This window comes from Budorcas taxicolor, chromosome 25 (assembly GCF_023091745.1).
Source record: "Budorcas taxicolor isolate Tak-1 chromosome 25, Takin1.1, whole genome shotgun sequence".
Lineage (NCBI taxonomy): Eukaryota > Metazoa > Chordata > Mammalia > Artiodactyla > Bovidae > Budorcas > Budorcas taxicolor.
Window position 1 is genome coordinate 9,808,063 of NC_068934.1, and position 72,089 is coordinate 9,880,151.

At 39.5% G+C, this 72,089-nt stretch overlaps 1 protein-coding gene across 1 annotated transcript; it reads right to left on the reverse strand.

The window, feature by feature from the left end:
- Positions 1-5,508: 5,508 nt before the first annotated feature.
- EED (embryonic ectoderm development) lies at positions 5,509-37,705 on the reverse strand. Its single transcript, XM_052662011.1, has 12 exons — positions 37,541-37,705; positions 32,503-32,655; positions 30,731-30,823; positions 25,475-25,540; positions 24,028-24,153; positions 23,308-23,389; positions 21,023-21,114; positions 19,133-19,266; positions 17,078-17,183; positions 7,005-7,163; positions 6,187-6,260; positions 5,509-5,917 (listed from the first exon to the last, which is right to left on the reverse strand). The coding sequence occupies exons 1-12, from the start codon at positions 37,652-37,654 to the stop codon at positions 5,791-5,793; spliced, it is 1,326 nt and encodes a 441-aa protein (XP_052517971.1). The 5' UTR covers positions 37,655-37,705; the 3' UTR covers positions 5,509-5,790.
- Between the last annotated feature and the right edge of the window lie 34,384 nt (positions 37,706-72,089).

The following is a 72,089-nucleotide window of genomic DNA, read 5'->3' on the forward strand; positions in this document are numbered from 1 at the left end:
GGTTTGCAACTAGTCTTTCAGAAAGAGAAATATTTTTTATGCAAAATTTTAGCAGTTTAAAAAGTGACGTTGTGGACTTCCCTGGTGGTCCTGCAGGGGACATGGGTTCCATCCGTGGTCTGGGAGGATCCCACGTGCTGCAGAGCAGCTAAGCCTGTGCACGGTTAACTACTGAGCTGGTGCTCTAGAGCTTGGAGTGCAACTACTGAGCCCGTGTACCGCAGCTACCAAAGGCCGAGGGCCTGGAGTCTGGGCTCCACCAGGAGAAGCCACTGCAATGGGAAGCCCTCGCACCGCAACCAAGAGTAGTCCCGTCTGCCACTACTAGAGAACACCTGTATGCAGCAACAAAGACCCAGCGCAGCTAAAAATAAATACTTTTTAAAAAGTGATTTTGCATCCAAAAAAAATCAAATAATGGCCAATACAGTGCTACACATTTCTCACAAGGATTTTCTGGCCACCCATGATTGAATGGCTTTAGAATTAAACGCAAATGCCCACTCCCTCACTCATCACACAAAAATGTCACAGAAATCAACCAACTTGTTATCGGGTTAGCCAAAAATGTTCATTCGGGTTTCTCCATGTGGCTTAAAAACCCGCATGAACTTTTTGGCCAACCCAACACATTCCGCATCAGTCTGGGGTGACTGAAGCGAGGACAGTGAAATGAGTTTGCTTTTACATCCGAAGTCTTGCTCTACATCAGAAAATAACCACAAAGTACCAAGAATCTCTTCAGAAATCCACCAACTCAATTCCAAAATGACAGTCATCTTCTGCAAATCACAACAGGGGAAACCCACAGGTGATAAATGAAAGTAGGGGAAGTTACAAACTTTACAGGGTTAGAGATACATTCAGTGGTTAAAGAGACCATGTAGCATTTTTTTACTTTTGCTTGTAAAATGTGGGTCCTGCTCCCAGTCTCCTTGGTAAAAACCATCTAGACTCATTTCCTGTAGATCAGTGTGTTTCCAAATGTGGACTGAGATCCATTATCGAGCTGTGAAATTAATGCAGTGAGTCTCAACAAAATTACAAGAAAAAAAGAAAAACTCAGAATACATGTAAAGTGTATCATTTAATGGACCTTTTGTGTGATTGACTCATGGAACTTATGTGTGTGTGATTGGGATATACTATATATAGTCTATGTTTTACTGTGGGTAGCATTTTTTTTTAGGTTTAAAAATTACCATCCTAGATTACCTCATTCTAGTTTGAAGATGAGATTAAGCAGAATGACTGTCCCCTTTGCCTCAAGTGAGCACTTTCTTCAAGAATGTTTGGACAAGGTGACCATTAATTCTTTAGACCTCTACCCTAATGCTACATCCTGTTGCTGCTGCTAAGTCGCTTGTCGTGTCCTAGTCCTTGCTTAACCCATTTCTTGGGACTCTGGTCTCCTCCCCACAGAGCACAGAATGGTTTCCAGCTTCTCCCCAATTTTCTACTGCTAAAAGAAACACAATTGCTTTTCTTTGGGGCAAATGTGGAACCACAGGGACATGGATAACCGTCCTATTCATTTTATTTAAATGGGCCAAAGATGCCAACAGAAAGAGACTGGTAACAAGACTGAATAGTTTGTAAAAGAAATGAGAACCTGTCAACAGAGATGTCAGTACCACGTGGAGCTGCTGGGAAAAGGCAGGCATGGGGTTTCAGGTCAGCCCCCGGCAGGGTCAGCTTCAGGGGCATGTGACCGATGCAGTCGTGCAGAACACTGAGATCAGAAAGATGCTTAGCTTAACGCTCTGTTGTCCCATCTTGACATTTGTTTTCAACAAAGATATGACATTTTAGGAAAGTCAGCCAACCAAGAAACCCTATTCTTGTTTGTCACTTCCTCACATTAGCCAACTGTGTGCTCAGCTGCATCTGATTCTTTATGACCCCATAAAGTGTAGCCCTCCAGGTTCCTCTGTCCATGGAATTTTCCAGGCAAGAATACAGGAATGGGTTGCCATTTCCTTCTTCAGGGGATCTTCCTGACTGAGGGGTTTCACCGGCAACTCGAGAGAGAGAGACTCGACTCTCTTGAGTCTCCTGCATTGTCACGCAGATTCTTTACCGCTGCACCACCTGGGAAGCCCTTATTAGCCAACAACTTACACCAAAGTTCATGGCATTGAAGAAAATGGAAAGATAGGGCAATTAATAGTTTATCTTCCTTTCAGTTTGTCCTTACACATCAGTACATCAAACACAGGGAACACTGGTAGAATATACTGTACCAAGAAGTGAAACAAAAAGCCGAGTTACTTTCGCCCAACATTCTCACTGCACTAGTAAATACACATGAATGCATGAGTTACAAAATACCAATTATGTAATTTCAATGATTCCACAAAGGGGTTAAATGCTTTTGTTTGCACTTAAAACTGTTGCTATATAATATGAAGATGAATAATAAAATTTGTGTTGACACTTTAACTTGGAATGGCATTGAAAATTTAAAAAATACAAGTTAAGAAATCACAGAAGGGGAAAAGCTTAGAATTTCAGCATCTTACGTTTTCCTGCTGCTTAAACAAGAGGCTTGCGTTTTCATTTTGCACTAGGCCTTGCAAATTATGTAGCTGACCCTGCCTTCAGGACTAGAAACAAGATCAATAGCATGCTGTCCCTCTTGGATTATTCCACATTTCTTTTCAAAGAGCTGGGTGTGTGGGGCCCACAAAGCTCAACAGATTCCAAAGCACAATGGGCTTGGGGAAGACTTCATTCTCATCTCCATAGACAAGAATCATGTGTCCCTTACCCACGTGTGTGTCATGACCTTGGCTCCCTCGGGGCAGTGAGCATAATGTTGGTGTGCATAGAGTGTCAGTGCTCATCACCACCGCTGAGCAGGGTTTCTTGTTCCTTTTTGGATTGGCGGTCCAGGTGAGCTAAATGTGCGCCTTCCCTTGCTATTGGAAGTGTAGTTGTATGTAATGGAGCAAAACGGGCTCCACGACGTGGAATCAAAGGGAGAACGTGTGGCTCTTCATACTGGACTATCTGAAGCAAATGACAAGAGGGAGTTTAGATCAAGCATCAAGCCCTGGGTAGACGCATAGTGTAGGAATGTCAGTCCTTGGATCCCGTTGTTCAAGAAAACAAAACACAGGGACTTCGTCTTCCTGTCGTTCAAATTATGCTGCAGAAGGCTCACCTGTCATAGTGAGCACCTTGCCTCACCCCAAAAAACCACCATAGGGATATGGCATCAGTTGGCTGCTTATCCAGCTTGAAATGAACTGTGGAAGCCTCTTCTCAGGATGTGGATACAGGTGGGGGTGAAGTTCTAGGGCCGGTAAACTTCAGCAGATGGCACATTACTGGCTACGACTGCACCGGAAGCAGGAGGCGTGATCGTATGGAAACTGTCGGGACCAACAGGGCTCTCCTTTTCTATCATACATGCCCACATGGCACTTAGGTATCATGGAAGCAAGTAAAAGAACCATCTCAAATTATTACTTACCCTTCACTTTTTCTCCTGGATCTCCAGTTAAAAGTATCATTAGATCTTTTCATTTTATCCTCTGTAGTTTTAACTCTGTATTCCCCATTTTGATTCTCTATGTACACCACATTCTAAGTAATTAGGCTTTCAGTTCATTAATCTCTATTCAAGTTGTGTCTAATCTACTGTCTAACCCATCCACTGAGTTTATCTCAATAATCACACCTTTCATTTCAGAAAATTCTCCTTTTCAATTCCTCTTGGTCCATCTTGGGAGTCTCTTACTGCTTACTTTTGTGACTGCATCTTTAAGTGTTCATTCATTTAACAAGTATTTATTGAGCACCCACCAAGTGCAAGTTACAAGTACTGCAGTTATACCAGTGAAATGAAACGGAAGGAAAAATAATCCATCTACTCTCATAAAACCTACATCCTAGTGGGAGACATACCACCACCAAGTAGGTAAACAACCAGGTAGGTAAATTATGCAGTATATTAGGCGACAACTGATGGAAAATAAGGGAGGACACAAATAATTTGATTTTAAATGTGACTGTATTCTGATAATTCTGAAATCTTTAATGGTCTCAGCATATTGCAAATTGTTTAAACTGTCACAGCAGCTTGTTTCATTTTCTGTTTGGTGATCTTTGATTGTAAGCTAGTTAACCTAAATTTTTAGCAATCTTAGGGGCCTTGTTGAGGTTTAATAGCTAACATCCATAACAATGAATGGCTTGTGAGCTGAATATGGCCCACTGCCTGTTTCTGTTAACTAGTGTTTCTGGCACCAGCGAGCCTCATTCGTTTATGTTAATGTCTAAGGCTGCATTCATGCTACAGCAGCAGAGCCAAGTACACGTCATGGAGACTGTACTAAAATATTTACATCTGGCTGTTAGAGAGGTCAGAAAAAAGTTAGCTGACCTCTCATCTACAGAGATATACAAAGGAGCTAAAAACAAAAACCTCAGGAAGCACTAACCTACGCTGTTGGAGCAAATGAATTTGGTTCCTTAACAAAAATGCCCTTTCATGTATTAATTCTCACAAGTGAGCCTAAGGAAATAATCAGAGATGTCGACAAAGACTTCTGCACTGGGCTGTTAATAAATGTAACAGCAAAGAGTAAAAAGCAATTATCATGTCCAGAAGATATTAAATAGTGGTATACTCATAGAAATGTATTTATAGAAAAGGTTCATGAGTTTAGAAACCTACACTATTGGAGCAAATGAATTTGGTCCTTAACAAAAACGCCCTTTCACCTGTTAATTCTGACAAATGAGCCTAAGGAGATAATCAGAGATGTAGACAAATACTTCTGTACTGGGCTGTACAGGACTTCTGTACTGGGCTGGACAAAATTCATTCTTTTGTATTTTACCCTGGTTCCCTTCATTTCACCTTCTACCTTATCTGTATGATTGCTCAGGTTTTCTTCTGCTTCTGGTTAAATGCTCCGTATGTCATCTTGGTCCTCTTTGGAGGATTTTTCTGGCCTTTATATTTTTAATTCTATTCTTGCTTTATTTCAACCCTATGATACCAATTTGCTTGTTTGTTTTAACCAATACTCTTCTAGAAAAGGGGACAAGAACTCACTATACAAACACACTCTCCATTTCCTTCCTTTTTCAACCCACTGCATTTAAGCTGCTGTGTCCTCTCCTCCCTTGCTCTGATGATATTTCCACTAAGATTACTAATGACCAAGCTGTAAAATCAAATGGCAATGTTTCCTAACTGTAAAGATAAAACATTATATAACTCTTATAAACTGCTTATTACAACGTTAGTATAGAAGAAATCATTAAGAAATATAAAACCATAGGAAATACAATTTCCAATAAAGGTAAGGGTTTGGCGAGTCAAATTCTGTTCAAATTGCTTCACATGTATTAAATCACATGATCCTTTTAATTATCCAAGGTCAGTTAACGCCAGAGCCAAGATTAAAATTCAGTTTAGTTCCAGAGCTTATACTTAATCACTATGTTTTACAGCTTTTTCCGTTAGGCAAATAAAACAATAATCATCACTGAAAAAAGATAAGGTGTAATTTTATTACTTTCAACACTGCATCACAATGAATAAAACAAACTAAAGTAACACACAGCTTTACAAAAATAAACTTTTATTAAAAGCAGTAGAGTCTGAGCAGGAGACAGTACAAGAGTGTAAACAGTGTAAACATCACTACATTCAGCTCAGCCTGACCGGACGCTGACAGACAACTCTAAATGCTCTATGTGCCCTTACTAGCAGGATACGTTAGTTCTATTGTACACAGAAAACACACGCTAATTTTGATTGGGAAAAGTACTTTATCGCAGTCGGTCCCAGCGCCAAATGCTGGCATCATCACAAACAGCTATAAGAATGCTGCTGTCCCTGCTGAAACTGGTTTGTCGAATAGCAGCACCACACTTGTGATGAGTCAGCGTTGTGCATCTAGGAAAAAAACATGACAACAGGTTAAATATCACACACACAATGCTGTCAGTATCAAACTTAAAAACAGTGAATGTCACTTACTACCAAAGTACTCAGGAAAAACAATTATTATTAGAATAAAAAAGAAACACTTTACAATATGCTGAAAATGTAAATGTTACAAATGATGTTAAGGATGGCATTGTAAGTATTAATTACTTACTCTATAGTGACAACACTCTGGAGGAAAAGTCAGAAATTATGAAGAGGAATTTCTAAATACTTACTTGGCTTTATGAGGATCTTCTACTTCTAAATCCCAAACATAAAGTTTGCCAACCTGATTGCCCAGTGCAAGCATCTGTATAAACATATTTTAAAAACCCATCAAAAACAAAACAAAAACCTATCAAATTATTAATATAAGCTATAAAGATTTCAAGCGATCCTAAGATAGCTTTCTTATTGCAGAAAAATCTCAGCTCCACCCTATGGCAATGCTCTTGGTTATTTCTTTGCATCTTATATTTATGATTTGTAAATGAAGATAAGAGCAACTAATGCGTCACAAAGGTGTCCTGAATAAATTTAGCCATTTTACAAATTTTTGAAGAACTATACAATATACACAATTAGCATATATTCTTCATTCTGCCTTAAAGAACTATAATAAAAGCCACAGAAATTTTCCAAAGCTTTCATATAGAAAGAAATAACCAAGTAATGTGTTACCATAAAATTCTAATACCAAACTTCTGTAAAATTTTGGATAACTAATATTTTGTCTCTATCTTCCATGTTGGTTTTCTATATAAGACGATGAACATTCTAATCACCAAAACATTAAATCTTAGTAAAAGATGTTATGGAAAGTAAACATCTAACTGCCACCACTGACACCTGTCAATTTCATCTATAATAAGCATTGCAGATGGTGTGCGGAGCCACAAGGGTAGAATAAATAACATCAAAGGCCAAAGCAAATAATACAAAAAATCAAGGTAGATTACATTTAAAGAGGAAAGAGAACACAGATGCACTCAGATAAAACTAAAACTGCGTGGTTTTAAGTCAAATAATTTCAAAATGTAAAGTAGGTTGCTACCTTTTGCCAGAAATCCATAGAAAACCTCATGTACCAAATGTCACACTGGCTGTAATCAAATCGCCCAAGAATAGTCACATTAGACTCACTGGGTTTAATTTTATCTATATCATCTTCCATTTTGCCAGGTTTCCAGCATACAATGGCATTTTCACAAGACTTAAAAAAAAGACACGAGATAAAAAAGAAATGTTAATTGTAGAACTGAATTTTAAACATTATAAACAAAGCTTTTTCTCAACTATCATTTCAGAATTCACAGCTCTTTAAACCTGGTTATCCCTCAACTGAGTCCAATGATATACATATTCATTTGTATTTGCAGAATCAGTATCTACACTTACAGATTATCAAGATTTTAACAATACAAAAGCATTACACTATCTAGAATATTCATTTTTGAAGTCACAACTTCTCTTCCAAACCAATTTTCAGCCTTAGATACTTCAGCATACAGAGACTTAAGTATTTTACAGCAAAGATAAAGTTATTAGAATACACGGTTCTTCAATATGGCCCCTGCTAATTCCATCTTTCCCTATTTCACTTCTAATTTCCTGCGGTTCCAATCTCCTGTGGTTCCCTTTATACAGTTAACTATTAATCCTTCGTCTGCAGTATCTGTACTACATGGTAGGTACTCAATAGATGTAGGAAAGCTAATGAATTCATAGAAGGGCCTTACAGATCAGATTATACAGAAGGCAATAAACGCAGTTATTCAGTATCCCGACACTGGTAAGGGGACGGGAGCAAAATAGGCTGAGTTACACCTTGTCTGTGCTGCAACAGTGAAATCTTTATATACATTCTACTTTAGGAACAAGCGGTGAAGAATACAATGGGAGAAGAAAATGCAACACAGAGGGCACTATTTATATTACTGTGTAGGCTAGTGGTTTGCCAGTTAAGGGATCTTTGGCAATGTCTCTGGCTTCCAGTTAAGAAAGGCCAGAGAATGCTGAAAACTGCAGAGCAGAGAATGGCTCCTCCCACAAAAAAGAACTGTCTGACCTCATTATCTCAGACCCCGGACTGAGAAATCCTGGTGGAGGTGAAGGGTGCTTACTGGCATTTTATAGGACACATTCCACACAACCACATATGGTAGCCCTGTGGGGTTCACTGGCATTTCAATGGTTTAACAGCGCAGTCATAGGGAGATTAGAGAGTGAAGAACATGTTTTCTTCTTCTCTGCCTTTTTTAGATTATATAAAATCCCAGGGTTACAGATCCATTATACGAGTTCTTTACTGTAAAGTACCTTAGAGAGCACCCAGTCTGGTGACTCTTTTAAGTGCACAGTTGGACTGACAGCCTGTAGAGCTTTCTTTAAAAATACATCTTGGCCCCAACTCTACTGAATCACAATTTCTGAGAGAGGAGGCCAAAGCAGCAGAATTGTAACATAGCTCTTCAAGTGCTTCTTACTGACTGTACTGGCAAAGGACCCTTAGTCAGTGAAGTCCCCTCACAGAGAGCTAAAGCATAGGGAGGTAAAAAGTCTACCCACACTAATGGATGGCTGTACTTGAAAGTCATCCAGAGAGTTTCTAACAATTACAAATCCGCAGGTCCCTGTGCCAGATGTAGAATACATGGGGATGAAGCTTAGGAATCTGTTTTTACAATGTCCTCCCAGTAGTTCTGATGTGGAGCCAGATTTGAGACCACAGTAGTCAGTTCAGCCTCTTACCTAAAATGCAGAAATCTTTTCCTATCATCTGATTAAGTTCTAAGAGCAGAAATTTTAGACCTACTGCCTTTTTACATCTGCTTCCAGCAACCAATGAAGTAGAGGTACTTTTCCCTGTTCATCTCACTGAATACAACTTAGAAGTCTGAAGGGCAGGGAGGAGGCAGACTGGTGAAGGACCCTGGGACATGAGGGGCACTGAGTTCCTTGGTTTTCTTTTGCCTCCTTTCTGTATCTCAGACTGCATGCTAGAGAAGGCAGTGACTCAACAAAGCTAAAGACAAAACAAAGCCCCCCAAAGCCTACTCTCTCCAAAGGACCAGGAAGTGGCAACCCAGCATGAGAGAAAATCTTCAGGTAAACAATACCACAGAAAAAACTGTGGACCCGCCCACACATGAACCAGCAAAGTCCCAGTGGGGATCCCTTCTCACAGGTGGTAACTAAACATTTCAAGTACAGAATACCCTGCTGACTCCTCCCTACCCCTCATAGTAATGACGTGACTCCTCCTCCTCTCTGGCTGGGGTTGTATTAGAGGCGGCATAGCAAAGAGTCAAGAGAAGTGGGCGACAGAGGATGAGATGGTTGGATGGCATCACTGACTCAATGGACATGAGTTTGAACGAGCTCCAAGAATTGGTGATGGACAGGGAGGCCTGGCGTGCTGCAGTCCATGGGGTCGCAAAGAGTCGGATACGACTGAGCGACTGAACTGACTGACTAAACTGAGCAGAGAGCCAGGACGTTCATAACCACCTACCACAGTGTCAGCGGAGAACAACCAGGGAGCAGTCATGAGGGCTTCAAACCCCTCCCTGCTAGGGTGGCGTCAGCAGAGTCCCCGTAAAAAGCGTGAACTCCTGCCCCATAGAAAAGAGACATCACCACCAAGTCAACCAAGTGGGGAACGTCCCCTGCCACCTGCCAATCATGAGGCAGCATTCACTTTACAGCTGAAAATGTATCAAAGGAAGCCTGTTGTAAGAGAGCTAAATAACAGCCCAAGTTTCCTAACAGTACCCAAAATATCCATATCTCCATCAAAATTCATTTGTCATACCAAATGTAAAATCTCAACTTTAATGAGAAATGATAACAAGAGACACAAACAATGAGATGACACAGATGTTACAACTGTCTGACAAGGATTTTAAAGCAAAGAGTCGGACATGACTGAGCGACTGAACTGAACTGATCATAAAAATGCTTCACCCAAATACAAAATTAAAAGTTCAAAATCTGGAAAAAAAAATGGTTCAGTAAGAAATTACAAACACACTTAGAATACTTAGTCTCAGCAAAGAATAGAACCATGTGGAAATTTTAGAACTAAAAATACTATAATCAAAATAAAGAACAACTGAAGGGCTCACCAGCAGAAGAGAGATGAGAGCAGTAAATTCAAAGTTAGAACATAGAAATTACCCAATTTGAACAAGACTTGAACAAAGAAGTTACTAACTGAACAAAGAAAAACAGACTTATTAAATGACAGAGTCTCAGGGACCAAACGAAAAATCTAAAGTACCAATACAGGAGAGCGGGGAGAAAGGGGGGATACAAAAGAATTTGAGTGATGGCTGAAAAAATCCCCATATTTGGGACAAATTATGTGCCCTAAAGACCTACAGATTCAAGACAGTAAATGAATCCCTCAAAGACATCAATATCAAGCAGAGTACAGTCAAACTTCTGAAAACTAAAAATAAAGGAGAGGAAAAAAAAAAATCCCCAAAGCAGTTAAGTCAGAAAGAATACCTTAGCTATAAGGAAAAACCAATTCCAATGGTGGCAGATGTCTCATTACAAATGACAGAGACCAGAAAGAGGGGGAACAACACGGTTCAAATGTTTAAAGAAAGAACTGTGAACACAAAATCCTCTATTCAGTGAATATACCCTTCAGGAATAAACGGGAAATGAGGACATCCCTAAACTAAGAAAAACTAAAAGAATCTGTCAACATTCTAAATCAACAGCTACAGAATGTTCTATGAACAGAAAGGAAATGATAAAAGAAGGAATCCTGGAATATTAGAAAGGAGGAATGAACAACAGAAAAAGCAAAATGAGTAAACACAAAACTCTCCTTTCCCTCAAGTTTTTAAATTCTGCTTGACGGTTCAGGCAAAATTGTAATATTATTTACTGAAGTTCTCAATTGTAAAGGAAATATTTAAAACAATTGTAAGTATAGGACAAACTGGGAGATAAGCTTCCTATACTGCATTTGAAGTGGTAAAATGCTGATATACTGATGATCACATACATATATTGCAACTCCCAGAGCAAATATAAGAACAAAACAAACTACACAAAGAAATACACTCAGAGGTAGTACAGAGAAATCTAATTTGAATTTTAAAATATGTGCATATAACCTACAGGAACTTAGGGGAGAAAACCCAGAGAAATGCAAAAAAAAAAAAAAAAAAAAAGCCAGACAGTGTAACAATTGAAAAGTTAAGGCTCAAATATAAACAGTCTAAATTTACAAGCTAAAACAGTTTCTCAAAGTGAATTAAAAAACAGTTTGACCCAACTGTATGTTGTATGAAACTCACTTCAAATGTAAGAATACACGTAGATTAAAGGTAAAGGGTTTGAAATAGTTATACCATGTAAGCATTAATTAAAGGAAAGAAAGAACTGCTACACTATACTATAAGATACTATATAGACATACTATACTGTAAGACAAAAGGAGACATCAAAGCAAAAAAATCTACCAGAGATAGAGATGGACCTTCCACAATGACAAAAGGGTCAAGCAACCAAGAAAAAGCAATACTAAATGTGTATATGCTAACCAACAGAGCTGCAATATGTCACAGAACTGAAGGAGAAAGGGAAAAATTCATGATTATAGTTGAAGACTTCAGCACTTAAGAGCAGACAGACATCAACAATGACACAGAAAAATTCAACCACATTCAACCAATAGGATCTTGGAGAAGGAAATAGCAACCTACTCCACTGTTCTTGCCTGGAGACTCCCAGGGATAGGGAAGCCTGGTGGGCTGCCATCTATGGGGTCGCAGAGTCTTACACAACTGAAGCGACTTAGCAGCAGCAGCAGCAGCAACAACCAATAGGATCTAGCTGACATTTACAGAACACTCCACCCAACAACAGAATACACGTTCTTTCAAGCTCCCATGGAACATACCCAAAACAGGCTCATAAAACAAATCTGAAAAATTTTAAAGAATCAAAATCATAAAGAATATATACTGACTGACCAAAATGGAATCAAACTAGAATCAGTAAGAGAAAGATAATGAAAATTTTCCAACACTTAAAAACTAAATGGGCTTCCCTAGTAGCTTAGTCAGTAAAAAAATCCGCCTGCACTGCAGGAGACCCAGGTTCGATCCCTGGGTTGGGAAGATCAGATCCCCTGAAGAAGAGAATGGCAACCCACTCCAGTACTCTTAGCTGGAAAATCCTATGGACAGAGGACCCTGGTAGGCTACATACAGTCCATGGGGTCGCAAAGAGTCAGACATGACTTAGTGACTAAACCACTACCAAAAACTAAATAGCACACTGCGTATCAAAATTTTTGTGAGAAGCAGCTAAAGCAGTGCTGACTGGGAAATTTACAGCACCAAAAGCTTACATTAGAAAAGTCTTGACTAAATAATCTAAGCTCCCAAAAGTAGCAAACAGAAAAACAAAATACACTCACAGGAAACTAAAAAAAGGAGACAGAAGGTAACAAAATAATTTTGACAAACTCCTAAAAAGATTGACAAAAGAGAAGATATAAATTACTGATTTCAGGAATGAAACAGGGGCTATCACTAAAGACCTTGCAGATATCAAAAGGATAATAAGCGAATACTCAAACAGCTCTCCACACATAAATTTTATATTAGATGGGATGGATCAATTCCTGAAATAGCACAAACTACCACTTCCCTGGTGGCTCAGACGGTTAAGCGTCTGTCTACAATGTGGGAGACCTGGATTCGATCCCTGGGTCGGGAAGATCCCCTGGAGAAGGAAATGGCAATCCACTCCAGTACTCTTGCCTGGAAAATCCCATGGACAAAGGAGCCTGGTAGGCTACAGCCCATGGGGTTGCAAGGAGTCGGACACGACTGAGCGACTTTACCTTACCACAACTCACCCAATATGAAACTTCATTCGAACAAGTTTTAAGGAAATCAAGTTTTTAATTTTTAAATTCCTCCTCAAAAATTTTTAGGCCCAAATGCCAGTATTATTGATATCAAAACCAAACAAAGACAAATAACAAAACTTTAGATCAATATTATATCTCATTAATACACATAAAATTCTTAAAACAAAATATTAGCAAACAGAATTCAGCAACATATAAAAAGAATTATACAGCATGACCAAGTAAACTTATTCCAGTGATTCAATATTCAAAAACAATCAGTGCAGTCCATTGGATTAACAGGCTAAAATAGAAAAAACAATGATCATATCAATTGATGCTGAAAAAGCACTTGACAAACTTCAACACCTATTCATGATAAAACTCTGAAAAATTTAGGCAAAAGAACAACTCTCAATTGGATATAGAACATCTACAAAAATCATACAGCTAGGACTTCCATGGTGGTCCAGAGTTTGGCAATACAGGGGACATTGGTTTAATCCCTAGCGGGTGAACTAAAATCCCACATGCCGCAGGGCAACTATGCCCACGCACCACAACCAGAGAGCCCATGTGTACAAGGAAAGATCCTGAATGAGGTGACGAAGGTCCCGAGTGCCGCTACTAAGCCCTGACACAGTCCAAAAATAAGTACTAAAACAATCATACAGCTGATACATATAGTTGCAAAAGACTGAATTCTTTCCCCCTTTAACATCAGAAACAAGCCTAGAAGTCTGCTCTTAACACATTACTGACCAGAGACATATTAATATATCTTTTGTTACCTGAATGCTATTGACTGGAGATGTATCAATGTTTTTAGAGTGATACAATCAACATCACCGTGTGAAGTTGTTAAGAGCTTAAACTATACCAAGGGTTCATCATACAACTTATGACTGTCATTATCACTTACATTTTGTTCCAACTCTGTGTATATTATAAACATAAAATTTTCAGAAGTGACATGTCACAGAATTTTGAGGAAGAATTTTTCAGTGAATTTTATGTGGATACGTTCTATGTCTAAGTGACATATATACTAGTGTCTCAGAAGATGATGGTTCTTCAGAATTTAGTTAATTCAGATGATGTGAATATAAGACCAACAAAAAAATCTTAGTGATTCTGATACAAAGTGAAAATGCAATAGTGCTGGAGACTGCTCCTGTACTTCTACAGAAAGGTGGATTGAAGACAACATTTCACAAAAATTGGAGGAATTACAGGTATGCCAGGTGTAACTGACTACAGGCACCTGTACAGTTTAGTGAAATAACAGAACTAATTTTTGACCGGTCAAAATAAATATCATCGGTCACAGGAGTTAGTTTCTGCAAAAATTCCCCAGTCATTAATGAGTTAACACTGCTATTCAATGTAGCACCAGAAACTTGTCAGTGAAATGAGACAAACAATGGAAAGTTCTTTAAAAATTCAGTTCAGAAAGGAAGGATACAAAAACTGTCCTTATTTAGAGATGAAATGATTTACGTAGAAAATCCCAAGTAATCAGCCAAAAAAAACCACCCCACAAACCACCCTTCTTGAATTATAAGTAGTTAAAATAGATAGGATTCAAGATTAATAGACAAAAATAAATTTATTTCTATATATTAGCAATGAACACAAAGATGGAAATCAGAAATACCATTTATTATAGTCACTCAAAAAAGAGAAATACTTAAGGTATACATCTAACAAAGTAGGTAGAGGACTTGCATGCTCAAAACTACAAAATGCTGGGGATTTCCTGGTGGCTCAGCGGTGAAGAATCCATCTGCCAATGCAGGAGACATGGCTTCGATCCCTGATCGAGGAAAATCCCACCTGCCACAGAGCAACTTAGCCCATGCACTGCAATTATTGAGCCTGTGCTCTGCAACAAGAGAAGCCACTGCAATGAGAAGCCCACACACCACCACTAGAGAGCAGCCCCCACACGCCACAGTGAGAGGAAAGCCTACGCAGCCAAGCCCACCACAGCCAAAATCAAAATAAAAAATTATATTTTAAAAAACCTACAAAATGCTGACAAAAAATCAAAGAAGGTCTAAATAAATGAATAGACATACCAGTCAAGGACAAGAAAACTAAGCAGAGTAGATATTAATTATCCACCAAACTGATGCACAGGTTTAACACAATTCCAATTAAAATGTTCCTTATCCCTAAAGAAATTCCAGCGAGATTTTCAGTAAATGTAGACAAGATAATTCTAGACCTTATACAGAAAGGCAAAGGAACTAGATGAAAATAATTTTGAAAAAGAATAAAGTGGAAGAAATTATTCTACCAATTCCAAGACTTATTAAGGAGCTAGAGTAATCTAGCCTGCGTATGTAGTGCTGGTAGAGGGAACAGAACAGAATAACCAGAACAGCCTCCTACAAGCATGGCCAAACAATTTTTAAAAAGTGCAAAAGCAATTCAGAGGAAAGATAGGCTTTCAACAAATGGCACTGGAACAACTGGGTAAACTATAGGCAAAAAATGAACTTTTCACCTAAATGTCATATAAAAACTAACTTCAAATGGACCATAAATTTAATACAAAACATTATAAAAAACTTTTGAAGGAAACACAGGGGAAAATCTTTAGGATCCAGGGCTTAGTGAAAAGCGTTTCAAAATAATAGCAAAAGCGTTATCCATAAAAAAAAAAAAATTTAAAAAAATCAATAAATTAAACTTTATCAAAATTGAAAATATTTGCTCTGCAAAAGACCCTTGTTCAGAGAATGAAAAGACAAGCTACAGACTGGAAGAGAAAATTTGCAAACTACTTATCTGACATAGGATTTAGAACATATGAAGAACTTTCAAAACTCAACAGTAAAAAAACAAAACATATCCAATTAGAAAATGAGCAGAAGATACAGAGAGACATCATTAAAAGGATATATGGATGGTAAATAAGCACATAAAAAAGATGATCAACACCACTAACCATCAGGGAAATGTAAATTAAGACCATGATGATGTATCACTACACACCTATCAGAACAGCTAGAATAAAAAATAGTGACAATACCAAATGCTGGCGAAGATTCGAAGACACTGCATCTTTCATATATTGCTGGTGGGAATGTAAAATGGCACGGCCACTCTGGAAAATAGTTTGGCAGGTTCTTAAAAAACTAAACAAACGTAACCATGACCCAGCAATTGCCCTTCTAGGCATTTATCCCAGAGAAGTGAAAACTTACGTAAGTCCACACAAAAACCTACACACGACTGTTCAATAGCAGCTTTATTTGTAACAGGCCAAAAACTGGAAAGGACCAAAATGTCCTACAATAGATGAATAAGGTTAAATAAACTGTGGTACATCCACACCATGGGTACTATTTAGCAACTAAAAGGGAGACCTACTGACATATACAGCTTGGATGGCATTACACTGAGTGAAAAATAACCTTAAAAGGTCCCATACAGAAACATTCTTGAAATGACAAAATCACATGCGATAAAATAACATACAGCTACACATACACTTACAATGTCAGTTTCCTGGATTTGATACTGTATATATAAGGTGTAACCAATGGGACAAACTGGGTGAAGGGCAATGTGAAACCTCTCTAAACTGACTTTGAAACTTCCTGTGAATTTAATCTCAAAATCAAAGGTTAAAAAATAAAAAAGTAAAACTGTACCTTCACTGGTAAGGAAAAAATAAATAATCAGGCTCTACCCAAGAAATAGTGAAATGCCCTAAAACCTATACCAAGAAGAAACTGGATAGCAATTTGTTCAAATCTGACAATCCTAAACGTTCAGATGACATCACCAACTTCCCTAAACTATCAGTAGAAAAAATATATATCAACATACTAGAGCAGGGGCTGGCAAACTAGAGCCCATGAGCCAACTTCATCTATTTGTTTTTGTACATGTAAGTTCACTAAAATGGACACGAACATTAAAAACAAAAACCCAAAAAAAACCCTACTACTGGCTTTAGATATTGGTAATTTTACAGTAACACTGGATATCAGAGAATATCATCTTGCAAGTTAACATTTTTTTTCTTACTGGAGCACAAATTATAGTTCATCAGAATGTTTTATGCCTAAAATAAGTTTCTGAATTTTCAAAGTATCATGAGACTTAAAAAAAAAAAAAGCAATTTCCCATCTGTTACACAATTTATCAACTGCATAAAAAACTGTGCTCCCTGCAGAATTCCAACTCACACCAACAATGGAAATTCAGCTTAACAGCAGTTATCATACCTTGGAAAGTATCAAATCACCTAACCATCGCACACAATCGACATAATTTCTATGTATGTCTCTGGTAGAAAAGTCAGGAAAATGAATTTTCTGAGAAATAAATGGCCTGAAATGGAAATATCAAAAGTTTAGAGAAAAATGTGTAGCAGAAGCTCACTAATTTTTTTTAGGATTTATAAAACTCTGAAAAGAAAAACAGATGAGTATTAGTTCGTCTGTGTTCCTATAAAACTAAATACCTTCTGATCTGTTTATTGGGAACTAAAATCCCCTTCTGTTTTTTGTTTCTACATTTTACTCCATTGTTAGCTCGCAACTGAATTTTGTATTCATCCTATCAAATTTCATTTATAAAAACTGCAACTTCCTGCCTTACTATATATAGACCAAAATCAGTTACTTCAATTCTGGCTATCCTAACCAATAACAAAAGACATCTGCTTAGAGCTGACATTTTTTCACAGAAATTGCTAAGCTACCAACTCAATCCTTTCATATTAACAATGGTCTATGAAAGTTAACACACCTACCTTATTTCAAAAGATAGTCATCTTTCAGAAACAATGACACATTTCAAAGTCTGGTAAAGATAAAGTTAGTGAGAATCCTGCCTAGAACAACAATTTCTGAAGATGGTCTGACAGGAATTTGACATTTATTAGTTAGAACTTTTCCTGTATTTAGAAAAGTAAAATATGGCACAATTTTTCCTTAAAGATGTTTGTGACAAAAGCATAAGCTAGAGAAGTTGCTACCAATTCTTTAATTGGTAGTTAATTAAATGTATACCTAACATTTCTAATCTAGTAAGTGATTCAGTTTTTAAAGTAACTGAAGAAGTATCATATATCATGAATTAGTTATATCTTGGGCACAAGTCTTCTCTTTGGCTTTTCCCTCATACATAAAAAAGATATTGAGCTCAATCATTTCAAATACATTTTCCAATTCGTGGGATCTTTTTTTCACCTTTTTTTGGTGGCTCACAGGATCTCAGTTCCGCAGCCAGGGACTGAACTAGGGCCACAGCAGTGAAAGCCTGGAATCCTAACCCCTCGGGGCTCAGGAAACTCCCAGATCTTTTCTTTATTAAAACATTAAAATGTTATTAATGACTTGGTATAAATTCTTAACTGCTATAGCTTAACTGCTTTTTAGCCAAATATGTATTATAATCTATGGTTAAACCTCTTTCAAGAAGACCAGCATAATTCACTGTTACTTTCTGTACGCTGTAAAATACAACTTCTATTTATTCCAGAGCTCTAGAAAATACAAAAACATAAATTTAATATTGTACTAACCCCTGGTGTTTTAAAACAGAATTTAAAAGCTGTGCCAATCCTTAAGAGGCCTGAGATGTGATGACGGTCATTGTATTAAAATATTTACTTATGGTTACAAATTCAACTAACAATCTACTCATAATGTGGGTCGATAACCAGGGAATTAACTGCTAAAATGAAAAGAGCAAACAAAGTTAACATTTACAAACATAGGACAGTCACAGTGAAAGAGTAAACAGCTTGATAAGATTCTGAAAAAGATAGTAAATTAATTAAGAACTGAGGTTTTTCAAAACTAAGAAAACTGAAAAGTTCCCACATGTAGTCCCTTAGAACAAACCTCCTGCTTTTGAATCTTCTGTTTAGTGAAGTGAGTATCATTTAAAGGAGAGTGTCTATCATGAATTAAAGCTAAGAACCCCATTGAAAAAAATTATGACTGTCTTCAATTAGAATTTACAGTGTTGACAAGCAGTGCTAATAAACATTAGCACATGCGTACCTAAATAAAATATGTGAAATGGGCTACTAAATTAAGATAAAAATATAACTGAAAGCGATTTTGAAAAATGAGCCACAAACATAATTAGATAAAAATTAAGGCTTTCATTTAAATTCAATGAGTTTTATAGCATATAAATTATACCTTCAAGTTACTAAAAGGGGATTCTCAACTCAATACTGGAGACTTATATAACAATTTTTGAAAAAGTAAAACACTATTCAAAGGCATAAGATAGCATATTGTTTTAAATACTACAGCTGTTACCTGTTAGTTTTATTTGGGTTATAATCGTAAGATTCCTTAATAGCATTCATCATTCTCTTTGAATTGATCCTCCAAAGTTTAAGAGAGTGATCCATACCACAAGACATTATTTTTTCACCCAAAAGATCATAATCCTGTATATAAAAAAGAAAAGCTTAAATTAAATATGTAAATTATTTCCCCAAATTATGCTGATTTTCATCTCATGTCCAGTACTGTGAAAATTATATTTCAAACCACAACACTAACATTTTGTGTTTCATATATATAGGCCATAGGTCGCAAAGTTTTTACCACTTTCAAAATTTAGTTTTAACTGACTTGTTATCACCACAATATATGAGCTTATGCAATATGGCAGGTAAGAAGTAAACTCTTTTAATTTAGTTCTATCTATTCAATTACCTTTAGCCAAATATTTCCTTTGTTTGATTTTGAAGGTGAACCTAATGCTGAGGTAAAACAATTATTCTGTGACATAAAAACCTGAATGGTTGTTATTTTTCTTTGTCCAACCCAGATGAAGCAATGAAACTGGTATCTGCATGTGAAATTAGGAGTCCTTTAAACAACTGAAATTTACTTGTACATCTAAACCAAAACACTTAGATAAGTCGGGTACCTTGGTTTTAGAGTTCACTTTTTAAATGAATAAAGAAAAATATGTCTTAAAAAGGAAGCAACATTTCCTCATTTGCTGTTTACTAATTTTTAATGAGCTCCTAACAGATCATCTATTGTAACAACCTTATTCCACCTCATCTCACAGATCAGACACTGAGGCTCAGAGATAGTTACTTTAGCACATGGTACATGTGTCAATGACAATCTCATACAATCCTTCTAGCAGTGAACTCCTATTGGTACAAAAGAGATACAAATTAACCCCTGCTTTCATTTTAAGAAAAAACAGTAGAGAGTTCTATTTAAGGAGAGTACTTTCCTCACTAATCTAGATATTCTATGTTAATCCAACCTTTGAATCAATCATGAACACAGTTTTACAAAAGCCTGAGAGCTTCAGGTTTGGTGTTTATTGAATTCAGAAGTCTGGCAGCTGCTACTTTTCCTAATAACCTCACTGTCAATAGCAACAAGACACCTCTAGAGCCAGGAGCTCTCATTCAGTTTTTAAGGAAGGACAGTAGTCTTTGTTTTTTCACACATAAAGCCAGATGGAATTCTGCAAGTTCTAGAAAATCCTTTAAGGTAGGTATGATTCTCACAAAAGCATACAGGAATATTTAGTACCTCCAATTAAAATATCACATGCTTCAAAATATAATGCCCTTTAAAAATAGTTAAAAAAAAAAAAAACCTGAAGAGCTGTAAGACTACTAAATAAGTAAGCTACACACAGAAGGTAAATAAACCTAAACAACACAAAATCTGAAACTTAACTAAAGACACTTAATATCACTACAACAGATCAACAGATTGTAATACAAAGCATAAAGACAACACCATGCCATCAAAGGGAAGTTATCTAAAAGTCAGTGTGAACAATACCTCCTAGAAATGAGTAACTTATATTTCAACTTCAAATAAAAGGTGAAAAAATTTCTTAATTGCCAAGTAGGTTAACCTTCTCCTTTAATAACTGAGAAACAACAAAAGGTAACTTGGTGATTTTAGATTAAAAAAGGAAAAGAACAAGTTCACAGAATTCTTTCATGAGAATCCAGGTGCTGGTAAAACAGGTGCAAGAGTACAGATAAAACACAAACAACCTACTTGCTTTATTTTTTCATCTTTAAGTTAAAACCTTATCTGTCACAGTAAATGAAATAACTGCCTGCCAAGCTACATGAAACAAACTACGTGCTTTCTTATAGGGATTGTTCACAGCTTTGTAACCTGAAGGTCACTGCCCTGTAGCTTTCAACTTACAGCACTTAGAACTTCATCTCTGTGCCCTTCTACACCTCCAAATATTGCCACCAGAGTGTCCGTTTGGATATTCCATAATCGTAAAGCATGATCTAGTACAGACATAAAAAAATTAACATAAACTTTTATCATTCATTTACTGTGGACTTTAAATATCTCTTTAAAGAAAAAACTACCAAAGTTTGGACTTAACTCATTCACAGTAATGACTAAGAAGGAATCCATATCGTATAGGAACTTAAAATATTTATATTACTTGTAGATTTAACTAGGTATGAGTTCAAACTTTCAAGGGTACTAGTTTTTCCCTCTACCATACCCACATTTACAAATTGAAGAGGACAAAGTAGATTTATAAGATCTCTACAGTAAATCTAAAAATATGATTGAAACATACACATATTGGGACATTATTTAGAGTATTATGGACCTTTCAAAAATTCTATAACTGTAATCTGAGCAATCTCATTTTCCACTGCACATCAGCAACAAAATAAATAGAAAGCAATATTCATAAATACCAAGCAGAGTTTGAAATATAACAATGTCTATACTGTGTAATATTAACATATTATACAACATATTGTTAGTAGTGGAAATAAACATTGCTACAAAAATGATTTCTTTTTGTAGCAATGATTTCAATCTGCATCCAAGTTTTTGTGCAGACATTTACATTTCTCTTGAAGATACACGTACCTAAGAGCGTAATGCTATGTTTAGCTTTTTAAGGAACTGCCAGATTGTTTTTCAATGTGCTTACACATTTTACATTCCTACCAGCAATGGATGAAGGGGTTCCCTATTTTACTGTCTTTTTCACTGCCATCATCCTAGTAGGTGTGAAGTGGTTATCTCACTGTATTTTTGATTTGCATTTCCCTAATGATTAACAATACCCACTCCCGTGTTCTTGCCTGGAGAATCCCAGGGACGGGGTAGCCTGGTGGGCTGCCGTTTATGGGGTCACACAGAGTCAGACACGACTGAAGCGACTTAGCAGCAGCAGCAGTGATTAACAATGAGTGCTTTTCCATGTGCTTACTGGACATTCTTGCCTATTCTTTCAAAAGATGTCTACTTTCAAAGCCTTTGTCTGCTTTTAATTTGGTTGTCTTTTTATTACTGAACTATATGACCTCTTGATTTAAGTCCCTTATTAGATACACACTTTGCATATCTTTTTTTTTTTCCTATAAGTTGTCTTTCCCTTTCTTGAGTTTTACTTGCAGAAAAATTCCTGTTCATTTTGAAAAGCTGTTTGAAAAATGCTCTAACACAATGGGGGAAGAGCAAGATTAAGAAACTGTGATATTAAGAACAAGTAAGGCATTATGGTCTATGTTACCTGTAAAAGAATATCTGAGCCCAGTTACTGTTATTAACAGAAGAGAAAAAGTTGTCAGCTCTCTTCTTAGGTGTCTATTTCCAAACAAACCTTGATAGTTGGAAAATCACATTGAAATATTTTTCATGTAAGAGTTTTAGTTTGAGGATATCTTTTAATATGGGGGTTAGGTTATAGGTGTGATAGCTGTTAAGAAAAGAATACATTTGACTAGAATAATAATGTAGAAATGAAAAGAGAAAGGGCAATTAAAAACAGAATGTAGAAATAAGAACAACTCAAATCACTTTAGAGAGCTCAGAAATTTAAGAATGATTCAGAGGCCTGTCTGAACCCAAAATAAACTTACAATGCCAACATAGGCATACATAGCAAGACAATGCTTTCTCTTTGTAAGGAAGGAAAACATTTAGAAGAGCTTACACTGGATCACTTAGCATTTTAAGGAATCCTGTAGGGAATCTTTTATAAAATAGAAGCCTTATAGAGAGAGGCAAAAAAAAGCATCATGGATTTTCAGATACATGGTTGGAAAGCATCAGAAATTTGCTAGACTACCTTCAAACTATTAAAAATGTTGCAACTTCAGTGACCTGCCATTAAAATTAATACAGTTTAGTATGATAATTCAATTGAGGATAAAGTTCTAGAACAATCATAATGCAATATGGTAAATAAGGGTAACATACATCTAATCCTCAGTGTCAATTATCTTATCTACATCTTACAGGAACAGTGTACTTCATGGTCCCATTCTCCAGTTCTTGGTTTGGGGATGCTAATGTAGCCCCAAATTTTTCTAAAACTTATTTCGTTTTAAATTTGGAAATTTCCCTTAGACTAGTTTGTCCCGAAGTCAAACAAAACAAAACAAACAAAAAACCCAACTCACTCCCAAATAAATACAACTATACAAGGAAATATTTGTTTCTCTTACCTTTACTTACTGACAGGAGAAGATTTGGATCTCTTGGGTGGAATTTCAGCTCATTGATAGCATTTCCATGGCCAACATAGTGCTATAATAAATTTAAGACACTTCAACTTTCATATAAAAATCAATAAATTCATTTTCATTAATCTTCAAAGAATGGAAAAATAATTTCACTTGAAGTAGTGGTTCTCAACCTTGGCTGCATATTAAAATCACCCAGCTTGAAGGAAAAATAAATGATACTGAAGTCCCATTTGCAGATATTCTGAGCCACAGCAAGGATTTAAAAGATTCTCAGGTGATTCTAATGTGCCCCCAGGGTTAAAGTGATTTGTAAAATTTCTTTTAGTATGAACTTCCAAGGCTTCACTTTTTAATTCTTTACAAAGTATCCTTGACTCCATACTCCTATTTAGGGGTTCTTGAAAAATGAGCTCACTCTTTAGTTATTGTTCATTTAGAGCTTCTCAGGATAAAGCAAAAGAACAGAAATGATTTTAATAGAAAACAGTGCAAATGATAAAATTTTCCCATTTATTCCTTAATTTGCATGACCCAAATGTGACAAAGGTCTCAAAAGACTTGTCTAAAGGAAGCAACAGGCAAAGTACAAACCAAATTAAAAACTGCACAGAAACTGACTCCATTTTAAATTCAACATGGCAAGTTTTTACAGGCGTGCATACAAAAGAAGCAGATCGACAATTTAACAAGAAAACCTACCTTTATGCATTGCATTGTTATGGGATTAATTATCCTAATTATGCCTCTAGATCCAGCAACAGCCAGCAGAGGATGGCTTGTATTACTATCATATGTCCACGCACAAGTGTAAAAGTTTTCATCAGCCTAAGAAATCCCAGTTAAGAAATATAATTTGTTTTTGAAAAGGAAACACATCAATGATCACAATAATGTCCAAAGAACTGCTGAAGCTCTTGACAAAGTTCCCGTTTTTCTTCATCAGGGTTGAAACAATGAAGATTTTAGGTCTAAAATCTATACCAAGTGATCAAACAAACCCAATCCTTCCACTCAGTTTTGATTACTATTTTGCTGTTTGCACAACTGTTTACCTGTCTTTTGAAAGCAGCCACAGCCAATATGTAAATGAATAGGCATAGGTTGTATCCTCCCCCAAATTTATCTATAAAAACAGGTTTCCGGGGAAACGGATAGTCAAGGACTTTGGGAAGATCATGTACAGACTGCTGTATTTAAAATGCATAACCAACAAAAACCCTTGTATAGCACATGGAACTCTGCTCAACATTATGTGCCAGCCTGGATGAGAGTGAGGTTTGGGGGAGAATGGATACATGAATGTGCATGGCTGAGTCCCTTCACTGTTCACCTGAAACTATCACAACGTTGTTAATCGGCTATTTCCTAATACAAAATGTTTCTGGTATTAAGAATAAATAATTGAAACTTAAAAAAAAACAAAAACAAAACCAGGTGACCAGTTCCACAGGCTGTAATTTGCTGACCCTGGCTCTATCTCAACAACTCTATGTGCCTCTAGATAAAAATCAGCTAACTATTCAGTTTTCCACCTTTTCCTGTGTGAGACTTTCCCAATAATGCCAAAGGTCACCTCCTTCCTCATCACCTAAGGGAAGACTAAAATGTTTTTTCTTACTTGCTAGGTTTTTCAAATGGATCTGGAAGAAATCTTATCACCAAGCTTTGACTGTTGTATCCTTTGGCTTTTTAAAGCTTTCTTTTCTTTATAAACCCATGTTTTATAATATTTCATTTCCTAAACAAACATGCGTATTTTTTTTTCCCTGTAGGCTCTGCTGACCAAATACTTGATATGACTGTCAGGCACAGCTTCTCTGATCAACCCAAATTCACCAATATCCCTGCCCTGAAATGATAAAAATCTAAGCAAGGTCAAAGAAACAGCAAGTTTTAACTACTTTCTGCTATAACTTTCTATTATTGGATTTCCAGCACTCATCTCTAGCCACCTGTACTGTCTGCCCTCATATCCACCCTGACAGTGGCTTCCCGGGATCAGGAAAACTAGATAGCAAGAATCTCTTGGGTAACAGTGAAGGAATAGCATTGGATAAAGTTAACAAAGTAAGGTACAAAAGTTTTGAGGTACTTATTCAAAGTCAATTTCTTTAGCCAATAATACCAAAAACCCAGGAAAGGATACATCAGCATCCACATAAGACTGCAACAACCGGATCTCTCCTTGTGAATGACATTCATATAAGGTAACCTAATGAAAACAAAAATACAGCAAACTTTATCTCAAAAACAGAAACACATTCTTCAGCTTTTGAACATACTTTATTTTACTGTGCAGTACAGTCAAAAAAAGCTTTTTTTAAATAACTTAATACAGAAAACTATTAAAAAAGGAGAACTCCTTTAAATTTAAGGAAACCATTATAAGCTCTATGGTTTCTATTTCCAATGTTTTCAACTTATTCATATAACTGGACCAATTCTAAAGTAAATAGAGTTGAGTACCTCACAGTAAAGTATGCTGCTGCTAAGTCACTTCAGTCGTGTCCGACTCTGTGCGACCCCACAGACGGCAGCCCACCAGGCTCCCCGTCCCTGGGATTCTCCAGGCATGAGTACCTGGAGTGGGTTGCCATTTCCTTCTCCAATGCATGAAAGTGAAAAGTCAAAGTGAAGTTGTTCAGTCGTGTCTGACCCCAGCGACCCCATGGACTGCAGCCTTCCAGGCTCCTCCGTCCAGGGGTTTTCCAGGCAAGAGTACTGGAGTGGGGTGCCACTGCCTTCTCCCACAGTAAAGTATAACTACTTCCTAAAACTGTGGTCTATTCCTTTTTTTTTTTTTCAGTTGTGCCATATGGCTTGCAAGATCCCAGTTCCCTGATCAGGGACTGAACTTAGGCCCATAGCAGTGAAAGTGCACAGTTCCAACCACTGGACCTCCAGGGAATTCCTGTGGCTTATCCTCTTTAAAGTCTTTGGGTAGTTTTAGAGCATTCATTAATTACATAAAAGAAAATCTAAAATTTGCCTCATGAACATTGCTCATCAAATATTAACTTTCTGCTGTACAGTGGCCCTTTCCATTTATCATTTTCTAAAATTAGTAACATATTTACTTTACTCAATTATGTACAGTTGTCCCTCAGTATCTGCAAGGGGATAGGTTCCAGGACACCCACAGATACCAGAATCTGAGAATGCTCAAGTTCTTCATATAAAATAGCACAGTATTTGCATATAACCTCACACATGCGCCAGTATACTTTATCTTTAGACCACTGCTGCTGCTGCTGCCACTAAGTTGTTTCAGTTGTGTCCGACTCTGTGCGACCGAATAGACGGCAGGCCACGAGGCTTCCCCGTCCCTGGGATTCTCCAGGCAAGAACACTGGAGTGGGTTGCTATTTCCTTCTCCAATGCATGAAAGTGAAAAGTGAAGTCACTCAGTCGTGTCCAACTCTTAGCCACTCCATGGACTGCAGCCCACCAGGCTCCTCCGTCCATGGGATTTTCCAAGCAAAAGTACTGGAGTGGGTTGCCACTGCCTTCTCCTAATACAACGCAAATGCTATGCAAATAAAGGTGCCAGCACAAAGCAAATTCAAGTTTTGCTTTTATAGAACTTTCTGGAATTTTCTTTTCTGAATATTCTCAATCCATAGTTGGCTGAATCTGTGGATGTGGAACCCCAAGGATACAGAGGGCTTACTCTGTAACACTAAAATTTTTTAAAACACTTTTTGATGTGGACCATTGTCTTTACTGAACTTTTTTACAATATTGCTTGTTTTATGTTTTGGTTTTTTGGCCCCAAAGCATGTGGGATCTTAGCTCCCCAACCAGGGACAGAATTTGCACCCTCTGCAATAAAAGGCAAAGTCTCAACCACTGGATCGCTAGGGAAGTCCCTGTAATACTACATTTTTAAAACGCTCTTTCCATTTTTATTACAGTTTAGTCACGTTAGCAATACTGTTACTAATTTCAATACGTCTATAAGAACTCTATAAAAATCCTTTAAAATACCTAATAAGATAATCTCTACATTAATATTCTAAAAACATATTATTTATATGGACATTAAGTTATGTCTTTAGAAAGTATTTTGCTTTTTCTTAAAAAAAAAAAAAAAAAAGAGGTCCAAATAGCAGTTCAGTTCAGTTCAGTCGCTCAGTCGTGTCCGACTCTTTGCGACCTGATGAGTTGCAGCACGCCAAAAGTTGGCTTAAAGCTCAACATTCAGAAAACAAAGATCATGGCATCCGGCCCCATCACTTCATGGGAAATAGATGGGGAAACAGTGGAAACAGTGTCAGGCTTTATTTCTTTGGGCTTCAAAAATCACTGCAGATGGTGAGTGCAGCCATGAAATTAAAAGACGCTTACTCCTTGGAAGGAAAGCTATGATCAATCTAGATAGCATATTCAAAAGCAGAGACTTTACTTTGCCGACTAAGGTCCGTCCAGTCAAGGCTATGGTTTTTCCAGTAGTCATGTATGGATGTGAGAGTTGGACTGTGAAGAAATCTGAGCGCCGAAGAATTGATGCTTTTGAACTGTGGTGCTGGAGAAGACTCTTGAGAGTCCCTTGGACTGCAAGGAGTTCCAACCAGTCCATCCTGAAGGAGATCAACCCTGGCATTTCTTTGGAAGGAATAATGCTAAAGCTGAAACTCCAGTACTTTGGCCATCTCATGCGAAGAGTTGACTCACTGGAAAAGACTCTGATGCCGGGAGGGATTGGGGGCAGGAGGAGAAGGGGACGACAGGATGAGATGGCTGGATGACCTCACAGACTCGATGGATGTGAGTTTGAGTGAACTCCGGGAGTTGGTGATGGACAGGGAGGCCTTGCGTGCTGCGATTCATGGGGTCGTAAAGAGTTGGACACGACTGAGCGACAGAACTGAACTGAACTGAGGCCTCCCTGTTCATCACCAACTCCCGGAGTTCACTCAAACTCACGGCCATCGAGTCGGTGAGGTCATCCAGCCATCTCATCCTGTCGTCCCCTTCTCCTCCTGCCCCCAATCCCTCCCGGCATCAGAGTCTTTTCCAGTGAGTCAACTCTTCGCATGAGATGGCCAAAGTACTGGAGTTTCAGCTTTAGCATCATTTCTTTCAAAGAACACCCAGGACTGATCTCCTTCAGGATGGACTGGTTGGATCTCCTTGCAGTCCAAGGGACTCTCAAGAGTCTTCTCCAACATCACAGTTCAAAAGCATCAATTCTTCGGCGCTCAGCCTTCTTCACAGTCCAACTCTCACATCCATACATGACTACTGGAAAAACCATAGCCTTGACTAGATGGACCTTTGTCGGCAAAGTAATGTCTCTGCTTTTGAATATGCTATCTAGGTTGGTCATAACTTTTCTTCCAAGGAGTAAGCCTCTTTTAATTTCATTGCTACAATCACCATCTGCACTGATTTTGGAGCCCCCCCAAAATAAACTCTGACATTGTTTCCACTGTTTCCCCATCTGTTTCCCATGAAGTGACGGGACCAGATGCCATGATCTTTCTTATAATTCAATAACATTATTCAATGTCATTTTAAGTGGGACTAGGGATTCTTTTTGTTAGAAAGCCTGGAACATTACAATAGGCATTCTGAAGCACAAGTTGTATTAATTCTAATTATACCAACATGACAGTTAATAATAATTGATGGTCAAGTTAGTGAAGTATGCTTACAGTGATGTCTTAAAAGTGAATTCAAATCAATTAATGGATTATATTCCCAATTTTCGGGGGGAAAAAAAAACACCTTAATTTTTTCTTTGAACTGCATCACGTTCTCTCTGAATCATTGTTTTTGAGGTACATATCACAACAGACATTTGGCTAAACATAAAAAAAGGGCTGTTATCCAGGTTATCAACTTTAGTGAGTTTCAAATTTTCAGAACTTTAACGACCAATAAAAGCATGTTCTCTGAATGCAGGGCAACTAAGCCTGTGCGCCACAACTACTGAGCCTATGCTCTACAGCCTAGGAGCCGCAATGCTGAGCCCATGTGTCACAGCTACTGAAGCCCCAACGTTCCAGAGCCTGTGCTCCGCAACAAGAGAAGCCACCTCAGGAAGAATCCTGTGTACCTCAACTAGGGAGTAATCTATGCTTGCCATAACTAGAGAAAAGCCCACACAGCAACAAACACTCAGCAGAGCCAAATAATATGATTACATATATATATAAACTTCTTTGAAGACATCCAGGAAATTATTTAAAGCCAAATTTTACTTTTCAGAAAATAGGAATAGAAAGGATTTAGCCCAGTAAAAATAGATGCATGCATGTTTGTAAGATTTTCAAACTTTCAGAAAAAAAAAAAAGCTTGGAAATATGCTGACATTTGGAAAATACTCAGCTGACGACTCCCAGGTTAGTTTTGATTGAAAACAGAATACTAACACTAAACACATAAATATAGGAAACAGTGCGTTCAAAATCATGGTCTTTCATTTCTATAACAAGCTTAGCACAATTACTAAAGAAGCATAAGATTGAATTTCACTCAATTAAAGTTACAGAATAGCTCCCAGATTCACCTCCTTCCCTTCCCCTCTTGGGCTAAAGGTAAAGAAAGTGACTTTACTGTCAACCCATACCAGTTAGTCAATTTCCCCATCTTTCTTTTTCCAAATACACCAATATGTTTCTGTTATTCCTCATAACTCCTAATACATTATTAATGAATAACCAGAATGTAAGTTAATTAAAAGACTTATTATTAGGAGGACAACTTTTCCAAAATTATTTTAATTTAACAGACTCCTCAGACTCCCTGGTAGGCCCTAGGAATCTTCCTTTTTCCCATTCATTTAGAAGTGAATGGAAGTAAGTCTTTGCAATCCACTTTTTCAGTCCCAGGTTCAACTAAAAGTTAAATAACAGTTTACATCAAAACATGTCCACTACGGTTTTTTTCCATGCCTTCTCTCAGTTCAAGATACTCTGGCTTCCTTAAATAAAAACAATTCAAAACAAATGTTTACTGTGTATAATTAAAATATTTTCAGTAACTATCATACAAATCCATTGGATTTATGCTTTGCATTTATAGAGAGCAACTAATTACATTTATTATTTTTAAGAAATCACAGACCTGTTACTCCAAGTTGACAAACAACTATCACAGTCACTTGGAAAAAGCAAAGTCAATTTTTTCAGCCACTTAGAACAATATTTATGAAGACAAAATATAAATAGAGACTTGTTTCATGAACAATTTTGTGAGTATATATGAAAAAAGATGTATTTTCAGTCATGAATATCAGTTTTAATTTTTGACAATTTCTAGAATGTTCCATTTTTACATAAAGGAATGATACTGTCAAATCGGCTATACAAAGTTTACTTCAAAATCATTACACTTCAGTGTTACACTAATACCAGAGACTGATGAGCCAAATGCCAAACAGCCCCTTAACACTCACTCTGTTGCTTCCTACAGTTGCAAACACTAATGGATCTCCTTCTTTACTGTGCCAGTTAAACTGAACTCCAAACAATGGTTGATTATGATCTTCCTATAAAATAACCAAGAAATAAGAAAAATCAATATATTTTAAAAACAAAAAAGGTAGTAAACTGATCATTCCCATTAAAAACCTTCCCCTCCACAAAATGCAAGCTGCAATTTTATGTTATCATACATAAACTGACTTTTGACACTAAAAGATATGTTACTCCAGTTTTCACATCCTAAAATACTGGTGCATGATAAAACTATGTAACAATTAAAGACTTAGAGCTTAGGTAACAAGTACTCATCAATGAAAATACTTTAATAGTTGCTCTCTACCTTCCTGAACAGAAATGCCATGCTTTGGAATCAAAATAAAATGGATAATTGTGACAAATGCATTTAATCTCTCAGGACACAATTTATTTTTCTGAAATAACAAATAACCTGAGTTAATACAGTTTCTCCAGTACTCATTAAACGTTTTCTGGTTGAATTCTTCCCTTGTGAAGTGAAGAAAATTGATTCCATTCAAATCACTGCTCTCCATTAGTTCTATAGAAACAATTTAAAATTACTTTGAATTTGGATCCTAAAAGAAAAACCACCTAAGAAGTTTTATAATGAAAAAGAACACTTGAAAGTGGGGGCCAGGGAGGCAGTGGGCTGTAACTCCACAGTTATCAGGAGGTTATAAGGAAGTGTATAAAAAACAAGCATTCAGTTTTTGTTTTTAATTGAAGTAGAGCTGATTAACAATGTTGGGTCAGTTTCAGGTGCACAGCAAAGTGATTCAGCCACACACACACCCGTTCTTTTTCAAACTCTTTTGCCATCTAGGTCACCACAGAATACTGAGCAGAGTTCCCTCTGCTAAAAGTATTAAGTTTTGTTCATAAAGTTATTTTTCAGCCTTCGGATTTTACTGGCAATTTCCTGATGTTTAACAGTAACCTTCATATTCACTTTAAGGCACTTTAAAGTCTGACAACATTCATTTCTTATCCTTTAAAAAGCCACAGTTTTAGGCTTTGGAAATATTTAATAAAAACAATACAGTTCAAACCACTTTCCAAATATACTACATAAAAATAGGTTAATATACCTAAATATTAACATGAAACTACAAAGGGACACTTTGCTTTAGAAGAAAAACACACACACAAAAACACTGAGATTAATTTCTCTCCTTTTAAGAGAGTATAATTTGACATACACAGCAATGAATTTTGCTACCTAGATAGGAAAATAATTTCCATATGGAAATAATTTCCAATAATTTCCACAGCTTCTTATGCCTTTCAAAGACTTTAAAAGGATATTTAGGTATTTTAAAAAGAATCTAACATATGCATAAGACACTATAAGGTATATTTTTGCTCAGTATAGGAAAAAATCCCCAAATTAAAAAAACAGGAAATGAATATATAAAACACTTAAAATAAATATCAGTAAACATTTTTTAAAAATAAAAAGACTATTGAGAAAGACAGTAATCTAAATAACACGAACCTATTATTCTTCCTAAATATTAACTATGTAACACAAATTTTAATTTATATCTTTTTTCTTGAAAACAATTACAAATAAGACTTCAATTTTTAAAGACTGACTTCCAACTATTATAACTTTAAAATATTTTTAACTTGACAGAGAACCTTGAGCATAAAATGTTTGCCATTGAGAAACCTGCAATTCTGGAACCCTGCATTTAGCCCATAGATTGTGTCTTTCTCCACATACCTTGAGACTATTTACACATTTGAAAGAATATTTGCATTTCTTTGATTTCCATTTTCCCTTCCCCCAACTCTTCCTTCCAGGTGCATTTGGCGTATTTGTAGGTGTATCAGGGCGTTCTGTGTTGGTACCGCTTTCTATACTGACAGCATCATCCTATAAGCAGCAAATCAGAAAAAACTATATGAAACAGCAATACTGTACTTAGGAAATGACTTCAAACTGGAGAGCTGCTGACCAACATAAAAGAAGTAATTAATAAATCCTGCAAGAAATGAAAAAATGTATTCCTGCAAATGCATTAGGATTTGTGGATATTTGCTATTTCAGCAAAAATATAAACAAAAATCGAATCCTGATGATGCTAATGGTAAGAATAATACTGCCTTTAATTAATAAGGCACTGGTTTGTGCCAGCCATGACACTACATTGCCTCACTTCATCTTTACTGCTCTTCATACAACGTACTGTTAGATAAGAAAGTGTTGCTTAGAGAGCCTAAGGTGGTGTCTCGCTGGTTAGGGTTGCTGGGATTGAAAACCAGAGCTGTGACTCCTAAATCTGACTGACCTACATGTCCTCATAGTTTATTTGACTGCTTGCTGCTCAGTCTGGAGCATGGCAGTGGGTGGCTGTTCGAGGCCAGTGTGTTAGTACTTCCTATTTTAGATGAAAATCCTGATTATCACTCAAACTCTACTTTATAACACTTAAACCATTTAGAAACTTTTTTAGGTTCTACATATTACGTGCTATTTACCAGTGAAATCTGACTCATGGCTCTAAAATACTCATGATTCAGAGCTCCAGAAGCTCACAATAAAGTAAAATCTTTCCAAATGCAGAAATGACTATAAACCTTAAAAATTCACCGAATTTATATCCTGTCTCCAGTCCACAAGATATATTAATGGTCCTCTACTCTCAGAAGAGGATTTCACTACCTCTTCCAATTACACATTCCAAAGTGTTCTTTGGAATAAAGAGATTTATTTAAACTTGTTATCACCTTAGGGCAGTAGTTACTAAATGCATTCCAGAGGAAGCTTTTTTCATGGAGTGCCCACTAACATCTATGAGAATACAGACTAGAAACCATTGCCCTAGGAGCTATTTTTAAATTATTGCTTTCTAAAGTTAGTTTTACGATATTACAGAAAGTTAAAAATCCACTAGAATATCAAAAAGTATATTAAAAATTCACATTAATTTGCTTAAAAACTGTATGGTATTATATGGTAGTTTTTAGGGGTGGTTTCCAAAACTTCAAATGGTTCATACCAAAACGAAATGCTTTTAAAAAGTACACAACTTATTCTAACACTACAATGGGAAAAAAGCAATGGAGTGGATAGATGGCACACAGTAGTGCTCAATATCTAGACTGTAACTTAATGTAAACACAATCAGCTTTTAGATACAGAAAATACAAAACTATATTTATAGAGTTCAGCTTCTAGGTCAAAATCACTGCTTTTTAATCTCTATTTCTTCCTACCTTTCAGTTGAATTTACACAGTTAAAATTTAGTGTAGAAAACAATTTTGTGTTTCACTGGGAAACTTCATGTCTACTGCACACTTTTCTTCCATGTTATCAGATTCTAGTCTGCTTCACTGTCTTTGAACAATCTTACACCTCTTACACTGTGGACAGCCAAAGGCAGAGGTTCAAAATGTCTTCCCTTTCATTCTGAAGAAAAGTTTTTGTCTCCATTTGCAATTTCATCTCTACATTTCTTTCATCTGTATAGTTTGTACTGTGTGACTTAAATTGACCAGTTCCCTTACATGAGTAAAATGTTTCTGAAAATTATCTTTTAACACTAGAGAAATGAAACAATACAATACTTAGACATTTATTCACCAGCTTCTTTCCACTCTGGCTAAAAATTCAACTGCTAACAAGAAGCCACACAAAACACAGTAAATAACTGGGGAACATTACACACACACACCTTTTACCCATTTAATTTACCCATCTCCTCAAATAGTCAAATCAAGACAGAATCAAATGGAAATGCAATACACTCACAATGCTTTCATTTTATTTGTAAATTCAAACCTTTCCTGAGCATCTAGTATGTGCACAAGCTGATATCCACCTTGACTCCTCCTCCTCAAAGTATAGAATGGCACTGTGTAACAGACATGGCACTACCACCTTCATCTGCTCAACAAGGAAATGGGGATAGTAGTTTGTCCCTTGATCTTGCCACAGGTTCCTTAAGCAAAGTCAAGTCTTCAGATTCAGCCTTCTGATCTTACTACCAGGCAACAATCAGTATTCTAGGCAACAATCAGTATTCTTTCAGAAGCCAATTATGCGGCACTTATATGAAAAAGTTAATAAAATGGCAGGTACATATACAATGAACTTAAAATAGGTCCGATATTAACTATACTTACTGTGCTGATCATTCTGCAATGCAAATACTGAATTATTATGTTGTGCACCTAGAACTAATAACATAATGTTATTGGTCAATTTTATCTAAACTTTAAAAAAGTTTAACATCCTATCAGTTCTTTGATTCACTTTAACAGTATCAACTGCTCAGATTACCATAACTCCAACTTACAAATACTAGATTCTTTCCTCCATTTGCCTTTGGCCTTCCTGTCATTATTTGGTTCCCTCAAGAGTTAAACCACTGCCCTTATTAGCTTTTTCTGAATTCATTTTTATACAGAGTTCTCTACTCCCTTCCTTTACTGCTTCTCTTAACTTATGTCCTAGATCTGGGTCCCTGGATGGAATTCAGAGGGCCTGTGAACTTACGCAGTTGAATAAATTCATAAATAAATTTAAGATTGCATCTTAATTTTCACATTTTTAACTGAAATCTATTACTTCCTTCTACTATAATACAGGCAGTATATGTGCTAATGTTACTGTAGCTGTAACCTTCTCAGCAATGGAAATCATGAATTTTTATATTCCATAATAGTTGTTGCAGATCTCAAAAGCTGTCTATACCCATCAGTACTATCAGTCATTGTGATGTCTAGTTACTTAATGTAATAAAGAAGTACTTTATTAAACCTGAAATTTGTTTTAAACAATTTTATAACTTCCTTATAATTTTATCATTGATTTTGTTTGTGATCTTATATATTGTATTTTATACATTTGAAAATATTACTCTGTAGTTTCACAGGATTCATTAAAGTGTCCAGGGCAGAGAAAAGGTTAAAAGTAGCCATCTAAAGGAAGGAACCAAAACAAAGGCTTAATCCAACCAAGTAGCTCTGAATAGCTTCAGTATGCATCAAAGAATACATTCCTCTTAAGGGTCTGTAAAAAGAAAATAACTTTTCAATTGATTTAGTTCCCTGAAATTTTCCTCAGTCTAAATTGGGTATTGACATCTTTACATTTCTGCCTGATAAATATCTGGAAGGGCCAGAAACACAAGTCTAGATTACAAAATAAGGAATAATAATTAAATAACACTTGCATGGTATTTATGAACGGGGCATTCAGTTCAGCACTTTACCTATATTATCTCATTTAATCCTCACAAACATCCCATGAGGTAAATACTATTATCCCCATTTTTAAGATAAGAATCCAAGGAAACTAGGTAAAATACCTAGATCAAGCAACCGGTAAAGAGTAGAGTGGCGAATTTTAACCTAACACTTGGATCCAGTTTGTGCTCCTAGTCACTAATCTAATCTGCCAAGAGAAATTTAAGAGAAGGTGGAAGTAAAACAGATTCCAACGGCTGGAGTGAAGAGGGTCAAAAATGTTAGATCCCAATATATAATCACAAACAGGAAAATAAAAAGATTAAAAGTAACACCATCTACTAAGCCTTTCAGATATTTCAAGTCCAAATCCCACAAACTGACAACCCCCCAAATATCTTTCCTCTATCTGCAAAAAGAATTCTTTCCCATCTGTTCAGTGAAAATTTTGGTCTTGATACCATGCCATACATGTGCTTCAGTCGGTGTGTAAGATACACCATTTATTCTTAAAACTAGGCAAACTGACAAAAAGAACTTACACCACCCTTCTATAACACTTCAGAAGACATTCCCTCGGAGGATTCACATTTTAGAGTATCACCTTTGAATGAACCGTCCAGACATTTCTTCCTGAACTTATTGGATATAAACTTAAAACATGAAACGGCAAATTAACGTCAATTCGGTTCGGTTATCACTGGCGTTTCACCTAAACACAGTGGGGTCAACTGTTGGGACGGACTAGAGCTGTGACTATTTTTAAAAAGTTAAAAAAATCTGATTTCAGAGCACCTTTACACATGCGAGACCACGAGCCTACACCTAAAGCCATCTACCTTTACCACAGTTGCCTAGTGTCTTCTAGGTTGTCCCCGTTATCCTAGTGAAAACCGACGAAAGACTAACTGTCCCTTCTCATCCCTTCCTCAAGAGTCGCTCCCCCTCCAACTCTGCAGACGACTCTCGCAGTTCTCCTCCAGAAGTGAGGCCGACTGTCAGGCGCACCCCTTCTCCACAGACGAGACAGGAGCAAACACAAAAGCCCCTGAAATCCCTGACGTCCGAGATCTGCTCTTCCCATTGTGGACCGCCTGGAAGGGTCTAAGGACACGGTCCCTAAATCCCTTTTTTAAAAGTCCGTAACACACGCTGGCCCCTCGTTCCAACTGTCTTAGAAAAAAACCACCTCTGACTTGCCTTTTAAACTACTGGCATCTCAGATCCGCACTTTGCCCCCAAAGGCCCAAACTCTCCCACTCCACGCAAAACACTCTCAGTGCAGACCCCCTCCGACCCTCCGCCACCACGCTCTGGCCCCAAACACATTCTCCTTCGCGAAGTTTCCTTTCGCTCTCTGCGCCCCAGCTCAAAAAAAATCCCCTCAGAGACGAGTTTGATTTTCTCCTCCACGCCCGCGTTTTCCTCAGCAGAGCGGTGACACCTCTCCCTCCCCCCACCCCACCTTACCACAGCCGCCCGCCCGCCCCCGCGCCTACAGTTTAAAAAGAATTGAAAACTTTGACGGCCAAGTCCCGTCCGGACTGCCCTGGGGGGCTGCGCTCACATTCTCGTCTCCAGAGAGGTCCGGGTTGCTATTCTCGTCGCTGCTCAGCTTCTGCTTCTTGGCCGCAGGCATGTCTGTTCCCGCCGGCACTGTCGACACTTCCCTCTCGGACATATTCCTCCGCCTCCCTCCAGGTTCCTGCCGCCGGGGGCGGGGCCTCCGCCACACCGCCGTCAAGCAAGCCCGGCCGGAGCTTGCCGCAAAGCTGCCGCCGCCGCCACCGCCGCCGCTCCCCCCACTGTCGCAAACCGCGCCCAGCCGCCGAGGCGGGCGTGCGTGCGACCCCGCCACACTGCTGAAAAAGGGGCGCGCGCGCGCGCGCCCTCCCGCGCGGCTTCCCGGGTCCTTCCCTGTCCCCGCTCCCGTCTTGCCCTCTTCCCGCCGCCCTCCCGGCAGTTTGCACGGAGCGGGTGTGGGATCCGTCGGCTTCCGAAGGCAGTTATTTCCAACGTCCCCCTTCCCCGCGACCGCCCTGTAAAGGGAGAGGCGGAACTCTGAAGAGGGGGTGCCCCCTCACCCCCTTCCTCCTTCCAGAGACGGTTCAGCCGCAATTGGCCCAATCCTTCGATCCCCCGACCCCGCTGCGAGGACTCGAAAGTCTGTGGAATGGACGGGCCGACTCGGGTCCCGGGGGACGGGGGGGACCAGACGACAAGTCGCCTTACGGTTCGGGCGTCTGTGCCGAGTGTTCTTCATCTTGAACTCGAGGAGTAACGGTGTCACGTTATGCGCGGAACTGGTCGCCACCTCACTTGCGGTTGAGAACAGAAATTCAAAAACTAGCGAGCCTCGCGCCTGCCTCCCCTGCCTAGCGAATGGAAGGTGCCCGCTAACAGGTGCGCATGCGCCGGGGCGTGTGCTCGCGCTTGGTTGTCCGGGCCCGCCTCCTCCAGGCCCCTCCTCTTGGAAATCTTGTTTTCCAACCAGGTAGTCTTCCACCGGTTTCCGTGGCAAAGGATGGATCTCAAGGCGCTACCCAATCGTAGTCCCTTGAGTGGGTCCTGATTTCTTGATGAATATTTATTCTAGTGAATATTGATCGCAAGGGATTATTATCCTCGTCCAGTTAGTTCCAATATTGGATAGGGCTTAAGTAGGAATACCCTAAAAGTATAATTCTAGACTCCCTTGAATTACATCCCAAAGTGCTTCCTTTACCTCTTAAAGAATGTTAACGGCCCTGAACAATGCCAAGGCCTGAAAAGCAATGTTCATCTCCAAGTATGTATGAGACTGTGAGACTTAAATGACGGACAATATTTTTTTGGCATGATTTTGACAAAATTATAGGGGAAGTCAACAAAAACTGTGATACTTTACAAAAATGTTTGTGTTATGTCGGCTCTTGACAGGTGCTAAGTGCATTGGTGAGCCTCGTAGATTTGTTAGAGGGGTCGCTAAGCCACATGACCAAAGGAGTAGCCCAGAAAAGGAGAACTATGATAAGAAATAAAAGGCAGCTCCGTGTTACCTGCCTCTTTGGGAACTTAGCTGTGACTACTTATATTTCTGGACGTCATTGTCCTCATCTGGAAAAATGACGATAAAAGAAGGGACCTAACATTTCTTGAGCACTACTGGATAATATCTACTTTTTTGTGTGTTCTAGAGCTCATTACATCACATGTTGGATACAACAGTAGAAGAATGCCTCATCCCTAAAATTCTAGTGTCCTTGAGCTAGATGCCTTAACATATTGTAGATTGCAAGTCACTTCTTTTGGAGACAAGGAGAGAACTCTTGAGAATAAGAAAAGTAAGGTAGAGGCAGGGCAGAATTTAGATGTTTTTGTAATGAAGATTCAAGAAAAAATAGGGAAGCTGAAAAAAAAGTTTGGATTTAGTATAGTAACTGCAGTTATTTGTTGAACTCCTAAAGTGCCAGGCGCTACTAATCAGTTAGTTGGCGAGAGAGAGATGAGACTAGTATGGAGTCTCCACTGGGAAAGTAAGATGCGTCTTGTTTGACATGTTCATGGGCAGAGACAAACATCCCCCAGTTCTCTGTTGAGAAGGATGTTTGTGAAATATAGTCCTACGAATAAAAGGGTAATCAACTAAAGCAATTCCAATCCAAATTACTCTTTGTATCTGAAATCAGTAGGAGCTGGGAAGTGGGCATCAACTTCTACTCATAAAATTTAAAAAGTGCTGAATGACTGTGAAACTCGATGGTGTCCTTTCAGGGGGCTCCAAAGAGCTCAGTACCACAGTCGTTTATGTCTCAGTGCAGGAAGAATTTAGTGAGAGGCAAAGTGATAGGTAAACAATTTGTTAGAATAGGGTGCTTGTGATGTTTACAAGCAGGTGGGTGAGGGGGTGCTGTGCCCTGAGTACTTAGTGGGTTACATTTTTATAGTCAGAGGAAGAGAGGGGAGGAGGAGAAGACCTTTGTTCTTCTTGAGTAGACCTCATGCTTCCATCATCAGTTCCTCCTCCAGGTCGGCCAGGGAAGTTTTCATGTCCTTACATGGTCAAGCCAGGTTCAGAGTTGTTGTTTTTTATGTGTGCAAAGTATGTCCTAAGGATCACTAACCTATTGAGCTCACTGGGCAGGAGTTTGGTCTCATGCCACCATTGTTTTATTGTTTTGGGTCATGTCCTGTGCTTCTAGTGCATGGTTTTGTTGCTAAGCAAGCCTGCTTGGTTTTGTGGTTAAGTAAATGAGCTTTCCTGAGTAATCATTAATTTGTGGGGTCTCCCATATTTTTTCCTACTTACAGTCCCCTAGTGGGACCAGCTATTTAATCACCTACTTTATCCCTTTACTCTGTCCCTTTCATTTGGATAAAGGACACATATGGAAGGAAGATGTCTTTCAGCATTCATGAGACCCATAACAAAAATATTTTTTAAAGAGTTTTGTTAAAACTTGGAGGGATAGTTTTAAAGTTTTGTACAATGAATCAGAGATAATAAATAGAAATTAGTTAATACTCATTGTTGCTAATGTTAAAAAAGTATTCTGACGCTTGTTAAAACAGGAACTTTATTCAGTACTATCATGATAAATGTCAAGACTGTCACAGTAGGAGAGATAGGGCTAGCTCTGAATACAGCAAGGGAAGGTAGGGCTTTATCACCAAAGAGAAGAGTGGGGTGTGAAGGAGTTAGGCATGTCACTTGCAATATGTTGCTTTGGTATATTAATTTTTTAACATTTATATATATATATATTTATTTATTTATTTGGCTGTGCTGGGTCTTAGTCTCAACATGCAGGACCTTCAGTCTTCGTGGTACCTGTGAACTAGTTGGGGCATATGGTATCTCATTCTCCAAACAGGGATTGAACCCCAGTCCCCGGCATTGGGAGCTTGGAGTCTTAGCCACTGGACCACCAGGGAAGTAATAATTCTGAGGTGAAGACACTTTGAAAAACAGACTTCTCTGAGCTTCACTTTTGTGCCTAAAGATAGTCCTCCAAAAGGAACTGAACTGTCATCAATTCCCTCCCTAGGAATTTCGGCAATCAGGGAAGATTGACTCTAATCACCGAAGAAGAGACTAGAAGTCAGGACTCAACACCACACCCAGAGAAATTTTGCAGCACACTGTCATTAGCTCCCCTCTATTCTGAGCGCATTCGTCTTTCTAAAACATTACTCTTGCCCAAGTGGCATACCTCCCCCTTCCCCTTCCCCTACTGAGATTGGTATAAACTCTCAAAGATCACTGATTTTTTAGATATTCAATTTTCCCCCCAAGATGCCCCTGTGCATGTGTTATTAAAAATTAATAGATTTATGTACCTTTTATTTTGATAACTTGCTTGGTTTTAGTTTGTTTCTTAGGCATAGCTATCAAACCTAGAAGGTTAGAGGGAAAGTCTTTCCTCCCCTTCAGGGAAGTTGGTAGGTGGAAATTTGCTAAAGAAGACATCAAGAGTAAGAGGATTCTTTCTAATCCAACTCGCCAGGGTTCAGTTCAGTTCAGTTCAGTCTCTCAGTCATGTCCGACTCTTTGCGACCCCATGAATCTCAGCACGCCAGGCCACCCTGTCCATCACCAACTCCTGGAGGTTACCCAAACTCATGTCCATTGAGTCGGTGATGCCATCCAGCCATCTCATCCTCTGTCATCCCCTTCTCCTCCTGCCCCCAATCCCTCCCAGCATCAGGGTCTTTTCCAATGAGTCAACTCTTCACTTGAGGTGGCCAAAGCATTGGAGTTTCAGCTTCAGCATCAGTCCTTCCAATGAACACCCATGACTGATGTCCTTTAGGATTGGCTGGTTGGATCTCCTTGCAGTCCAAGGGACTCTCAAGAGTCTTCTCCAACACCACAGTTCAAAAACACCAATTCTTCAGCGCTCAGCTTTCTTCATAGTCCAACTCTCACATCCATACATGACCACTGGAAAAACCATAGACTTGACTAGACAGACCTTTGTTTGCAAAGTAATGTCTCTGCTTTCGAATATGCTGTCTAGGTTGGTCATAACTTTCCTTCCAAGGAGTAAGTGTCTTTAATTTCATGTCTGCCCCATGAAATTTTTTGGAGCCCCCGAAAATAAAGTCTGACACTGTTTCTACTGTTTCCCCATCTATTTGCCATGAAGTGATGGGACCAGATGCCATGATCTTAGTTTTCTGAATGTTGAGCTTTACACCAGGGTTTACACCAGGGTTATAAGATATCAAATCTGCAAAATTCTTTCCAAACCAACTTAGCAAAATTCTTGTGAAAACTGAATTAGGCAAGTTCTAGGATAAGGTCAAGTTGAGGACAGGGCTCAGAGGAGCCTGACTAATGTTTAGTTAAAGAGTCTTTAGTCAGGCTCCTCTGAACCCTCTTCTAATTCAACATGTAAAATATCACAGGTATGCTATTTAGAGTGCTATTCTTATGATATTAGTTTAATAAATGCAAAAGACTACCTATTAAAAATCAAGTTTTTCAATACTGAATTCTCTTACTGTGAAAGATTTCAGAAACCATCACAATTGGAGCGGTCTTACTACGTACATTTTACAAATGTGGAGGTAATTCCCTGGTGATCTGGTGGTTAGGACTCCAATCTGCTGAGGGCCCTGGATTCAGTCCGTGGTCGGGGAACAAAGATCCAGGAAGCTGTGCAGTGGCCAAAAACAAAACAGATGTGTAGAGCACGTGTGTGTTAGTTGCTCATTCATGTCTAATTCTTCACAATCCCATGGACTGTAGCTCACCAGTTTACTCTGTCCATGAAATTCTCCAGGCAAGAATAATGGAGTAGGTAGCCATTCCCTTCTCCAGGGGATCTTCCCAACTTAGGGATCAAACCTGAGTCTCCTAAGTTGCAGGCAGAATCTTTCCCTCTGAACCACCAGGGAAACCCCATGGAAAGCATGCTGCTGCTACTGCTAAGTCGCTTCAGTCGTGTCCGACTCTGTGCGACCCCATAGACGGCAGCCCATCAGGCTCCACCGTCCCTGGGATTCTCCAGGCAAGAACACTGGAGTGGGTTGCCATTTCCTTCTCCAGTGCATGAAAATGAAAAGTGAAAGTGAAGTTGCTCAGTCGTGTCCGACTGTTAGCGACTCCATGGACTGCAGCCTACCAGGCTTCTCCGTCCATGGGATTTTCCAGGCAAGAGTACTGGAGTGGGGTGCCATTGCCTTCTCCGTGGAAAGCATGGTTCAGTGTAATTAAGCAAGTTGCCCCCAAGCACACATCTCTTCCAAGTGATAGAGCTGTGGATCCTAATCAAGTCTGGTTGATTGGAAAGTACTTCTGCCTCAAGATGAAGGACCCCAGGCAACTCTAGGTATGTGTATTTCTACTTACAGAGCTTGATATCTAGAACACACAATCTTTTACACACCACTGAAGAATATCAGAAGGCTGTCTCACTTGGGTCAGAAAGAGGAGATAACTGGAGAAACAGGAAATTCAAATAAAGTTTGAAGTTTTGTTAACAATTATATGTTCCAATTTCTTAATTTTGGTAAGTTTACCATGGAAATATAAGATGTTAATGAGAAAAACTTTCCAACTTTTCTGTAAAATTATCCCCTATGAAAAACCTTATTAAAAAAAATATCTGTCTTAGACTGTTGAGAACTCAGGTCAGAAATACCCATTAACCTTCAAATAAGTACTTGATCTATTTTGGAAAATGTTCCAAGATAATCTGTTTATAAAGAATGAAATTTTTTCACAGTCTCCTTTGTGTTGCCTTTTATTATTTTGTAAGCTTCATATCAGGAAATGAATTTCAAAAGCTAAATTAAATCCTTACCATTTCAATTGAAGTCTATTTCTCATTCATTCAACATTTTTTTGTCTCTTCTGCTTCATAAATAGCAGCTGTTCATCATCGCTCAGGCAGTGTGTAATCAGATGCTTGCAGATCCACTTTTCTTGGAAAAGAACATCATATGGGTTCTTTGAACATTTTAAAGTCAATCAGGAGGAATTTACTGAATGTCATTTATGTGCAAAGCAGTGTGGTAATTGGGGAAGAGTAGGGGAGGGAAAGAGGGAAAATAAGAGGATCTACCTAGTCTTCCTGCAGTGAAAAATATCTCATGCATTTCAGAAATATTTGCTGAGTGCTCCCTCATAGCTCAGTCCATAAAGAATCTGCCTGCAACGCAGGAGGCCCAGGTTCAATTCCTGGGTCGGGAAGATCCCCTGGAGAAGGAAATGGCAACCCACTCCAGTATGCTTGCCTGGAGAACCCCATGGACAGAGGAGCCTGGCAGGCTACAGTCCATGTGATTGCAAGAGTCGGACATGACTTAACGACTAAACCACCACCACCACCACTGTGTGCCAGGCACTGTTCTAGGTGCTAGAAATACTTGATAATAAAACTAGACAGTTCCTAGTGTCATAGAGCTTACTGTGTAGTGGGGGAAATAAACATTAACCAAATATTCACTCAGATAAAGGTAAAACTACAACTGTGAAGTACCATGAAGAGAAAGTACAAAACCAGGACTGCTGTTAGGCTATATAGTGTCTTTGTGCTATTTTTTAAGAGGTACCTCCATAGGCAGAAACAACCCAGCTTGACAAGCAGACTGTGCCTTCGATGAATTAGAAAAAGGCAGCCCCTTCGGCCAGGTGACACAGCCTTGATCTTTGCGCAAGGCACTGTACGTGAACTAAAGTAGATTTCAGCCACCATTACCTCATCTGGGAACCATTCTTTAGATGAATAACCTGCACGAATGTACACAGCAGCCCTACAGAAGGTTCCATGGACACACAATTAAGTAGGATTTGGTAAGGTTTCCCTGCAAAACAGGGAATGAGAACCAAAGGAGAATGGGAGTTAACCAGGTGAAAAGAAAGAGCAAGAAACATTCCAGGGAGTGTTAGCAACATGTGCGAAGGCCTGGGGCAGGATAGGAATGTATACTATCGCGAAACTGAAAGGTCGCTGCAGGAGAAGGACTGCAACAGTGGCGGGAGGAGTGCCGACAGGCAAGGTTAGAGAAAGCAGGTAGGGGTCAGATCATGTGGAGCCTTGCAGACCAGCTTAAGACTGCAGTGTAAAAATAGATCTCCTGCTGATACGACTCACACAGAAAGAACTCAAAGGGCATTAATTTATTTCATCTTGATTGTTGGTATTGCATTTAAATGCAGCAAAATTCACAGATCTTCAGTACACAGATTGATGGGTTTTAACATAAGCATACACCCACGCAGTCTGCTTTCCTCCTGCCTCTTTCTGTTCAAACCCCCACCCCATCTTCCAGGGAAAACACTATTCTGGATTTGTGAGCCTTCTATTAGTTTTAAGGAACAATTCTTTTGTCTCTGACTGCTTTTTATTTTATTTATTTATATGTGACAGTACCGGGTCTTTGTTGCTGGGCAGACTTTTCTCTAGTTGCAGCGAGAGGGGGCGACTCTGTAGTTACAGCGTGTGGACTGCTCACTGCAGCGGCTTCTCCTGTTGCAGATCACGGGCTCTAGGGCACAAGGGCTTCAGAAGTCGCGGCTCCTGGGCTCTAGAGCACAGCAGAGTTGGTAGCTGTGGCACACAGGCTTAGTTGCTCCAAGACTGTGGAATCTTCCCAGACCAGGGATTGAACCCTTGTCCCCTGCACTGGCATGTGGATTCTTAACCACTGAACCACCAGCGAAGTCCTGTCTCTGACTTCTTTGGCTCAGTATAATGTTTTTGAGATTTATAACATGGTGTTAATTACCTGGATCGTTGTTGTTGTTATTTAGTTGCTAAGTCGTGTCCGATTCTTTGTGACCCCATGAACTGTAGCCCTCCAGGTTCCTCTGTCCATGGGATTCTCCAGGCAATAATACTGGCGTGGGTTGCCATTTCTTCCAACCCAGGGATCAGACCCCATCTCCTGCACTGGCAGGTGGATTCTTTACCACTGAGCCACCGGGGAAGCCCAGTTATCTGGATCAGTGGTTCCCAAACTATAGGAGGCTTTTGAGTCAGCTGAATAGCTTGTTAAATCACAGTTTAACAGACTCCACCCCGGAACCTCTGATGCACTATGTTGGGAAAGGGCCCTTTTGTGTACATTTCCAACAAACTGAAGGATATGCCTGAGCTGCCGATTCAAGAACCACACTCTCAGAACCACTGGTCTAGATGATAAATTCAGAAATGTCTTATGAACAGTTTCTAGAAATTTAGCTATTCACTTAGTAAACGTATTTTTAAGCCCTTGCTATGTGCCAGGCACTTTCTAGGTCCTGGAGATTCAAAATCAACTAAAATATTATGCTTCTCCTCTCGTAACTGACAGTCTGGTAAGAAGACAGATAAACCAAATGCATGTTTCCAGCTGTCTGAGAAAGTCTCTTCACTCAATAATGGACAAAATATTTTAAAAGAGAAAGTGCTCTTGCTTTCCAAAATCGATAAACCACTAAGAGTAAAAGCAAGACTGTCTAATCGTTCCCATCCTACACACAGGGCTCCTCACTGCCATGCCGAATAAAAAGATGATCACTTAGACTGATTTTACTGAGTGTTTTCTTTATTGAGTGCATCCAGTACTGTGGAAAGTGTTTTCCATGCAGTTTGCCCTTTAATTCTCTCAATAACTCTGTGAAGCCAGTACCATATTATCTGCTTCTTATGGATGAGGGAAGAGTAGCTGGAGACGTTAAGGTATTAGAGAAATGCCACTCAAAAAGCGAGCGGGAGAATCAGAATTCAAACCCACATCTGGCTGACCCGTGTGCTAGTCCTTTTTATCACTAACATTCAGCTTTCAAGAAGAAAATAACCTTCATGAATTATTATAGTGATGAAAATACGAATGAGTCCTATATTAGAAATTCCCAACACTGAATACAGAACTAGAATAGGATGGGTAGGGAAATATATAATATTAATTGAGTGGACATATGAGAAGTCTTCATAAAGAGGTGGCAGTTATCTTGGAAAATACATTTTTATCAGTCTTTTTCTAACAGAGTCCGGGAGGCAAAGACAACTCAGTAGATGCAAATACTGTATTCCAATCATAGGAAAAGCACAGTCGATTGTGAATAAACGAAAGTTTATTGGGATCAGTGATAGCCTGAATAAAAACTCTGTCATGATTATGCAGTGACTTTGCTTACCAAATACTACCTTATAATCATTAGTTCAACTTTCTGGTTTCCTTGATAACAAGAAGACAGTGCTCTAAAGAGTAGGCATTCGTGTTTTTGTCACTGGAGAAGTATATTTTACAGCATAACGTTAATACTTGGACATATCATTTAGAAATGGATATCTTGTTAGTTGGGAAGGGGCCAGATTATGAAAAGCCTTCTGCCATTAGTCTGTAAGTAACGGGTGGTCAAAGAAGAGCTTTCCCTTTGGCAGACATCAGTGGTTATGACTGGGGCAGGGAGATGAACTCCAAGGCCACTGCAACACTGCAGACCTGAAGTCAGTGCCCAAGAAGATAGAAGGTAAAGAGTTGTTTCCAAAGGCATTGAAGAGACATAATCAACTGGAGTCGGTAATTCATGGAATGTGAGGGATGGAGAGAGGGGCATAGAATGACTCAGGTTAATAGTATGCCTGAATTCCTGGGTGGTGGTATCTCTAAATAAGATAAGAAAAAATAGGAGAAGCACGTGGAATTTTTAACTTTCAGTGTTGAGCAGAGAGACGTGTGATTTTACTTCTCTCGAAATCTACATATGGTCTTCAAGAGCCCGTGGGAACGATAATAATCTGTCCTTTATCTAAGGGAAGAGTTAGCTAAAAAAATAGAGTTAATTCTAATGTTTTATGCTGTCAAGAGAGTTTTGTGTGAGCATTAAATGAGACAATCTGTGTAGGAGAGACTGAAACATTTGTTACTGCATGGAAAGTTGTTGAATGATAAATATATTTTGTTTTTTGGAAGAAGAGCTTGCTTGGGCTTTAAAATCACCAGCCTTGATTTTAGGAATAATAAGATTTTATCCACAATGTCCTCCTTCTAAAATAGAAGTTTAAAAAAGATAGGATGAAATTGGGCTTTGTTAGTGGTGCAGCAGTAAAGAACCCACCTGCCCATGCAGGAGATACAAGAGACGCAGGTTTGATCCCTGGCTCAGGAAGATTCCCTGGAGAAGGAAATGGCAACCCACTCCAGTATTCTTGCTGGAAAATTCCATGGACAGAAAAGCCTGGCAGGCTGCCAAAGAGAAGGACACGACTTAGCGACTAAACAGCAGCAAGAAGGAAAATACATTTTGATTATAATCCCAAAGAAAAGCAATGCCAAAGAGTGTTCAAACTACTGCACAATTGCACTCATCTCACATGCTACAAAAAGTAATGCTGAAAATTCTCCAAGCCAGGCTTCAACAGTGCGTGAACTGTGACCTTCCAGATGTTCAAGCTGGATTTAGAAAAGGCACAGGGACCAGAGATCAAATTGCCAACATCCACGGGATCATGGAAAAAGCAAGAGAGTTCCAGAAAAACATCTACTTTTGCTTTATTGACTACACCAAAGCCTTTGACTGTGTGGATCACAATAAACTGGGGAAAATTCTTCAAGAGATGGGAATACCAGACCACCTGACCTGCCTCTTGAGAAACCTATATGCAGGTCAGGAAGCAACAGTTAGAACTGGACATGGAACAACAGACTGGTTCCAAATAGGAAAAGGAGTACGTCAAGGCTGTATATTTTCACCCTGTTTATTTAACTTATATGCAGAGTACATCATGAGAAACGCTGGGCTGGAAGAAGCACAAGCTGGAATCAAGATTGCCGGGAGAAGTATCAATAACCTCAGATATGCAGATGGCACCACCCTTATGGCAGAAAGTGAAGAAGAACTAAAGAGCCTCTTGATGAAAGTGAAAGAGGAGAGTGAAAAAGTTGGCTTAAAGCTTAACATTCAGAAAACGAAGATCATGGCATCCGGTCCCATCACTTCATGGCAAATAGAGGAGGAAAGAATGGAAATAGTGAGAGACTTTGTTTTTTTGGGCTCCAAAATCACTGCAGATGGTGACTGCAGCCATGAAACTAAAAGACACTAGCTTTTTGGAAGAAAAGCTATGACAAACCTAGACAGCATATTAAAAAGCAGAGACATTGCTTAACCGACAAATGTCCATCTAGTCAAAGCTATGGTTTTTCCAGTAGTCATGTATGGATGTGAGAGTTGGACTATAAAGAAAGCTGAGTGCCAAGGAATTGATACTTTTGAAGTGTTGGAGAAGACTTTTGAGAGTCCCTTGGATTGCAAGGAGATCCATACAGTCCATCCTAAAGGAAATCAGTCCTGAATATTTATTGGAAGGTCTGATGCTGAAGCTGAAACTCCAATACTTTGGCTACCTAATGCAAAGAACTACTCATTGGAAAAGACCCCAATGCTGCAAAAGATCAAAGGCAGAAGAAGGGAAAGATAGAGGATTAGATGATTGGATGGCATCACCAATGCGATGGACATGAGTTTGAGTAGGTTCCAGGAGTTGGTGATGGAGAGGGAAGCCTGGTGTGCTGCAGTCCATGGGGTTGCAAACAGTTGGACATAACTGAGCAACTGAACTGACCTGATCTTCTGAGACATTATCTGATTATAACTATCTTCAGTGACTATCTTCTGAGACACTCAGTGATCTTTTCAAATGTTAATCAAACTCAGCATTGTCCTTAGATGAAAATACTAAGACAAAAAGGATCTAGAAAGTTGAACAAAGAGTTAATGTTCACTGAAGTTTTGCTATATGCCTAGGACCTTGCATGATTTGTCTCATAATCTTCACCACATCCTTGCACCTCTATTTTACAGATGAAGAAGAAGAGACAGAGAAATTAAATCAGTAGCTCACAGATGTAAATGGTGGTAAATGGTGGAGCCAAATTTGAAAGTATATGGCCTTACGCTGGGATCTGAGTTCATCTCTGCACCAGATGGCTTTGCACTGAATTGTCAACATGTTTATCTCTGGGTGGATATTCCTGGTGGCTCAGATGGTAAAGTGTCTGTTTACAATGCGGGGGACCAGGGTTCGATCCCTGGGTTGGGAAGATCCCCTGGAGAAGGAAATGGCAATCCACTCCAGGACTATTGCCTGGAAAATCCCAGGGACAGAGGAGCCTGGTGGGCTACAGCCCATGGGGTCGCAAAGAGTCAGACTGAGCGAGGTGGACCTGAGTATATCCTTTATTTCTTTCTTTCTGCTTCTCTGTATTTTTGTTAATAAGCATGTATTACTTTGGGATTGAGGAAAAAGTTTATTTTAATTTGAAAAGCAATCAAATAAATGAATTTTTAAAAATTGCTTAATTCTCCTTCATTCCCTTAAAAAGCATCTCTGTATCTAACTTGATAATTTTAAGCATTAAGTACCCAGCTGTTTGAAGACCAACTTTTGTCTGGTACATGGTTCATACTGTATGCTTGTTGCTACTGCTGCTGCTAAGTCACTTCAGTCGTGTCCGACTCTGTGCGACCCCATAGACGGCAGCCCACCAGGCTCCCCCATCCCTGGGATTCTCCAGGGAAGAGCACTGGAGTGGGTTGCCATTTCCTTCTCCAATGCATGAAAGTGAAAAGTGAAAGTGAAGTCGCTCAGTCGTGTCCGACTGTTCGTGACCCCATGGACTGCAGCCTACCAGGCTCCTCCACCCATGGGATTTTCCAGGCAAGAGTATTGGAGTCGGGTGCCATTGCCTTCTCTGATTGTATGCTTAGTTCTCTGAAAAACAGATGACAATCATTGCCAGGTTAATTAACTGTTACTATCGTAGAGTCTGGAATAATAGAGATAAATGAACAATTCTGAAATTAAAGTTTAGCTATCAAAGCCAGAGAAACAGGAGTGTTTTTTTTAATATTTATAATCTTTAAATTGTTTAAAAGACTATTAATCAGCCTTAAGAAATTCACTACTACCTATAAGTTAAAGTCAGCGCCCTGACTAAATGTGCCCTTCATGTCCTTCTCTCAATGTGTCTCTAGAAGGGGAGTAAGAACTAAATCAAAAGTCCTGAGATCTCATGTTTAAATTAAAAATGTGAGTTAGCAGCTTAGAGGTGCAAAGTTGCATTTCTAATTTCTTTGTGAGTAGTTGCTTTTCCTATTTCTTGTGTCGATATTGGATTGTTGTTGTATGTGTCTCAGGAATATTCATCTGTTGGATCAGATAGGGCTAGTTTTGTTGGAATAAGGCAACACCAAGGAATTTTTTTGTGTGTTGAAAAGGTAATTACACAGATTAAATTATATGGACTTTGCAGTACTACCTGAGGCACTTAAAGGGGAAAAGAAAACCCACCTCTAATACACTTGGATTCACTCAACTTGATACTAGTCCATCATAAGTATATATAACCAAGGCAAGAAAAGAAATATACTTAATGTAAATAAGCTTGATACAAAAATGACTTGCTGCCTTTGAAGATCTATATTTAAAAATATGTCAACAGGTTTTAAAAACCTTCAATAGGTTTTAGGTCCAAGGCAGTTTTTTCCTAATGAAAATGTGATAAGTAAAAATAAATCTGCCTCTAGAGGGGGAGTAAGAACTAAACTAAAAAGTTATACATTTCAGATTTACCCCAACTTGGGTTTTTACTTTATTTCATTTCTTTGAGAGAGCAAAAAGTGACTTCAGATTCTTAGAACAGAGACTTGGTAGAGCTAAAGCATTCAGAAGGCTCAGAGAGACAGCTGTGGAAAGAGATTTTGATCAGTTAAGTGTAAATAATTAGAAACATATGGATTATAGTACCTCAGATAGTAAAGCATCTTCCTGCAATGCAGGAGACCCAGGTTCGATCCCTGGGTCAGGAAGATCCCCTGGAGGAGGAAATGGCAGCCCACTCCAGTATTGTGGCTGGAGAAATCCATGGGCAGAGGAGACTGATGTGCTACAGTCCATGGGGTTACCAAGAGTCAGACACAACTGAGCAACTAACACACACACACACTCCTCAAAGTGTGAAAGTGAAAGTCGCTCAGTAGTGTCTGACTATTTGCGACACCATGGACTATATAGCCCATGGAATTCTCCAGGCCACAATACTGGAGTGGGTAGCCTTTCCCTCCTCCAGGGGATCTTCCCAACCCAGGAATCAAACCCAGGTCTCCCACACTGCAGGCTGATTCTTTAACAGCTGACCACAAGGGAAGCCCAAGAATACTGGAGTGGGTAGTCTATCCCTTCAGCAGATCTTCCTGACCCAGGAATCCAACCAGGGTCTTCCGCATTGCAGGCAGATTCTTTACCAACTGAGCTATCAGGGACGCCCTCACAGTGTACTTGAATTTAAAAGTACAGAGGAAAACATGCTTAGTAAAATGCTCAGTTCAGTTCAGTTGCTCAGTCGTGTCCGACTCTTTGTGACCCCATGAATTGCAGCATGCAAGGCCTCCCTGTCCGTCACCAACTCCCAGGGTTCACTCAGACTCACGTCCATCGAGTCAGTGATGCCATTCAGCCATCTCATCCTCTGTCATCCCCTTCTCCTGCCCCCAATCCCTCCCGGCATCAGAGTCTTTTCCAATGAGTCAACTCTTCGCATGAGGTGGCCAAAGTACTGGAGTTTCAGCTTTAGCATCAGTCCTTTCAAAGAACACACAGGACTGATCTTTAGGATTGACTGGTTGGATCTCCTTGCAGTCCAAGGGACTCTCAAGAGTCTTCTCCAACACTACAGTTCACAAGCATCAATTCTTCGGCACTCAGCTTTTTTCACAGTCCAACTCTCACATCCATTCATGACTACCGGAAAAAATGCTCAGGGACATTCTAAAATTCAAATACTTGAAATGTTTAAGATTTGAGGTGTGCACTTAATGAGACCATGGCTATCCATAGCTAGGGTAAACATGATAATTTCCTTTAACTTCATTTAGCCATTGCACATTTTCTAAATCTTATATCAAAGTTCAAGGAGGCTATATTAGTGAGAGTTCTCCAGAGAAATGGGAGCAATAGGATGTGTGTGTGTGTGTGTGTGTGTGGGTGGGTGGGGGGGACAAGTTTAAAGGAATTCGCTCACTCAGTTATGAAGTCTGGAAAGTTCAAAATCTGCAGTTCAGGTTCAAAGCCCATCTGCTGGCAGAATTCTCTCTTGCTTGTGGGCAGTCATTTTTTTGTTCTATTCAGGCCTTCAACTGATTGGATGAAGCCCACCTGCATTATGGAGGACAATCTGCTTTACTCAAAGTCCACTGATTTACATAATGACTTTCCTTATATGTGGTATCTAAAAAGAAATGATACAAATGAACTTATTTGCAGAACAGAAACAGACTCACAGACTTAGAGAATGAACTTATGGTTGCCAGGGAGAAAAGATGGGGGGAAGGGATAGTTAGGGAGTCTGGGTTCTACATGTACACACCGCTATATTTAAAATGGATAACCAACAAGTTCCTATTGTATAGCACAAGCAAGTCTGCTCAGTGTTATGTTGGGGCCTGGATGGGAGGAGTGTTTGGGGAAGAACGCATACATGTATATGTATGGCTGAGCCCCTTCACTCTCCACCTGAAACTATCACAGAATTGTTAATCAGTTATACTCTGCTGCTGCTGCTAAGTCGATTCAGTTGTGTCCGACTCTGTGCGACCCCATAGACGGCAGCCCATGAGGCTCCTCCATCCACGGGATTTTCCAGGCAAGTGTACTGGAGTGGGGTGCCATTGCCTTCTCCAGTTATACTCTAATGTAAAAGAAAAAGTTTTTTTTTTTTCAATTCACTGATTTAAATGTCAATCTCATCCAAAGGAAATGGCAACTCACTCCAGTACTCTTGCCTGGAAAACCCCAAGGATGGAGGAGCCTGGTGGGCTACAGTCCATGGGGTCGCAAAGAGTCTGACACAACTGAGCGACTTCACTTTCACTTTCTCACCCCCAAACCATCACAGGTTTAATTTAGAATAATGTTTGACTGTTAATGTTAGTACCATTGCCAGGCCAAATAGATACATAAAATCAATCATCACAGGTGCCTAGTTGGTTGATATTGTCTGCTTATTGTATTTGACATTTAGAATAGTAAACCAATACTAGTTCAAATGAGTGACTAGAATTCACTAACAGACTTTTAGATCTGGAAAGGCCATTGGAGATCTTCTAATGGCCTTTCTCAGTGCGGACACTGTTAGCATGGAGGGCACAGTAATTTTGTATGTGGGGGATTGTCAGGAGTACTGAAGGGCATTTGGCATCCCTGGCTTTAACTTCTGAATGAAAATAGCTCTCCCAATCACTGTGACAACCGCAAAACTGTCTTTCAGTTTTTCAGACACCCTCAGTTCAGTTGCTCAGTCGTGTCCGACACTTTGTGACTCCATGAATCGCAATACACCAGGCCTCCCTGTCCATCATCAACTCCCAGAGTTCTCTCAAACTCACATCCATCGAGTTGGTGATGCCATCCAGCCATCTCATACTCTGTCATCCCCTTCTCCTCCGGCCCCCAATCCCTCCCAGCATCAGAGTCTTTTCCAATGAGTCAACTCTTCGCACGAGGTGGCCAAAGTATTGGAGTTTCAGCTTCAGTATCAGACCTTCCAATGCCACCCAGGACTAATCTCCTTTAGAATGAACTGGTTGGATCTCCTTGCAGTCCAAGGGACTCTCAAGAGTCTTCTCCAACACCACAGTTTAAAAGCATCAATTCTTCGGTGCTCAGATTTCTTCACATTCCAACTCTCACATCCATACATGATCACTGGAAAAACCATAGTCTTGACTAGACAGACCTTTGTTGGCAAAATAATGTCTCTGCTTTTGAATATGCTATCTGGGTTTGTCATAACTTTCCTTCCAAGGAGTAAGCCTCTTTTAATTTCATGGCTGCAATCAACATCTGCTGTGATTTGGAGCCCCGAAAAATAAAGTCTGACACTGTTTCCCCATCTATTTGCCATGAAGTGATGGGACCAGATGCCATGATCTTAGTCTTCTGAACGTTGAGCTTTAAGCCAACTTTTTCACTCTCCTCTTTCACTTTCATCAAGAGGCTCTTTAGTTCTTCTTCACTTTCTGCCATAAGGGTGATGTCATCTGCATATCTGAGGTTACTGATACTTCTTCCAGCAATCTTGATTCAAGCTTTTGCTTCTTCCAGCCCAGTGTTTCTCATGATGTATTCTGCATATAAGTTAAATAAACAGAGTGAAAATATACAGACTTGAGGTACTCCTTTTCCTATTTGGAACCAGTCTGTTGTTCCATGTCCAGTTCTGACTGTTGCTTCCTGACCTGCATATAGGTTTCTCAAGAGGCAGGTCAGGTGGTCTGGTATTCCCATCTCTTGAAGAATTTCCCACAGTTCATTGTGATCCACACAGTCAAAGGCTTTGGCATAGTCAATGAAGCAGAAGTAGATGTTTCTCTGGAATTCTCTTGCTTTTTTGATGATCCAGCAGATGTTGGCAATTTGATCTCTGGTTCCTCTGCCTTTTCTAAATCCAGCTTGAACATCTGGAAGTTCATGGTTCACGTATTGCTGAAGCCTGGCTTGGAAAATTTTGAGCATTACTTTACTAGCGTGTGAGATGAGTGCAGTTGTGCAGTAGTTCGAGCATTCTTTGGCAGTGCCTTTCTTTGGGATTGGAATGAAAACTGACCTTTTCCAGTCCTGTGGCCACTGCTGAGTTTTCCAAATTTGCTGGCATATTGAGTGCAGCACTTTCACAGCATCATCTTTCAGGATTTGAAATAGCTCTACTGGAATTCCATCACCTCCGCTAGCTTTGTTCGTAGTGATGCTTTCTAAGGCCCACTTGACTTCACATTCCAGGATGTCTGGCTCTAGGTGAGTGATCACACCATCATGATTATCTGGGTCATGAAGCTCTTTTTTGTTCAGTTCTTCTGTGTATTCTTGTCACCTCTTCTTAATATCTTCTGCTTCTGTTAGGTCCATACATTTCTGTCCTTTATTGAGCCCATCTTTGCATGAAATGTTCCCTTGCTATCTCTAATTTTCTTGAAGAGATCTCTAGTCTTTCCCATTCTATTGTTTTCCTCTATTTCTTTGCATTGATCGCTGAGGAAGGCTTTCTTATCTCTCCTTGCTATTCTTTGGAACTCTGCATTCAGATGCTTATATCTTTACTTTTCTCTTTTGCTTTTCGCTTCTCTTCTTTTCACGGCTATTTGTAAGGCTTCCTCAGACAGCCATTTTGCTTTTTTGCATTTCTTTTTCATAGGGATGGTCTTGATCCCTGTTTCCTGTACAATATTACAAACCTCCAGACACCCTAGCATAGGGTTAACCCTCTTCAGTAAGAAACACCCACTACTCTCTTTTAGAGGAGGGGATAGATTCAATAAGGTTCCTGTTGTCATGTTTTATATGCAGACTATTGCTTTCTCTCTTTTAAAGTCTGACTTTACAGTGTAATTAATTGTATCAGATTATGTCACTGTAAATAATGTGTAAAGCTATAATTAAACTACACAAAATGAAGTTTAACCTATAAACTATGAAGGAGAGGGATAAACTTGGAATTTGGGATTAGCAATGCACAGTACTATATATAAAAGAGATAAACAACAGGGACCTACTATGTAGCACAGGGAACTAAATTCAATATTTTGTAATAATCTACAACAGAAAAAATCTGAAAAAAGAATATGTATGATAGAGAAGCTCTATACAGTCAGCAAAAACAAAACCAGGAGCTGACTGTGGCTCAGATCATGAACTCCTTATTGCCAAATTCAGACTTAAATTGAAGAAAGTAGGGAAAACCGCTAGACCATTCAGGTATGACCTAAATCAAATCCCTTATAATTATACAGTGGAAGTGAGAAATAGATTAAGGGACTAGGTCCGATAGGCAGAGTGCCTGATGAACTATGGATGGAGGTTCGTGACATTGTACAGGAGACAGGGATCAAGACCATCCCTAAGAAAAACAAATGCAAAGAAGCAAAATGGCTGTCTGAGGAAGCCTTACAAATAGCCGTGAAAAGAAGAGAAGCGAAAAGCAAAAGAGAAAAGTAAAGATATAAGCATCTGAATGCAGAGTTCCAAAGAATAGCAAGGAGAGATAAGAAAGCCTTCCTCAGTGATCAATAAAAATAGAGGAAAACAATAGAATGGGAAAGACTAGAGATCTCTTCAAGAAAATTAGAGATAGCAAGGGAACATTTCATGCAAAGATGGGCTCAATAAAGGACAGAAATGTATGGACCTAACAGAAGCAGAAGATATTAAGAAGAGGTGACAAGAATACACAGAAGAACTGAACAAAAAAGAGCTTCATGACCCAGATAATCATGATGGTGTGATCACTCACCTAGAGCCAGACATCCTGGAATGTGAAGTCAAGTGGGCCTTAGAAAGCATCACTACGAACAAAGCTAGCGGAGGTGATGGAATTCCAGTAGAGCTATTTCAAATCCTGAAAGATGATGCTGTGAAAGTGCTGCACTCAATATGCCAGCAAATTTGGAAAACTCAGCAGTGGCCACAGGACTGGAAAAGGTCAGTTTTCATTCCAATCCCAAAGAAAGGCACTGCCAAAGAATGCTCGAACTACTGCACAACTGCACTCATCTCACACGCTAGTAAAGTAATGCTCAAAATTTTCCAAGCCAGGCTTCAGCAATACGTGAACCATGAACTTCCAGATGTTCAAGCTGGATTTAGAAAAGGCAGAGGAACCAGAGATCAAATTGCCAACATCTGCTGGATCATCAAAAAAGCAAGAGAGTTCCAGAGAAACATCTACTTCTGCTTCATTGACTATGCCAAAGCCTTTGACTGTGTGGATCACAATGAACTGTGGGAAATTCTTCAAGAGATGGGAATACCAGACCACCTGACCTGCCTCTTGAGAAACCTATATGCAGGTCAGGAAGCAACAGTCAGAACTGGACATGGAACAACAGACTGGTTCCAAATAGGAGAAGGAGTATATCAATAACCTCAGATATGCAGATGGGCAATGGCTCCCCACTCCAGTACTCTTGCCTGGAAAATCCCATGGACAGGGGAGCCTGGTAGGCTGCAGTCCCTGGGGTTGTGAACAGTCGGACACGACTGAGCGACTTCACTTTCACTTTTCACTTTCATACATTGGAGAAGGAAATGGCAACCCATTCCAGTGTTCTTGCCTGGAGAATCCCAGGGATGGGGGAGCCTTGTGGGCTACCATCTCTGGGGTTGCACAGAGTCGGACACGACTGAAGTGACTTAGCAGCATGCAGATGACACCACCCTTACGGCAGAAAGCAAAGAGGAACTGAAGAGCTTCTTGATGAAAGTGAAAGAGGACACTGGAAAAAGTTGGCCTAAAGCTTAACATTCAGAAAACTAAGATCATGGCATCTGGTCCCATCACTTCATGGCAAATGGATGGGGAAACAGTGGAAACAGTGGCTGACTTTATTTTTGGGGCTCCAAAATCACTGCAGATGGTGATTGCAGCCATGAAATTAAAAGAGGCTTACTCCTTGGAAGAAAAGTTGACCAACCTAGACAGCATATTCAAAAGCAGAGACATTACTTTGCCAACAAAGGTCTGTCTAGTCAAAGCTATGGTTTTTCTTGTGGTCATGTATGGATGTGAGAGTTGGACTGTGAGGAAAGCTGAGCACCAAAGAATTGATGCTTTTGGACTGTGGTGTTGGAGAAGACTCTTGAGAATCCCTTGGACTGCAAGGAGATCCAACCGGTCCATTCTAAAGGAGATTAGTCCTGGGTGTTCATTGGAAGGACTGATACTGAAGCTGAAACTCGAATACTTTGGCCACTTCATGTGAAGGGTTGACTCATTGGAAAAGATCTTGATGCTGGGAGGGATTAGGGGCAGGAGGAGAAGGGGATGACAGAAAATGAGATGGTTGGAAGGCATCGCCAAGTCAATGGACTTCGAATTTGAGTAAACTCTGGGAGTTGGTGATGGACAGGGAGGCCTGGTGTGCTGCAGTCTGTGGGGTTTCAAAGTGTCAGACACAACTGACCGACTGAACTGAACTGAACTGAATGTATATGTGTGTGTTATATATATATATATATATATATATGTATATATATGTATTTGAAAGACTTCATTGGCAGTCCAGTGGTTAAGATTCTGCACCTCCAATACAGAGGGACAGGTTCAGTCCCTGGTCAGGGAACTAAGTATCCCACATTCCACGTGGTGTGGCCAAGAAAATAAAAGGAATAGATATATATCTCCGTATATGCATATGTATAACTGAACCGCTTGACTGTACACCCGAAACACTGTGGATTAATCATGCATTTATATGCGCAGTTGTAACAAGCTATAATGTATAACACAATGCATTGGGCTTCCCTTGTAGCTCAGTCAGTAAAGAATCTGCCTGCAGTGCAAGAGACCCGGGTTCGATCCCTGGGTTGGGAAGATCCCCTGGAGAAGGAAATGGCAACCCACTCCAGTATCCTTGCCTGGCCTGGAAAATCTCATGGACAGAGGAGACTGGCGGGCTGCAGTCCATGGGGTTGCAAGGAGTCAGGCACGATTGAGCGACTAACACTTACTTATAATGTGTAGTAGTATACCAAGCTATAGTGTGCAAAGTTGGGTTAGGACTTTAGCCATGAAAGTATTAAGATTTTTGTTAACACACATGTACATCTTTGGTTTTAAACTAAAAGCATGTATAAATTACCCCCATTTCAAAACTGTTTTTGAAAAACTGGTTAGTTGGGGAAGTGTTAACCCAAAATATATACACAAGCGTATTAGATGTCACTGTTGATGCTGAAAGGGAGCATTTGTGGGGTGACAGCTAGCATTGTTTTGATTAACAACTATTCACTCTTTCAATATGAGTTTAGATGTTACTTGCTCCAGGAAGTCATCACTCATCACTAACCAAACAAATGCAAGTCACTGACATCCTATGTGCTCCCCCTCCCCTGACAGAAATCATGGTTCTAGATTATAGTAGGCATTGCTGTCTCCCCACTCCCAACCCAACACTGGAGGCTCTGGGAGTTCAGGGACCTCATAAAGATTGTTTACCTGCCTTTGGAAACTTTTAACTTTGAGCAAATGCCTGGCATGCAATTTGACTTCAAAAAAATAATTGTTGGGCGAGTAAGACAGGAAAGATGGCAAAGGAAAGGATTTCTATCTTTACTGAACACCAGGAGTTGGTGATGAACAGGGAGGCCTGGCGTGCTGCGATTCATGGGGTCGCAAAAAGTCGGACACGACCAAGCAACTGAACTGAACTGAACTGATGCACATTTCATGTTCTATTCTGAAGTCTGGGGAGCTGTAAAATCTACTCTTCTGTGTGTTCCACAAGGCCCTAACATTGCACCTGGCATGCCTAGGATCTCTCATTCTTTATTGAGGTATAATCTGCATGTAATAAACTGCATTCATTTAGAGTATGCAGCTCAATGAGTTTTGAAACCAGTGTAACAGCTGCCACTGAGATACAGAATTTTCCATCATTCCAAAACCTTCCCTAGCCCTTTGGTAGTCGTTTTTATCCTCTACCTCCATCCCATGCAGCCACTGATTTGTTTTCTCTTGCTGTAGACTAGTTTGCATTTGCTAGAATTTTATATAAATTTGATCACACAGTATGTGCTCTTTCATGCATGCGTAACTTCTTGAGATTCATTCTGTTGTCGCATGCATATATAGTTTCTTTCTTTTTACTCCTGAGTATGCATTTCATTGTATGGATACATAATAATTTGTTTATCCATTTACCTGTTGATAGATAACTGAGTTTTTTATAATTTGAGGCTATTATGAATAAGGCTTCTATAAATATTCATGGATACGTGTTTCCATTTTCCTTGGGTGAATGCCTAGGAGTAGAATTCTTGATTATATGGCAAATGTACGATGGTCAATATAAGAAGCGATCAAGTTGTTTTCCAAGTGGTTGTACCATATTTTTATTATCAGCAGCAAATACTTGAGAGTTCCATTTGCTCTGCAAGTACTCTTCCCATCACTTGGTACTGTCAGTCTTTTTAATTTTAGCCATTTTGGTGGGTGGGTAGTGGTGTCTTACTATGGTTTTTATGTGCATTTTTCTGATATTGAGCACATTGTTCAACCCAATTATCTTCTTTGGTGAGGGGTCTGTCCAAGTCTTCAGTCCATTTTAAAAAATTGTTTGCCTTTCTTTTACTGAATTATAGGAGTTCTTTATATGTCCTATTTACAAGTCCTTTGTCTACTATATAAAGAACTATGGACAGTTTTTTCTAGTCCGTAACTGTGTTTTCACTTGCTTAATGATATCTCTTAAGTAGTAATAAGTTCTAAATTTTGATTAAGTTCAAATGATCAGTTTTTAAATAATTTCTTCTTTTTTCTGTTCTCTGAGAAATCCCACTCCAAGTCACAAAATTGTTTCTTGTATCTTTTATTCTAGAGTTTCATAGCTTTATCTTTTATATTTAGATATATATGAGTTAATCTTGAGTTAATCTTCATGTATGATGTGAGATAAACATTGAGGTTTAATTTTTTTCTCATGTGTATATCCAGTAGTTCCAACACCATTCGTTGTAAAGACTTTCCTTTCCCTGTTGAATAACTTGGCACCACTGTCAAAAAATCAACTGATTGCCAACGTGTAGCTCTATTCTGGGTTTTTGCTTCTATTTCTTCGATCTGCATGTTTATCCTTTCACAAATAGTGAATTACTTTAGTTTTATAGTGGATCTTGAAATTAATCTGTCATGAACTTTTGTTCTTTTTCTGCATATATTTTTTATGTCATTTAAGTGTTTATCCTAGAGGTGCTCCTATTTAACAGGACAAGCATAACCTTACTTCTTTTCATAGCCCTTGATAACTTAAAGTGTTTCTGAAGCTATAACTTGAAAGGATCAGGCTTTCCTTACTCTGCCATCTCTAGTTTATTCTCCTGTCCCAAGAGACCACTTAGCCAGGAGATTCTTTGGTTGTTTTGTTTTGTTTAATGCTTGGCCTGTGGTCTTCATTTTTTTTCTTTAAAAATTTTTTTAAAATTAATTAATTTATTTTAATCGGAAGCTAATTACTTTATATTACATTGACATGAATCAGCCATGGCTGTACATGTGTTCCCCATCCTGAACCCCCCTCCCACCTCCCTCCCTATCCCATCCCTCAGGATCATCCCAGTGCACCAGCCCTAAGCACCCTATCTCCTGCATCAAACCCCCAGGAGATTCTTTGACTTACCAATCACTAAAACTTGGTTTTAACTAGACAATATATAGGGTCATGAGGGGAAACTTTCACACATGCTCAGATGAATTGCAAAAAGAGATTTCTGTCTATTTTTTTAAAAATGTTTATTTATTTACTTATTTTTTTGATTCAGCTGGGTCTTTTAATTGTTATATGAAGAATCTTTAGCTGCAGCCTGTGGGATCTTGGCAAAACTCTATTAGTCTTTGCCCTGCTTCATTCCGCATTCCAAGGCCAAATTTACCTGTTACTCCAGGTGTTTCTTGACTTCCTACTTTAGCATTCCAGTCCCCTATAACGAAAAGGACATCTTTTTTTGGTGTTAGTTCTAAAAGGTCTTGAAGGTCTTCATAAAATCGTTCAACTTCAGCTTCTTCAGCATTACTGGTTGGGGTATAGACTTGGATAACTGTGATATTGAATGGTTTGCCTTGGAAACGAACAGAGATCATTCTGTCATTTTTGAGATTGCATCCAAGTACTGCATTTTGGACTCTTTTGTTGACCATGAGGGCTACTCCATTTCTGAGGGATTCCTGCCCCCAGTAGTAGATATAATGGTCATCTGAGTTAAATTCACCCATTCCCGTCCATTTTAGTTCGCTGATTCCTAGAATGTCAACGTTCACCCTTGCCATCTCTTGTTTAACCACTTCCAATTTGCCTTGATTCACGGACCTGACATTCCAGGTTCCTTTGCAATATTGCTCTTTACAGCATCGGACCTTGCTTCTAGCACCAGTCACATGCACAACTGGGTATTGTTTTTGCTTTGGCTTCATCCCTTCATTCTTTCCAAAGTTATTTCTCCACTGATCTCCAGTAGCTTATTGGGCACCTAATGACCTGGGGAGTTCCTCTTTTGGTATCCTATCATTTTGCCTTTTCATACTGTTCATGGGGTTCTCAAGGCAAGAATATTGAAGTGGCTTGCCATTCCCGTCTCCAGTGGACCACGTTCTGTCAGACCTCTCCACCATGACCTGCCGGTCTTGGGTTGCCCTGCAGGCATGGCTTGGTTTCATTGAGTTAGAAAAGCTGTGGAAAACTCAGCAGTGGCCACAGGACTGGAAAAGGTCAGTTTTCATTCCAATCCCAAAGAAAGGCACTGCCAAAGAATGCTCAAACTACCGCCCAATTGCACTCATCTCACATGCTAGTAAAGTAATGCTCAAAATTCTCTAAGCCAGGCTTCAGCAATACGTGAACCGTGAACTCCCTGATGTTCAAGCTGGATTTAGAAAAGGCAGAGGAACCAGAGATCAAATTGCCAACATCTGCTGGATCATGGAAAAAGCAAGAGAGTTCCAGAGAAACATCTATTTCTGCTTTATTGACTATGCCAAAGCCTTTGACTGTGTGGATCACAATAAACTGTGGAAAATTCTGAAAGAGATGGGAATACCAGATCATCTAACCTGCCTCTTGAGAAATCTGTATGCAGGTCAGGAAACAACAGTTAGAACTGGACATGGAACAACAGACTGGTTCCAAATAGGAAAAGGAGTACGTCAAGGCTGTATATTGTCACCCTGCTTATTTAACTTATATGCAGAATACATCATGAGAAACACTGGATTGGAGGAAACACAAGCTGGAATCCAGATTGCTGGGAGAAATATCAATAACCTCAGATATGCAGATGACACCACCCTTATGGCAGAAAGTGAAGAGGATCTAAAAAGCCTCTTGATGAAAGTGAAAGAGGAGAGCAAAAAAGTTGACTTAAAGTTCAACATTCAGAAAATGAAGATCATGGCATCCAGTCCCATCACTTCATGGCAAATAGATGGGGAAACAGTGGAAACAGTGTCAGACTTTATTTTGGGGGGCTCCAAAATCACTGCAGATGGTGATTACAGCCATGAAATTAAAAGACGTTTACTCCTTGGAAGAAAAGTTATGACTAACCTAGATAGTATATTCAAAAGCAGAGACATTACTTTGCCGACTAAGGTCCGTCTAGTCAAGGCTATGGTTTTTCCTGTGGTTATGTGTGGATGTGAGAGTTGGACTGTGAAGAAGGCTGAGCGCCAAAGAATTGATGCTTTTGAAGTGTGGTGTTGGAGAAGACTCTTGCGAGTCCCTTGGACTGCAAGGAGATCCAACCAGTCCATTCTGAAGGATATCAACCCTGGGATTTCTATGGAAGGAATGATGCTAAAGCTGAAACTCCAGTACTTTGGCCACCTCATGCAAAGAGTTGACTCATTGGAAAAGACTCTGATGCCTGGAGGGATTGGGGGCAGAAGGAGAAGGGGATGACCGAGGATGAGATGGCTGGATGGCATCACCAACTCAATGGAAGTGAGTCTGAGTGAACTTCGGGAGTTGATGATGGACAGGGAGGCCTGGCGTGCTGCGATTCATGGGGTCACAAAGAGTCGCACACAACTGAGTGACTGACCTGAACTGAACTGTGGGATCTAGTTTCCTGACCAGGGATTGAACCTGGGCCCCCTGCATCAGGAATGTGGAGTTTTGGTCACTAGACCACCAAGGAAGTCCAAATTTCTGTGTAATTTTACAAAAGTTATTTGAGAATGCAAAGTGTGGCAAATAGATGAAGCATGTCTCTACTACCCATAAGCTAAGACTTGTTTTTCTGGCATTGAGTTGTATGAGCTGCTTGTATATTTTGGAAATTAATCCTTTGTCAGTTGTTTCATTTGCTATTATTTTCTCCCATCCTGAGGGCTGTCCTTTCACCTTGCTTATAGTTTCCTTCGCTGTGCAAAACTTTAATGTTTAATCAGGTCCCACTTGTTTATTTTTGTTTTTATTTCCATTACTCTAGGAGGTGTGTCAAAAAGGATCTTGCTTTGATTTATGTCAAAGCAAGTGTTCTGCCTATGTTTTCCTCTAAGAGTTTTATAGTTTCTGGTCTTACCTTTGGGTCTTTAATCCATTTTGAGTTTATCTTTGTGTATGGTATTAGGAAGTGTTCTAATTTCATTCTTTTACATGTAGCTGTCCAGCTTTCCCAGCACCATTTATTGAAGAGGCTGTCTTTGCCCCATTGTATATTCTTACCTCTTTTGTCAAAAATAAGGTACCCATAGGTGCAAGGGTTTATTTCTGGGCTTTCTATCTTGTTCCATTGGTCTATATTTCTGTTTTTGTGCCAGCACCATACTGTATTGATGACTGTAGCTTTGTAGTATAATCTGAAGTCAGGAAGGTTGATTCCTCTAGCTCCATTCTTCTTTCTCAAGACTGCTTTGGCTATTTAGGGTCTTTTGTGTTTCCATATGAATTGTGAAATTTTTTGTTCTAGCTCTGTGAAAAATGCCTTTGGTAATTTGATAGGGATCACATTGAATCTGTAGGTTGCATTTGGTAGTATAGTTATTTTCACAATATTGATTCTTCTTACCCAGGAACATGGACTATCTCTCTATCTGTTTATGTCATCTTTGATTTCTTTCATCAGTGTCTTATAATTTTCTGTGTACAGTTCTTTTGTCTCCTTAGGTAAGTTTATTCCTAGATTCTTAATTCTTTTTGTTGCAATGGTGAATGGGATTGAGTCCTTAATTTCTCTTTCTGGTTTTTCATTGTTAGTATATAGAAATGCAAGTGATTTTTATGTATTGATTTTGTATCCTGCAACTTTGCTAAGTTCACTGATTAGTTCTTGTAATTTTCTGATACTATCTTTAGGCAATGGCACCCCACTCCAGTACTCTTGCCTGGAAAATCCCATGGACGGAGGAGCCTGGTAGGCTGCAGTCCACAGGGTCACACAGAGTTGGACACGACTGAAGCGACTTAGCAGTATCAGCATGTACAGTATCATGTCATCTGCAAAGAGTGAGAGCTTTACTTCTTTTTTTCCAATCTGGATTCCTTTTATTTCTTTTTCTTCTCTGATTGCTGTAGCTAGGACTTCCAGAACTATGTTGAATAATAGTGGTGAAAGTGGACACCCTTGTCTTATTCCTGATCTTAGGGGGAATGCTTTCAGTTTTTCACCATTAAGAATAGTGTTTGCTGTAGGCTTATCATATATGGCCTTTCTTGTGTTGAGGTAGGTTCCTTCTATGTCCATTTTTTGAAGAGTTTTCATCATAAATGGGTGCTGGATTTTGTCAAAGGCTTTTTCTGCATCGATTGAGATGATCATATGGTTTTTATTTTTCAATTTGTTATATGGTATATCACATTAATTGATTTGCATATATTGAAGAATTCTTGCATTCCTGGAATAAACCCAACTTGATCATGGTGTATGAACTTTTTGGTGTGTTGTTGAATTCTGTTTGCTGAGAATGGTTGCATCTATGTTTTTTTGTGTTGTCTTTGTCTGGTTTTGGTATCAGGGTGAGGGTGGCCTTGTAGAATGAGTTTGAAAGTGTTCTTTCCTCTGCAATTTTTTGAAAGAGTTTTAGAAGGAGAGGCATTAGCTATTTTCTAAATGGGTGATAGAATTCTCCTGTGAAGCCATCTGGTCCTGGGCTTTTGTTTTTTGGGAGATTTTTGATCATAGCTTCAATTTCAGTGCTTGTAATTGGGTTGTTCATAATTTCTGTTTCTTCCTGGTTGAGTCATGGAAGATTGAACTTTTCCAAGAATCTGTCCATTTCTTCCAGGTTATCCATTGTATTGCCATATAGTTATTCATAATAGTCTCTTATAATCCTTTGTATTTCTTCATGGTCTGTTGTAACCGCTCCTTTTTAATTTGTAATTTTGTTGATTTTATTCTTCTCTCTTTTTTTCTTGATGAGTCTGGCTAAATGTTTGTCAATTTTGTTTATCTTCTCAAAGAACCAGCTTTTAGTTTTACTAATCTTTACTATTGTTTCTTTCATTTCTTTTTCATTTATTTCTGCTTGGATCTTTATGATTTCTTTCCTTCTACTAATTTTGGTGTTTTTTTTTTGTTGTTGTTGTTCTTTTTTCCCAGTTGTTTTAGGTGTAAAATTAAGTTGTCTATTCTATGTTTTTCTTGTTTCTTGTATTGTAAGATTGTACTGCTATAAACTTCCCTCTTAGGACTGCTTTTGCTGCATCCCATAGGCTTTGAGATGTCGTGTTTTCATTGTCATTTGTTTCTAGAAAATTTTTTATTTCCCTTTTGATTTCTTTGGTAACCTACCCTGAGCCCATAGACGCAAGACTTTTTGCCTGCGGCAGCTCTGCCCCAATGAGCATTGAGCATGAAGGTGGCACAGCTGCCTGGCTTGCGGGGACCCTGGTGGCACCAAGTGTGCAGGGACACAGACTGCCTCCACCGCAGGAGTTATGGCCTGATCAGTCTTTTTTCGAGCCCCTTGTAACTGGCGATCAGAAGGCCTCTTTGGCCAATTTTTCTCCATAACTTCACCCATTCAGGCACTTAGAGGGCTCCCTTGCCTGGGGTCCTTCTCTGTTGTTCGGTGCATCAGGCATATAGAGGGGCCTCCCTGGCTGGGGTCCTGCTCAATAGATCATGGTGCATCAGACACTTGAAGGATCAACCTGGGTGGGGTCCTACTCTGTAGTTCAGTGTGTCAGGTGCTTGACGGGCCAGCCTCTCTTCTTCAGCTGCTGATTCTGGCGTGTGGCGGGAGAGAGGCTATGATGATGGATCCACCCCCTACGCATGACTCAGCAGTATCACCTTGCTTCCATGTCTGCCTGGCTTTCCTCCCAGGCATTTCCCACCACGATCTCCTCCCTCCCCTCCCCTCGATCCATCTCTCCACAGTCACCAGCAGCCCTCGCCCTGGGATTGCTCCACAATCCCTAAACTCCAACTCCCAGCCACTGTGTCATTTGGGGTATGTATGGCTGCAGCAAGGACTGCCTGATTCTCATTCCATTTAGGCTGCCACAGATCAGCTGTTTCACTCTCATCCTTAAACGTTTCTCCTCTGACTCAGACAATTCCCCCAATGTGGGGATCGGACACCTGCCTCAGCTCCCCCAGCCGCCGAGGGCAGGTCCAGTCCTGCTAACACTCCTGTTTCCCCCTAGCTCCTTCGTCCTACTGAGTTTTGCGTGCTCTATATATTCTTTTCCGCTGGTCAGGTCCTCCTGTCCGCTCTCAGCTGGTGTTCTGCACGCACTTCTCTGTCTGAAGGCGTGTTCCTGATGTATCCATCGAGAGAGATGTACTCCATGTCCACCTGCTCCTCTGCCTCCTTGTTCTCTCATCTAACAGTTTATTTTAATGCTCAACACCTTGTTTGATTGATCATTTACTATGGGCCAGATATTGTTTTAAGTACTTAACATGCATTATTATTTTTAATCATCATAGAAACATTATTTAGGTAGATAATATATTATCAGTTCAGTTCAGTTCAGTTCAGTTCAGTTGCTCAGTCGTGTCCGACTCATTGCAACCCCATGAATTGCAGCACACCAGGCCTCCCTGTCCATCACCAACTCCTGGAGTTGTCAGTGATGCCATCCAGCCTTCTCCTCCTCTGTCATCCCCTTCTCCTCCTGCCCCCAATCCCTCCCAGCATCAGAGTCTTTTCCAATGAGTATATTATAGGTAGACGTTATTATTGCGACAGATAAGAAAATTGAGACAATTAGTACATTTTAGTGTTAGGGTCCTAACTAAAGTCCATTGACGACAGAGTCTGAATTCCTGACTGATATGATGTCCTGTCTCCAAATACAGCCTATTTTGCCAGCCTCTCCCAGGAAATCTTAGATATGACTGAAGGGCATCAATAATCCTATTTGCACATGGCCACCTAGTATTCAGGAAGAGATGACAGAGAGCTTTGCATTGCTCGTGAGGTCCCAGGGATACCATAATTTAAAAACTTCCAACAAAAGATGATGTAGGAAAAGACTTCCCTGATGGCCCAGTTGTTAAGAATCTACCTGTCAGTGCAGGGGACACAAGTTTGTTCCCTGGTCCAGGAAGATCCCATATGCCACTGGGCAATTAAGCCCATGAGCCACAACTACTAAGCCTGCACACCCTAGAGCCCATGCTCTGCAACAGGAGAAGCCACCACAGTGAGAAGCCCACTCTCAGCACCAAAACCCCAGCAGAGTCAAAAATAAATAAATAAGGACATAGAATGATGTAGGAAGGATGCTCCCCGCAGCTCCTGGTGAGTGTGTCCCAGACAGATTGGCAAGTGACTCTTTTCTCTGCTTCTCAATTCAAGTGCTGTGAGTAATGTTTTGAGTTGGCAGAGTTGGCATCACTAAAATAGCCTTCCGTTCCAGCCCTTGGGGAATTTGGTAAAACTTCTTTGTCAAAATCAGCTACAGAATAGGAAGAGCTAGACCACTTTTTGGTTTTTCTTTTTGAAAATATATTTGTTTCAAATATTGAAAGTAACACATATACATTTTGGATAATCTATAAAATACAAGGAAAACTACAAAAACAAAAACTGTCTTATAATCTTACCACTCAGAGGTAGTCACTATAAATATTTGAGTGTTCTAGTCTTCTAATGTTTCTCTATGCACACACAAACATGAATATACACATATTTGGAAAATATAATTGATACCACGTTACATGTTATAAGCAATTTTTACAATAGCATACAGAATGTTTTCCTTTGTTTCCCTAGAGCATATGGCCACATAATATTACATTGTTTCATGGCTGCATGTTGTTCAGTCGCTCAGTGGTGTCAGCCTCTTTGCAACCCCATGGACTGCAGCACACCAGGCCTCCCTGTCCATCACCAACTCCCGGAGTTTACTCAAACTCATGTACATTGAGTCAGTGATGCCATCCAACCATCTGATCTTCTGTCTTCCCCTTCTCCTGCCTTCAGTCTTTCCCAGCATCAGGGTCTTTTCCAATGAGTAAGCTCTTCACATCAGGCTGCATAGGATACTCATAATTTATTTAACCACACCCCAAATGTTTCACATTTAAAATGTCTCTGATCTCTTCGTGCATATGTACATATCTGTTTATATCTGAGTCTTAATGTTTCCTTAGGAGAGGGAAAGAGGAGGAAGCTAAATCATTCATTCAAAGTTACTGTTTCATTCTGACAAAGCTGTACCAGTTAACACTCCCAGGGGACTTCCCTGGTGGTCCAGTGGTAAGAATCTGCCTTGCGCAGCAGGAGACAGTTTCCATCTCTGGTCAGGGATACTAAGATCCCACATGCCGTGGGACAACTAAACCCAAGTGCCTCAACTACTGACGCCTGTGCTCTGCAACTAGAGAGTCCGTATGCCACGACGAAAGATCCTTCATGACTCAGCGAAGATCCCGAGTGCTGCAACTAAAGTCAAATAAATTAACAAAACAAACAAACAAAAAAAACTGTCAGTAGAGATGGGTTATCATCTGATGACTAAAAGATCTGTAATGTGTTAGCAGCCAGATCCTGAAAGCTCTGTCAAAATTTTAAGGGTCCTTCCACTGGGAGCAGGAAGCGTAGTGACAACAGTGAGAAAATACCAACCAAGCTTTTCAACTTTCGTACCAAAACGTCAGTTTTACTGTTCCATCTGTAGGATCAGGCCACCCAAGATGGGCTGTTCTCTTGTTCTCGATACATCCCCTGCTTGACCAGTGCCTGCTTCACTTAAACCTTCGCCTGGCAGACCTTTCTACAGGCTTGCCCCAGGCTCCAGCTAATGGTTGTTCTAACTTTAACCACCATGATGGCTTGTTAAAGGGGCGATGGGGAGGCGTACTGTTCTGCTAGTGTCCCTGATAACCAATGAACTGACCTGATGTCAAATCTCCCTCTAACTGGAAAGCTCCCCCTGCTCCCACGAGTGAAGATGGCTGCCATGTCCTCCCCACCATCTGCCACATATTTGAAACTTGATGACCAAGTTCTGTTCTTTCAGGTCAAATTCTGGGGAACAGATTTCACTTACAGGATTATTTATGGTGAAAATATTTCTAAGCCTTTGCAGGCCCACAATTATGATGCTGTGTTAATACCTCTATAAGGAAATGGTTTACTTATCCCTGCTACTGCTACTGCTAAGTCACTTCAGTTGTGTCCGGCTCTGCACGACCCCATAGACGGCAGCCCACCAGGCTCCCCCATCCCTGGGATTCTCCAGACAAGAACACTGGAGTGGGTTGCCATTTCCTTCTCCAATGCATGAAAGTGAAAAGTGAAAGTGAAGTCACTCAGTCGTATCTGATTCTTAGCGACCCCATGGACTGCAGCCTACCAGGCTCCTCCACCCATGGGATTTTCCAGGCAAGAGTACTGGAGTGGGGTGCCATTGCCTAACACTCATTTATGTCATGCTAGTGAATACTACATAGGGTATCTCCCATGACCAGCATATTTGCATGAAATCTGAAACATCATATGGGATAGAACAAGGCCTTAAGAAGTCCCAAAGTTCACACTCAACTGATTATAACATAGAAAAGATGCTAGTTAGTTTCTCTTCTGAACACATGTATCTTTATACAAGGCCTTCCCTGGTAGCTCAGCTGGTAAAGAATCTGCCTGCAGCGCAGGAGACCTCGGTTCCATTCCTGGGTCGGAAAGATCCCCTGGAGGAGGGCATGGCAGCCTACCCCAGTATTCTTGCCTGGAGAATCCCATGGACAGAGGAGCCTGGTGGGCTACAGTCCATGGGGGTGCAAAGAGTCAGACATGACTGAACGACTAAGATCAGCACAGTACATTTAAGCAAACCATTAATGCCCTTTGGCTTGTGAATGCTAAAGGATTGGGATTTTAGGTCAGTTTTGTAAGAAGTAGAGTTTTAAGGTAAGATGTTGTCAACTTAAAAAAATATACACTCTGAAAGTTGAGAATTATGTTTTATGCATCAGGCATTCTGAACACTTCAAGACTGGGAGACAGCTTCTCAGATAGCTCTGAGGGATTCCTCCAAAGAGGCAGGGAAGAGCCAAGGTGTTTAGGAGTTTTTGCATCAAAAGCCAGGTAGATTATTGTTAATTATAGAAAACCAGACATCTCAAGTTAATGAATTTAGCATTTTTTCTATGTACAGAAAGATGTAAGAGTCTGGGCACATTGCTTTGTTTACTAAG

What these genes read in the sequence shown, in the direction of transcription:
- EED (XM_052662011.1), bottom strand. Translation starts at nt 37,654, where the DNA reads ATGTCCGAGAGGGAAGTGTCGACAGTGCCGGCGGGAACAGACATGCCT. An exon ending in AATGTGTAAATAGTCTCAAG is followed by an intron (nt 30,824 to 32,502) that starts GTATGTGGAGAA and finishes GTTATTTTATAG; the next exon opens with GAAGATCATAATCAACCATT. An exon ending in TAACAATGCAATGCATAAAG is followed by an intron (nt 23,390 to 24,027) that starts GTAGGTTTTCTT and finishes AATTTATTATAG; the next exon opens with CACTATGTTGGCCATGGAAA.